The sequence below is a fragment of the Gadus chalcogrammus genome, chromosome 1 (assembly GCF_026213295.1).
Source record: "Gadus chalcogrammus isolate NIFS_2021 chromosome 1, NIFS_Gcha_1.0, whole genome shotgun sequence".
In the NCBI taxonomy this organism is placed as follows: domain Eukaryota; kingdom Metazoa; phylum Chordata; class Actinopteri; order Gadiformes; family Gadidae; genus Gadus; species Gadus chalcogrammus.
In genome coordinates this window covers 7519211-7591299 of record NC_079412.1, presented here as the reverse complement: position 1 = coordinate 7591299, position 72089 = coordinate 7519211, and the positions used below count along the sequence as shown (strand labels likewise).

At 46.2% G+C, this 72089-nt stretch overlaps 1 protein-coding gene and 1 long non-coding RNA gene across 2 annotated transcripts; both read left to right on the top strand.

Moving 5' to 3' along the window:
• Nucleotides 1–26548: 26548 nt before the first annotated feature.
• Nucleotides 26549–30911, top strand: LOC130379596 (tigger transposable element-derived protein 6). Its single transcript, XM_056586538.1, has one exon. It carries the CDS (start codon nucleotides 26632–26634, stop codon nucleotides 27658–27660), a length of 1029 nt encoding a protein of 342 aa, XP_056442513.1. The 5' UTR covers nucleotides 26549–26631; the 3' UTR covers nucleotides 27661–30911.
• Nucleotides 30912–36415: 5504 nt separating this feature from the next.
• LOC130379606 (uncharacterized) lies at nucleotides 36416–38516 on the top strand. Its single transcript, XR_008895138.1, has 4 exons — nucleotides 36416–36674; nucleotides 36961–37789; nucleotides 37943–38152; nucleotides 38244–38516. It is a non-coding gene; the product is annotated as an uncharacterized LOC130379606 (long non-coding RNA).
• The last annotated feature ends 33573 nt before the right edge of the window (nucleotides 38517–72089 follow it).

Genomic DNA, 72089 nt, shown 5'->3' with positions numbered 1-72089 from the left:
ATTAAAGAAGCAAAAAATTGTATGCTTTTTGCTTACACTAAAATGGTCTATTCAATGATTATTTTATTAATGATTTATCAAGTAAATGTTCTAACCTAAGTTTTACATATATTTTCCACCTCTTTTCTCTTTAAGACTTTGTTACTTCGGGTAGTTGTCTCTTCCAAAGATGCCGGAAGAATCCAGCTTGTCGAAGTACCGAAATCTGAACAAATTGATAGAAATACTAAGAGACTCGAACTTGAAAGTGATTTCTCACCACAGATTGACGACCCAGAATTTGGAAATGCAATATGCAACTTGATGTCAATGTCTGAGTTACCAGCTGAGCGTGCAGTCTTGCATATTGTGTGGGACAGTGATTAATCTCTTAACCAGTCCTCTATCTAGGGTTGCCAACTATCAGAAATGTGAATAAGGGACACATGCACTCGCACAAATGTGTACACGCATGCATTTGCTACTACTGTGTTACCACTACTACAGTGTTACTACTGTGCTAGACTTACTGTAGCAAGTCCTATCCATTTAATAATTCGTACCATAATCACAAGTAAAAATTTATTCTTCAACCACGTCAATAATAAGCATGTACTAAAGACACATACCTTAACTTCAGTTTTGTATTTGCAGTATATACAGACTACACAAGAAACAGATTAACATTGAAGAATTTATTTTGTGCAAAATAACATTTTTTTTTGGAACAGTAGTATTGCGTTTCTTAATGGAACAGTAGTAGTGCAAACATTTGGCCTCTTAGGCCTAACAAAAGTATAAAAACACCTAGTGCAAAATTGATCACAAACTGTAAGCACTTAAATTAACTATAAACAAAAACAGTGCAATATGATCACAAATTGGAACCAAAACATGAAATGTAAACTAGCACTTAGTGCAAAAGAAGTATCACAAACTGTAAACAAAAAACTTGCTGGGCCTCCAAAGCCATGACAACACCTGTGTAGCCAGCAAAAGTATGCACATTAAAGCAGCCGGTCGAACAATAAAAAAACTAACATAAATACAATATACTTCCCTGGCAAGTTGCACCCCCTGTTGGCAAACCCTAAAACAGGTATAGAACATCACACACACCATATTTCTTTGTTTTGATCTTTGCAGCTCTAGTAGCAAATACAAAATACATTGTAATGTGTGTACACATTAAATCAGGCATAAACATAAATAAAAACACAACAAAATAAAAAATCCAAAAGGCACATAATGTACTTGTGGTCTTGTGCAAACCCTACGGTTCCTAATACTGCCTATGGAACCAGAAAAGATCACACAACCCTATTTCTTCCACTTGTATTTTTTTGTATCTCTGGCAGCAGCAAGCAGTTGTGTATCCACCACAGCCTCAGTGTAAAACTGTGAGCAAGACTTTTCGTAATTGAGAGTGACAATTAGCTCACTCTTAATCAGTGCAACAGAGCATTTGTTCCGCACGTCTGTCCATTTTCAGGAGCACTCGTGCCCCTAAGTTAAAAAAATTAGGAGCACAGGGGAAAAAAATGGGGGCACAATAGGTTTTTGTTTAGAACATTTATTAGCGTGCAGAAATTGCACAAACCAACAGCACCAACTTACTAAAGCAAAATTATGACAAATAAATAGACAGCACCAATTTCGACTTCCACCGTACCAGGGGTTATTGGGCTGGGTGCGATTTATATAGAAATCGGGACAGCGAGAATGCATAGTGGAATCGATGTGTTTCACCACAGCATCGCGTTTCAGGTTAGGGTTCCCCGTTATAAACAGAGAGGAGCCTGCCATTGCCGATGGGGCTTCCTTACAAAATGTACAGAACATTTTCATGTTCTTAGCATCATAAACTAGCCACCCGAAATCCTTCAACCAGTCGGGGGTTGAATTTGTAGACTTTATCGACTAAAGTAACAGCATTAACTTTCTCCACGCAGTCTATTCATAATATTGTAATGACCACGGAAGAGGCAGTGAAGGAAGTATTGATTAGACAGCGATTTAGATACCGAATAAACCGTTGGAACGCACAAGACTGGTAACCATAGCAACGTAGGTAAACAAACCCTCAAGCCCTCCCATAGCGCTCTCCGCGCTACGGCCATCCGGAGGCGCACAGAGCTTTTGGCCGGGGTATTATATATACAATACTCTATATAGAGCTCGGGGAGTCGCAAAAGGCAACAATCACTTTCTCCTCCATGCTGCGGTTCACCCCGGACTGCACTGCAGGGAACGGTTGGCCGGTTGAAAACCGATTGGCTGTTACATTACGCACGTCACTCAGTGCCCACGCTGTTGAACGCTGATTGGCTGTCATCACGCGAATGTCGCGGCAAAGTTTAAATATTTCAACTCGAGCAAAAGTGGCGTGCTGCAAATCCACCTGAAATCCACGTGAACGCGCTCGCCGGTGCCGGGCAAAAGTGTCGCGCTGCAAATGGCATCGCTGCTTTGTATGGAATCGTTTCGCCCCTTCGCGTTTGGTGTGAACGCACAGTATAGTGCGCTGTGGAGAAGTCACTCGCACGCGTGCTCCTGTTTTGTTTTTCTCGTTCGCACGCCGAAATATTCACTCGCAAATGCGAGTGAAATGGGCGCACTGTAGAGCCCTGGTGCCAGGACATCAGTAACCACTGCCTCAGCCTTTGTCCTCCCACAGGACATCTTCTTTGCAATAGCGGAGTCAGGGAGTGTTTGGGCGGTCAATTTGAACTGACAGTCGGAGGAGTTGTAGCTCAAATTGTGCTTGACTGTGTGATAGACATGAGCAACCTCAGCAGCAGTTACCTGTAATAGAAAAAGAAGATCAATAAATGTACAAATACTGTATGAAATAAAAAATACATATACCCCTGACCTGGCTGTATGGCACATCAGCGGTTCGCAAGCTTTTCAGGCCTTGACCCCCCCCCCCCCAAAACAAACATTTGAATAGTTGAGGCAATACATGTAGTTGACATGGTTTCACAGATAAATAAAAATACAATACACATAGTAGATCTGCAAGGTGTTGTGAGCTTGTAGATCGGCTACATATTAGGTATTGAAAGTCCTTAAATTTACACCCCCAAAATCATGTGGGGAGTGGACCCCCCTGGCCTGGGGGTCGACCCAGAGGTTGAGAACCACTGTTATACATGCATGAGCTGTTTGAGGTGTGTACAAGTTGTAAACAGACAGTATGCAATATTTTTTTATATTATTAATTATATGATATCTACTTGCATTACACAATATGATTTAGTTGGTTTTATTAAAAAAGAAAATAGCACAGAGTATCAGTGTTGATACTTAATTATATTGAACATTTAGAAGCATGAATTGACAACACAAAGTGTGAATAAAGGTATGATTAGGAAAATAGTCTGAAATGTAAAGTATACATTACTTAGATCTGTGCAGACCAAAAATTTTCCTATCCCCTTTATTAAGCCTTAAATCAGGGTTGCCAACTTTGGGACTTTGGCTGGAGTGAGACTCTAAAATATTAGCGTGAGCGGCGAATATTTTTGACAACCCTAACCCTAATTTTTTTTACTAAATAGTCCTCGTTTACTTAGTATAAACCCTCATTTAAGAAAAAAGGTTAAAGAATGTAAACGCTTTTTCAAAATGTTCATTTATTCATTTATTGGTTGCACCATTACAAAATAAAGACAGAAATTTCAGAAACAAAAAAGGGCACAATAGTTACCCCAGCTCCCCAGAGCTGGCTGTGTGTGTGTGTGTGTGTGTGTGTGTGTGTGTGTGTGTGTGTGTGTGTGTGTGTGTGTGTGTGTGTGTGTGTGTGTGTGTGTGTGTGTGTGTGTGTGTGTGTGTACAGGTGTGATGCAGGTATATCTTCCTCCTCCATCATCTGAAACTCTAGGAACTCATCATTCAGCTGGTCCTGCTCCCTTGGTAGGTTGTAGGGCAGGTGATGGTTGAATCTAAACAGATATAATGGTTTGAGAAAAGGGTCTTTGCAACAGAATCAGAATGAACCAATATCACTATACAGCCCAGGTAGCTGCATACATAACTATGAACAAAGTAGAGCACATCATCCAAGGTGGTATCCATTTTTTGTCTGAAGTCCACGAACCTTGAATGCTCCAGCACAGGGTCATGTAAAGGGAGCTTAGCTGTGGCGTGCTCGACTGCCTTCACAAAAAAGCTCCTGGCTGCGAGATGGAAGTTTTTAGCTGAGTCCATGGAGACATCACCTGCTTCCACAAGGCGGTTTAACGTTGTCCTCGTTGTGAAGCCCACACCAAGCTGAGAATCTAAAAAGGTATGTATGGATAATTTAGTGCTTAGAGTAACAGAAGACCTGCAGACAATGCAAACATTATATAAAACCATTGTTTTTGTCACTCCTAATTCACCTGGCAATTGGCTCTCCTCATCCCTGAGGTCCACTGTGTCCACATTGACACCTCTAAAAGCTCCTGGCTTCAGGAATTTGGACAGGAGTTTCTTGACGAACAACCTGATCTTGAATACACAAATAGAAGAATTAGATTAGCGAAAATACGGACTCTCACACATTACCCTAAAAAATATACCCCCTTGTAAATGATCCCTATTCATACAATTACTTAAGGCACAGGGCTAAAGGAACTCTAAAATAGTGACGTGAATAGTATAGTAGACAAATAACGTTTTATATATTTGTGAGTTCAACTACAAATAAAAAACTAAATGCAACAATAAGTGCTATGTACTTGTTCATGAAGTAGATAGACACAAGGGTCTTGCCGCTGGAATAGCAGGTTGAAATGTGTGAAAGTTATCAGTGTCGACTGGTAGAACAAGAGATGGATCTCCGTCATTGAGTCCTGGAACGATTCAAGCAGCCGGACACAACTCGGACAATTCCTTCTTCTATGACTAGACTAATTGAGCAATTTACCTCACTGTACACGGCACCAGCAGCGGAGGCATTGTTGTGCACTATGTGGCATGGGCAACCTAGGAGGAACACTGAAGGGTTTTCTTTCAGCACCCTCGATTTGATAGAGTTTCTGTCTCCCATATTTACGCTGGCATTGTCAACAGAAAGAGCAATGCAATTCTGCCAAGGTATACTGTGCCCTTTCAACACAGAGTCCATCTTGCTGAAAATGGTTGCCGCAGTGCCACAGCCTTCTTCAGTTGTTATTCCCATATCCAAAAATCTATGGGCTACCCCATTGGTCTCCCAGATTTTGATAGTCAAAGGGTTCATCTTTGCCTTTCCTTAAGAAAAAGCCACAAGTTTTACACAATCAGACAATAATTGAATCCGCCATCGTCAGTAAACAGTAAAGCAGTAATTCAAGCAATGCACAACTTGTCATTCTCTATACCTATTATATGTTGGATTGATTAGATGTGGGATTCAAGCACCATGTAAAAGCCTAATGGGAGAGGGAAAATAATTAAAAAAGGTCACCTGTATCATTGGACCCATCTGTCGACAGACTGAATGGTTTACTCTTCATGTTGCGCACCAGCTCGTTCAGTAAATAAGGACTTATTGCCTTGTTAATGATGGCTGATGTCTTTGTTCTTGCGGAACAATACATCTTGGCAATTTTAGAATCCGGAAAGCACTCTTTAAACAGCGGGCTGAGGTGGTCTGCAAAGGCTATAGGAATATTGTGGCTGACCAGGGTCACTGCCACTTTGACCTCTCCCCCTCTAGCCTGTAAAAAAAAGTTTACAAAGAATTTACATTTGAGGTAGAATTGGAATTGTAAGCAGCGGACCCTGATTTTGCCCTTTTCTTCTGCTTGACTGTTGGCTCTGTGCTTGTATCTTCCTCCTCCTCCACCACATCCTCCTCCTCCTCCACCAGCACCTCATCATCCAACACCACCACTTCTTCATTGTCTTTCTCCACTCTTTCCTCTATCTAAAAAGGTAGGCTGTGTTAAAAAACCTGCAGCCTTATAATGACATGGTAGCATAATCATGACATCTCCATTAAAATTACATGTAGGCCTGGATTATCCTGTGCTAATATTGGTAAGACAAGTTCATATTTTGAGTTGTGGTGAGGTATCAGGTGGAGGGCACACTGTCCATCTTTTAATGAAAAGGTAGGCTAGTGTAACATTTTTATTTTTGCTAACAAACAACTGAACATATATCATTTTGTGACTAGCTTACCTGCTGAAGCTCTGCTTGATTCTTCTCTCCATGTCAATGATCCGTTTTTCTTTTGAAATATTTCAGCAAGCTCATCTAAGAAAACGTCATTGCACATGAGCCTTTTATTTAGCAATTACCTAGCCCTCATAACACAAGTGAGAAAACGTTTGCAACTAGTTGAAGTCTTTACTGTCTCAGCACACAATTAGACTGATTAAGCAAGGCTACGTCTGTAGTGACAAGGTACACTATTGTATTAGACAATTTATTATTCGATTTGTTAGGCTACTTTATCTGCTTACCTTGATTAATTATTAAACGCGTATCAGTGGGCTCCGACTCCGAACCTATACGCTCTGAACTCTCTGACCTTTTCAAACGCAACTTAGTATCAGGCACGTGGTTTTCAGCGAATCAACGATCAGAGAATACTGCAGTGGTCACGTTGTAGGTAGGCAGATGTTACGGCTGCTAGTCTGCTCCCGCAGAAAATAATCGGGAGGATTTTTTATTTGGCGTGACATTTCTTGCGTGTGCGTGACAGCGTGACTGTTGGCAACCCTGCTTAAATGTCAAATGTTCAAACATATAGCCTATACTTCTACTTGACCTCACAGTAGTGAGCCTTCTTCTGCTCACGCAGGTGCTGACTGTTCTGACACTAGTATCCACTCGTCTAGGCTACTACTAGCATACAACAAACATGCTTAGTTATTTGACATACCATGTTAGCCTCCGGAGTTGCTTGTCGGACAAGGAACTGTGTCAGAGCTCCCTGACTTCTCCTCTGGGTCTCGTTTTTCTTGTGTGCTCCACCAGAAGCATGTTGTCTTACGTCTGTCAGACCACCGTGGCTGACCAAAAATTGACATCTGCATACAGTACAGTTCGCCTTAAACTCATCTTCACGAACACTATCGATCCATTTAAAGTCCCTTTCCAACTCTTCTGTATTTTGCTTTTCTTTTTCCTTTTTTTCCTTTTGGCGTGCCGGGAGGAGGAGGTAGAATGTCGTTGTCTTCATTCGAGGACGAGGTAGCTCCAGCATGGGAAGCCATTCTTGTTCGTGTTTTTAGTTTAATGAAGCCGGGCAAACCGCTTCAGGCAGCAGCAGAGCCAATCACTGTGAAGAATGTATCCTAGCAACCACCTGCCATTGGTCGGTACTCATGACAGCTGATTCAGTTTTTTACGGGACGGTTGAGTGACGGAAGAGAAGAATCGCTCTCATTCTTCCACGACCCGAAATACGGGACAAAGTGCGTCCCGTATCAGTTCATTACGGAACACGTCTTTTAGTTTCCAAATAAGGGACGATTCTGTTTTTTACGGGACGGTTGGCAACTCTACCTCTATCTGTTCTATTGGTTCAGTCTCCTCTCTGGATACAACCAGTGTTCACTCTGTAGATTTCCAGGATAGGTCCCTAAATTCTATGCAGAGCAATTTAAGGCATGTTGCTATGTGGCCCATTCCGTTTTCTATCCCCAAGTTTTCATATGATTGTGAACTGAAATTGCGTAAAGGCAATGCAACAAATGAAAAGTCCAACATGGGCTTTGATGTGACAAGAGACATAAAAATGGAAATCTCACAGGCGATTATTGAAATCAAAAGCTACCCTGAGAAAGATGAAATTGAATCGGTTGCCCCTTCACTGGTTCTGAAGTATCCGTGCCTGAAGGAGCGAGGTAGCATCACAGGCTACGATGGTTGGGAAACAAATATCAAGTACAAGCTGAGAAAGTTCAGGTCAAAGCTGCGCGAGGCGGGCTGTAATGAAGTGGATGGTTGGAAAACCAGTATCAAGTACAAGCTGGGAAAGTTCAGGTCAAAGCTGCGCGAGGCGGGCTGTAATGAAGTGGATGGTTGGAAAACAAGTATCAAGTACAAGCTGGGAAAGTTCAGGTCAAAGCTGCGCGAGGCGGGATGTAATGAAGTGGATGTTAAGAGGAAAAAAAAAGTAGGAGATGACCATGAACACAAGAGGAAAGAGTTGCTCTGGTCGATGAAACTAAAAAGAAGATAAAGAAAACGACATTGATGGCACAAGATGGAGCTGACATTTTCCCTAAGGCGGAGAGAGGTAGTAGAGGGGAAGCCTATGGTATCCGAGGTCCAGCCCGAGGTCCATTTTTCAGTGAGCCGTAGCACTGAAAAATTTGTAATCCCCACGACTTTACTGTCCCGCTCGACGATGCCCTCTCTCTCCTTGTGAGCTCGGAGTCGGACGACTCCGACCGCGACGAGGAGGGGGCGACTCCCCCTGCTTCCCCTCTCCGAACGGAGAGGCCCGGGGCAGCAGCATTGCACGTCTCTGCCGCCACCTCACTTCCAGTGGTTGGAGCTTTGGTGGCAGAGCTACCGGGCATTATCGCCAGGGCAGCCGGTGCCCATGCCCTCAGGCCCCCCAACGCCCGGACCAGCTCCGTGGCATCTGGGGGCTCGAGGCCGCGCCACGCCCCGCCCGCCTCGACCCGATCTGGCCGATGTTGCCCGCCATCAGCCCGTACTTCAGTGGGGCTGCGGCTGAGCCCGGGAGGCTCGGGGCCCCGGTGAAAACATTTATCAAGGTCACGAAGACGGAGGGTCTGACAGACCGGGGTTACAGGGCAGTACCACCGCTGGATCCCGCTCTGTGTGCTGTCTTTGGAGTGAAGCCGGGGCTCAGCGACCGCTGCCCCACTCCCAAAGACCAGCTGACGGCCAAGCTTACAGACAGAGCGCATCAGTGTATGATGCAGCAAGAGGCTATTATGAATAACATCGCCCTGCTGGCGCATAACGTCTCCACCATGGCGGTTGACCCTCATCGTCTGGCCGAACAGGCAGCCGACGTGGCGAAAACCGCCGGTGTCATCCTCTGCCTCTGCTCCACCGGCGCGGTGGCAGCGGCCCGGACGGCGGCATGGCAGCACCTCATACAGAGGAACCTGTGGCTGCAGCAGACCCCGGGCATCCCTGAGCCGATGAGGCGGCAGTTACTGGAGTGCCCCATCAGCCCGGACGTGCTGTTCGGGCCCCGTCTGTCATCTAGGGTGGATGACATGCAGGCCGCTTCCGAGGAGGCAGAGAAATTCCGGAGACACGTCTCCCGCCCTCCGCCTCCACCGGGGCGGCAGCGCTCCGCTCAAAGCCCCCGTCGCCGCCATAGGCCCCCGGCAGTCACTGTCGCGGCGCCGCCGGCAGCTCCTCCTCCTGGCCTCCAGGCTTACCAGCCCCGCCCGCCTCCATCGCAGGTTGCGGCGAGCGGCCAGCGAAGGCCCAGGGCAGCGGGCTCATGGGGCTATGTCCCGCCCCACAAGCGCCGGCGAAGGCAATTACGGGGCGAGGGAGGAGCGTGTGACAGCGAGAAACACCTCTTTACTAAAGACGGCTGTTTTCTCCCCACACAGTTAACACCGGAGCCGGGTAGAGCTGGATTCAGTTGTAATGAGAGCACGGCTCTCACAGCAGAGGATGGAGACGCTGTGGTCTCTCCTCCGCCGCTGTTCCCCGGGCAGCGTCGTGACAGCCCTCTCTGTCATGAGGCTGCTGGGCATGATGTCAGCCGCTCACACGGTGGTGCCACTGGGGCTGCTTCACATGAGGCGGCTGCAGAGATGGTTTTCTCGCCTGCGCATCGACCCGGTGCGCCAACGGCGGCGCAAAGTGACCATTACCCTATCAGTGGGCCCCGATTTGACACACTGGGGCGATCCCCGAACTCTTGCGAGAGGGGTGCCGTTGGGCAGAGCAACGTCACACGTCTCGGTGTTCACGGATGCTTCTCTGTCGGGCTAGGGAGGAACATGCGAGTTTGACGTGGTGGGCGGCGTTTGGCCCCCCCCTCCGTGACCATGCATATAAACGCATTGGAGCTCCTCACTGTGTTGAAAGTGGTTGTAACGGGTTCGATGGAGCGCTGGACACAGGTTTTGCTTCTTCCACAAGGAAGTTCTTTTATTGTTTTCCACAATCGTGTAAATCAAAGACAATTGGACAGAACGTAAATCATATTCTGCTTAGCGCGATCTCTGTTGGCGATCGGCTCCTTTCTCCTCCCAATCCTTCCTGGATTCCCCACTCACTACAAGACAAAAGCAGGCACAAAAGTACAAACACTCCCTGATTGGCCTGAGTGCCGACACCTGCCCGCACTCAGGTCCAATCCCCCCAGCCAATCCGGTGCTCTCCCAACCTGCCCATACTCCCCCTGCAGGCCAGACGTCGCACGTCCCCCCACAGTGGTCCAACACTTTGCCCCATTGTTGACGAATCAACATGTAATGATTCGCACGGACAACAAGGCGACAGCAGCATACATAAATCGCCAAGGGGGCGTGCGCTCGGCACAGCTGCTGAGCATAGCGAGACAGCTGTTATGCTGGGCGCACACGCACTTGCTCTCCATCAGAGCAGCGTACATCCCCGGTTTCCTGAACAGAGGGGCCGATATGATGTCGAGGGGGGGTCCCCAACCAGGAGACTGGACCCTGCACCACGAGCGAGTTTGGGAAAGCGGAGGTCGACCTATTCGCCACGCGGGAGAACACGCAGTGTGAGCTGTGGTTCTCTCTCAGCGCGAAGGACAATCCCCCACTCGGGGTGGATGCATTCGCTCACAGACCGTGGCCGAACGCACTCCTGTACGCTTTCCCGCCCGTCCCCCTGATTCCCCAAGTCTTGGACTGAGTCCAAGAGGAGCGGCTGTATATGATTCTCATAGCACCGCAACGCACAAGTGCACCGTGGTTTCCCTTCCTCCAGTGTCTGCTCTCGGGGCCGCCGAAGGAACTCCCATGGCGGCGGGAAGCTCTCTCACAGGCAGGGGGAGCAATCATAGATTACCCAGAGATCGGCCAGCGCTTGTGGGCCTGGCCGCTGAACACGAGCGCCTAGAGGGTCTCGGCCTCTCCCAGGAGGTCGTACGGACCATCCAGGGTGCCAGAGCTGACTCCACCAGAGCGTGTTACTAGGCTAAATGGGCGGCTTTCAAGAAATGGTGCACGGAGAGGGGTTGTGATCCCATCTCCTGCCCTTTGCCGCGTGTGCTCTCTTTCCTCCAGACACTGATGGAAAGAGGGCTGGCCTTTAGCACGGTTAAGACGTACGCGGCTGCTGTTTCATCATGCCACGAAGGCTTCGGGGATAAAACTGTTTTTAGTCACCCCTTAATGAAGCGCTTCCTAAAAGGTGTGAGGAGAGAGAGACCCGTGACACGCTCTCTCACTCCACAATGGGATTTAACACTGGTGCTGCGCGCACTGGTTAAAGCCCCATTTGAGCCTCTTGACTGGGTGCCCCTCAAGTTTGTGTCAGCCAAGACAGCTTTGCTGCTGGCCCTGACGTCAGCTAAGAGAGGGAGCGAGTTGTCTGCACTCTCTGTAGCCCCTTCTTGTCTTAAAATACAAGGAGACGGCAGTTCGGCCATATTATGCCCGAACCCGGTTTTTACACCAAAGAGTATTACTAGCTCGTTCAGATTGAGAGTAATAACATTCAATGGTTTCTCTCTCCCTCCTCATCAATCTGAGGAGGAGGCAACAGCCCATCTCTTGTGCCCCGTACGTGCGCTTGCCTGTTATGTGAAGCGCACGGAGGCTCTGCGCAAATCTCAACAGTTATTTGTGCATTACAGAGAACATTCCCAGGGCCTCCCCCTGACGAAACAACGGCTGTCGCATTGGCTGTGTGATGCTATCACACAGGCTTATGTGTCAGCGGGGGCAGAGCCGCCTGAGACTATCAGAGCTCACTCCACCAGAGGAATATCATCCTCTGTCGCTCTGCAAAGAGGGATGCCTATGGAGGATATCTGCACAGCAGCCTCCTGGGCTTCCCCAAGCTCTTTTATTAGGTTTTACCTAAGAGACATGTCGCACCTCTCTATGACACACTCAGTTCTAGGTGCTTTGTCAGAGTGAGTGTGATTTTGTGACTATTCCCCTCGCATATTAAACAATGTGAGGAGGAGTCAAATATTCATGCTGAGAGCTCTTGTGTCTTATCAGACACATTGGAGCTGCTCGTTGATGACGTGCCGTTAGACGCATGACGTATGTTATGCTACGTCTGACGCATGATACTAGCGCGTATGTAGCTGTGTTTCTGGTACTGATCGGGACCAATGAGGCATAGACTATACCGTGCTTCGCCCTTTAACCCAATAGCGATAGTCTTAAAAGGCGAAGCCTATACGACATATAAAGATAGTTACGTATTGTAACTCTAGATTATATGAGTATAGCCGCAGCCTTTTAAGTGTCTGCCTCATTATCCTTTAAATAACTGAAGAAAAGCTGTTTATTGGGAGCAGAACGTCCGCCGGCGTCCGCCTATATCTGCGAAGTGCGGACATCGTTGAGGCCCACGCTGTTGGTCGGCGGGGATTACAAATTTTCCAGTGCTACGGCTCGCGCCTAGGGAAATCCCAATAGCGATAGCCTTAAAGGGCTGCGCCTATACTCATAAAATCTAGAGTTACAATACGTAAATATCGTTTTTGGGACAGAACCGATCCCTTGGCATTGTCTGACGATATTCTTTATGAGAGATACAGATTCTCATCAGTGGGTATTCGTTATTTGATCTTCCTTGTTAGACCGTATGTAGGCAATGCTACACAAAGAAGCAGTGCACGTACTGTTGCGCACTGTGTTTCAAGTTCAAAGGTGGCCCCACGTTCAACGTACATTAACCTTGGATAGTCAAGTGCCTTGTTGTCCATTATCCCTTACATAACCGCTATGTCAGTGACACAATTAGGCCTAGGCATTTTTTATTCTACAAATTCATATTATAGCTGTAAGAATTGTTAAGAAATATAAACCACCATAGTCGCCCTGGATTCACAGGCCGACAGAGTGTCCTGCAAGAATCCGGCGTTATTTCTTGAAGAAAGTGGTCCAATCCTTGGTCGCTTTTAACTCACTTTATTTGTTAAAGTAGGCATGTTTCGGTATGGTAACTATGAAGCATAAGGGAGGGAATTGTATCTAATGCGTGGAGGGAAAAAAACGTGATCTACTTCAAGCCCCCCGGGTTTAGGCCCGATGGCTCTTCCGCTGGTCTACCTATAGTCTCTACCCTCCAATCTCTCTGTCGAGATTGATAGGGTCAAGTGTGCGTGGCCTATGTGAAGTGGGCGTGGCCGGTGTGACGTAATGGCTCCGCCATCCTCACCTGTATAAAGGTGCAGCCATCTGTGGCTGGAGTAGTTATTGCAGCTTGTGTGTTCTATCCTGCTTCCTAGTGGCTATGTGAGGGTAATGCAGCTTGTGTGTTCGATCCTGCTTCCTAATGGCTAAGTGGGGAAACCTATTATAGGACATTCTTTCCAAAAATTCAACATTTAGAAGAATACATGACACTTTGCTTTGATAGTTATATACCTCTGATTGGAGATCGATTGTCGGGGGCTCCTCCAAAATAATGTTTAGGCCTACCTTCAACTAAAAATGACACAATTAATTTACACTCAATCATTTCACATTTGATTAGCAAGACAATTATTTATGTCCATTGCCAATACATGAATATATACTCATTACAAACGCCTTGGATGTCAAGGCAGTGGGGTCAGAGTACATCCCCCCTTCCAGTCCTACCATCATCGGCTGACCTTAGTTATTGGCGAGATCAAGCTCCTCCAAAGTGGTGAAGGGCGGTGGAGCGGTCCCCCTCCCAGCCTATTAATTTGGGTTTTCTTTTTATTTGCTACAGGTAATCAACATGAGATTAAAGGTTGGAGCCTAGGCCATTGTAAATCATAGGCTTATTCACCTGAAATTATTCAAATGGATGCTTACAGCTTACCACATTGAATAATATTTTTATATTTTTGACTTGGCCCCATGTTTGTAGGAGCGTGCTGGCACCACATCTATGAGGGTAAAAGGCATGATGATAGGCCTACATGATATTTTTTAGACAATATGCAGAATCTTTTCACTTACGAATTAACACGGTCTGCTATTTTTTGCCAGCACGCCACCCTAGCCATATTATGGGCAACCGTGTTCCCCTTGGCTGTGATGTGGACTTTGAATTCCTCGTAGGAATTCATAATAATACACTGCTCGTCTTGGGTGAAATACACCGCTCTCGCTCGATTCATTTTGCATAAGGGTGAGTCAAATGACGCGATAAACGCCCCTTTTATGTGAACGCGCTAATTAATCTAAAGTGAGCGTCGTGGTACCATTTAACTCTGATCGCCAGTTGCGTCTCTGTCAAGCCAGGTTTTCCCAAAAAAGCCTGGGTATGTTCAGCGAGGTTCGTGTTACACCCCCTTGGTCTCCAAGCGCGCTCACTGATCCTGCTACATTCAGCTAGGGCTGGGCGATATGGACCAAAAGTCATATCTCGATATCTTCAAGCAGAATATCGTTCTAAGATAAATATCGATATTTGTCGACAGGGTTTACCGATTTACCATTACTATTCCTACCGTTCAGAATTTAATAGAGTTTGATAGTTGAATAAACCGTGGACTAGACACTGCCTCCGCCTTGTATTTGAGAACATTGTCATGATCCGCCCCTGGTTTTCTCATTCACCTGCCTGCCACCCTGATCACTCCCAATTAACCCAACCACCTTCACCTGTGTTTCCCCTATATCAGTCCTCTCCTCCCAAACATTCCCTGCCAGATTGTCTCTTGTGTTTCACTGTGCTTTCCCGCGATTCTACTCCTGACCTACCACTGTTAGGGGGGTTGCGGGTGCGGGCAGGCAGGACCCAGACGCAGACGGCTTCAGGAAAACGGCACTTTATTCACGCCTAAAGGCTAAGGCACAGGAATCAGGGAACTCGGGAGACAACAGGGAACTCTGGAAACAACAGGGAACTCGGGAGGGAACTCGGGAGACAACAGGGAACACGGAACACGGAACACGCAGGACTAACAACCACAATGACAGCACAAGGAACAAAGGAAAGACGAGGGCTTAAATAACAAACACAACGAGGAACAGCTGAGACACATTAGGGGAGGGAACAGTAATCAACACAGGAGGGAAACACACCAAAACACGACAGACCATGACAGTACCCCCCCCTTAAGGGTCGACTCCCAGGCGACCCACGACAAGCAAAAAAAACGAAGAAAGTCAATCCCAAAACGGGTGGGTGGAGGGGCGCCAGGAGGGGGGAATCAAAAAAAAAAAAATGGACTGGGGCAGAGCGGAGGGACGTCAGGCGGGCGGCCAGAAAACTGCCCCAGGGCATGGCAGGGAGCCTCAGGCGGACGGCCTGGGGGGCAAGCAGAGGCAGAGTGAAGGCGGAACCCTTCAGGAGGCCGGCGGCAAGGACGATGAGGGCTCAGTCCCTCAGGAGGCCTGCAGCGGCAAAGAAACCCCTCTGAAGGCCGGCAGCGGCGAAGGAGGAAACCTTCAGGAGGCCGGCGAAGGCGAGGTAGAGGGCGGGTCCCCTCTGGAAGAAGGCGAGGTGGAGGGCGGGTCCCCACAGGAGGAAGGCCAGGTAGAGGGCGGGTCCCCTCTGGAAGAAGGCGAGGTGGAGGGCGGGTCCCACTGGAGGAAGGAGAGGTAGAGGGCGGGTCCCCTCTAGTGGAAGAGCAGGTAGAGGGCGGGTCCCCTCTGGTGGAAGGCCAGGTAGGTGGCGGGTCCCCTCTGGTGGAAGGCCAGGTAGAGGGCGGGTCCCCTCTGGTGGAAGGCCTTGAAGGGGAACCCCCCTCGGGAAGGTGTGGAGGAGGGCCCCCACAGGCAGGAACGGAGGGCGTGCCTCCCCTGGACGGTCTGGAGGGCGGACCCCCTCCGGCAGGAGCAGAGGCCGGTCCCCCTCTGGAAGGAGCAGGGGGCGGGCCCCCTCATGCAGGAGCGGAGGGCGGACCACCTCAAGCAGGCGAAGAGGCCGGTCCCCCTCTGGAAGGCGAGGAGTGGGCTCAGGAACCGGACAGGGCTCGGGGACCGGAGTCAGTGCGGAAGCTGGAGTGCCAGGAGGAACCGGGTGGTACCCCAAACCCTCCCAAAAATCCACTGCCTTATTTAAGAACCTTAATAAATCCTCCCACTCACGGCTAACTTGATCGTCCGCTGGGTCCAATGTTGGTGCTGTCACTGTTAGGGGGGTTGCGGGTGCGGGCAGGCAGGTAGGACCCAGACGCAGACGGCTTCAGGAAAACTGCACTTTATTCACGCCTAAAGGCTAAGGCACAGGAATCAGGGAACTCGGGAGACAACAGGGAACTCGGGAGACAACAGGGAACTCGGGAGGGAACTCGGGAGACAACAGGGAACACGGAACACGCAGGACTAACAACCACAATGACAGCACAAGGAACAAAGGAAAGACGAGGGCTTAAATAACAAACACAACGAGGAACAGCTGAGACACATTAGGGGAGGGAACAGTAATCAACACAGGAGGGAAACACACCAAAACACGACAGACCATGACAACCACCGCTCCTGCCTGCTCTCTGATCCCTGCCTGTCTGACTATCCTGCCGGTTCCTGATCCCTGCCTGTCTGACTCTCCTTCTGGTTCCTGATCCTCGCCTGTCTGACTCTCCTGCCGGTTCCTGATCCCCGCCTGTCTGACTACCCCGTTGGTTCCTGATCCCTGCTTGTCTGACTACTCGCCTGTTTACGAAATAAACTATTGACTCTGTTTCACGCTCGTCGCCAGTCTGTGCACTTGGGTTCAGCCAAACGCGCACGTTACAATTATAATATATAATATCACGGCCAAAAGCAGTGTGCGCCGCCGAAATATTATTAATCGTAACGACTGCGTGGGGGGGGGGGCGGCGTTGCTAGGTTACTTGTTTATGTTTTATGTTTGGGTCTCGCAGAGTGAGAAACCTTGAATTTAGTTATTGTGGAGTTACCGTTATTACTATACCTACCTACCTACCGTTTGGATTTACTATTCCTACCGTTCAGAATTGAATACAGTTTGGTGGTTGAATAAACCGTGGACTAGACACTGCCTCCGCCTCGTATTTGAGAACATTATAATGTATAATATCACGGCCAAAAGCTGTGTGCGCCTCCGGAATATTATGCACAGAATTGAATCGCGACATGGAGCGACACCCGACAGAGCTGAGCTCCGGCGGGTGTCCGGGAGTCCGCAATGATTTTCGGACAATTGCTGTAGCCTACTGCCTTATCAGAATAAAAAAATCTGATAAGGCGCGTTGTACACAGTTGTATGATGCTGTTTAATTGAATTAAATGTAGTGGTGGGCATAGATATTTTTTTTTAATCTAGATTAATTTGCCATTTTAATCTAGATTAATCTAGATTAAAACGGCAAAAAATCTGTTCGTTTACCTTGACAGCGCTCAATTATACTGGGCAATGTTGATTTATCAAATATAATTCACCGCCGGAAGTTGTGAAGTGCCCATGCAAGTTAACGGAGCATAAACAAAAATAATTGACAGCTGAACGTTGGGAAGGCCCATGCAAGTGAATGGAGCAGTCTACAGCATTGAGAAGAGCCGTGTAATAATCCATAATAATGTAAGGTTTAGAAGTTAAATATTTGAAAGTTGTAGAATAAATTAATATAATTTATATTGGAGTTAATTTTCTAGAAATGTACTTACAATTTTTTGTCAGTTAATCATTTACATATTTATGTTACACAATTATTACATATTTACATGTTTACATATTTAACACAGTGAGGATATTCTGTTGAATCTGCCTCTCTGATTCTCTCACGTTTACCTCAGTCTAAGGGTGCACTCACACTAGGCCATCTGGCCGTGGCCGTTGGTCGTCGCAACTGTGGCCTGGTCACGGTAGGCTCTTGTACATACGCCATCACGTCGTAAGTAACACGTCATCACCAAGCGTCCGCTGCATGGACCATAATAAAGTCTGCCGCCAGTCAGAGTTTTAACAAAAATGGACAACAACACAGAGAACTAAGTTCGCACTTTGCTGAGTCTGTTGCTTATATGGATGTATGTTTACCGTTTAATGGGAAAGAAGCCTTGTCGCCGTTATTATGTCCGTGGTCGTCGCATGGACTATACGTCATCCAGCTCAGGTTGCGTAGCCGTGCGTGTGTCGGCTCATTAGCATCTGTACCGTAGCGGCCCGGACCGTAGCAGCACACCTCTCCCAAGTGGTCAAATTGGCCTGGCCTGGCCTGGCCAGACTGGCCACACTCACACTGGCAGATTTGAGCACGGTTAGGTGTGAAAACGGCCACGGCCACGGCCAGATGGCCTAGTGTGAGTGCACCCTAAATTCTAGCTTCTGATTGGTTAGTTCAGTCACGTGATGGGTCCGAACAAGGAAGTGTTTGAAAATAGATTAACGGCGATATTTTTTTTATCGCGCAATAAAAGTTTCGCGTTAACGCCGATAACGGCCCACCACTAATTAAATGTAACTTAAAACATTACAGAAATCTCTGAAATGTAAACAAATGTTTAAATTAGGCTCATACTTACATACAAAATAGGTTATTGGATAACAAAAACAGAACAATATGCATAGTGCATCTCTGGAAAGTGCAAATGTTATTAAAACGTTCAATAAAATACTTTTTTTTAAACAAACGGAGCATGTAAACTGATAACAGAAAGCAAGAGAATACAACTACAACAATGTATCTCTAATTTGTGCAAATCTCATTGAACAAATTTAAAAAGAACAAATAACATGACTAGGTCGGGCCAGGCCAGCATTAGCCTACTGCAGATTTCTGGCTAGGAAAACAAGCCTGTCCACGGTGTCGGGGTTTAGCGATGCCCTATGACAGGTGACAATGTTCCCACTACAACTAAAAACCTTTTCAGAGGGGGAGCTGGTGGCTGGCACACAGAGGTATTTTTTCGCCAGGCAGCTCAGAGCTGGAAAGGCCACCTCATGGTCTTTCCACCATTGGAGAGGGTTGGCCTCACTGTCAATGCAGGCTGCCATAAGGTAGCTGGAGAGCTCAATTTCAACATCCTCCCTTGTTGTGACAGTGATGGTGCAAGATGGTGTGGTCTTCTTGAAGAAGCTGGACAGGGTTTTCCTCTTCTTGGCTGGAGGCTCATCAAGCTGAGGCTCAGCTGCTGGGCCAGGCAGCTCATGTGAAGTGCCACCCTGATCACGGAGCGAAGCCTCTACTTCTTGGACTGCTGTGCATTTCAGCCCTTCAAGCTTCTCTTTGGCGATGTAACTGGCCCTGAATCGGGGATCCAGTAGGGAGGCAATGTCCAGCAGGTCACTGGTTTTTCGCTCTGAATATTTACTATTCAGGTACTCCAAAATGTGAGCCTTGATGGACTTGCACAACTCCATCTCTTCCTCCTCAGGTGCCACGAGACTTGTATTCAGCAAGTGTAGCACTGGCCTCGCATAGGAGAGGGTGACGTACTCAGACAGGGCATCAGTGATGTCCTGAAGTGGTTTCAGGGCCCCCTTCACTGACTCCATGATGTCCACATCCTGCCAGATAAAAACAAGAGGTTGGGATTTCTTGTCTGCAGATGGCACTTTGGAAAGACCCCTCTCTTGCTTCAGGACCCTCTCAATCATCCCCAACCTTGAGCCCCAACGAGTAGCTGACACAGTGATCAGCTGATGAGATGGCAGACCGAGTTGTTGTTGCGCTTCTCCCAGGCCTCTTTTCCTCTTCCAACTGCAGGAGAAGCCGCTTACCACTTTTTTACAGATGGAAATGGCACGGGTGATGCGGGGGTCATCCATAGCGTGTCCTGACACAAAGTCAAAGCACATTTTAAATAAATGTTTAATGTATGATATTATAAGTCATCGTTTTTAATCTGATACAGAAAGGAGAACCTATGAACTTTAATTTATTCTATATGTATGATATAAATCATAGTTTTTAATCTGATACAGAAATGAGAACCTCTGAACTTTAATTTATTGTATATTTATTATAAGTGTTCTATATTTATTTTTATAGTGTTAATGATAAATATGGCATACAAATATAAAGAATATGTAACAGTATACTTATAAGGCCATATTTATTTTTAAGAAAATAATTAAAATCATGTGCTGCCATAAACCTATGGACTGCCATATAAAATGTGAGAGGTTGAACAGTGTTTAAATTCTGCAAATAGGAATGTATTTGACCGTTAGAATTCTCATACACTCAACAATAGCAAGATGCAGTCGATGGCCGAAGCACTGCATCCTCCTCCACTCCGCCAATTCGATAGCCTTGACAACGTTACTCCCGTTGTCCGTAGTCACTGCCACCAGTCCTGATGGCTTGAGACCCCAGCTTGAAAATTCTCTCTTGCAAGGCTTCAGCGATGTGCTCCCCGGTGTGATCTTGCAGGCTAGTTTGCAGGCATGCACTTCTCAGCTCCCAGTCCTCGGCGATGTAATGAACCGTAACACACATTTAGGGCTCGCACGTCCTACTGGACCACATATCTGTGGTGAGGGCGTAGGTCAGGGCTATTCGATTACAAATTCAGTTGGGCCAGATTTTCAAAACAAGAAATTCAGTTGGGCCAGACATTTTCAGCTGCAAGTAATGACACATTTTGGACCAACACAAATGAATGTATTGAAATACACAAACGGTTTCATGTCATATCTGAAAAATTACATTAATACATCTTTGGTGAATCTGACCTAGGCAAAACTCTGCAAACAATATAGTGCACAATATTAGGCCTATCAATAGCCAGTTTCCTTTTTGAAACAAAATAAAATAAATATTTGTTATATCTGACCAATAAGCAAAACACAAGGTGCATTGAAAACAAAATATTGCACATTTATCCGATTTTTCCTTATTTCAATAAAATAAACATTTGGGTCACATATTAAAACAAGCATATCCCCCCCTGGGATCAATATGCCAAAGTGCATGAAAAAAACAGAACCAGAACCATATTAAAGCTTGGTAAACAAACCCAAAACAAGAAATAACTAAGTAGCTTAACACACATGAATACTTTGTTACTCACTTAGTTAAACATCCTTTTGATGCTATGTATGCAACAGTTTCACTGCTGAGTTCTCAGTGGGAGAAGTGACATCTTTTGTTCTGAATGAGAGCAGTGATTCTGGGCTCATAAGATGTCAATGCAATTCGAAGGCATTCGTGAAGTGTACTGTCAGACAGTGAGCAATGAGAGCTGCTTTTAATTGAGTTCATGTGTGAGAAGCTTGATTCACATGTGTAGCACGTGGACTGCTGCTCTCTTGACGTTAGGGAACTGATGTGGATTGATATCAGCCCAAAACCTGGCAGGCCCGTTGGTGCGCAGCTCCTGTGCCATGGTTAAGGATGACCGCATGTCCACAAGTTCGAGAATGAATTTCCCCTCGTCAATGGGAACGGCCACCTCCTTTGCTTTGGCGGATAAAGCCCCTTCTATTGCGACAGTGAACGGGTCTCTGGCAAAACACATCACCTCTGTTGGCAAAGCAAGTCCATCCAATCGATCAGCAAAGTTTTCTTTTAACCTCGCAACGAAATCCGTCATTACAGCGGTGGGTGCCGGGGATGAGATGCATTTGCAGAGCGTCGGAAAATGCAACATTCGGCCTGTGCTCAAGTCAGTCCCGAAAATATCCAGTTTGACTTGGAATGCGCGCATCTGTTCCACCAGTTCAATGACAGTTTTGTCTCTGCCTTGTAGTAACACATTTAAGTCATTCAGGTGTTTGAATATGTCACTGAGAAAGCAGACATCGCCAATGAAGTTGTCATCCAGCATTCGGTTCGTGTGTTTCGGCTTTTTTATGCTTGCTGCTGCCGAGGAAGGCTGTGATTTCCCCTCTTAGATCACAGAAACGCTCGAGCGCTTTGCCTTTGGACAGCCACCTGACGTCGTTGTGCAAAAGCAGGTCATTGTGCTCAGCAGACATTTCTGACAGCAGCATACGGAATAAGCGGTGTTGGAGGCTTGATGTGGAGCGGATAAAATTAATTGTTGCCATCACGCTGTCCATTGTTGACTTGAGCTCTCCGCTTAGTTTTGCGCACAATACCGTCTGATGTACAATGCAGTGTAGGGATATCATTTGAAGTGCAACAGCAGACCAACGGGCAGCCAAACCATTAACTTATCCCGTCATGGATGGAGCCCCATCCGTTACAAGCATGCACACACGTCTCATATCAAGGCCATTGCCTCAAAAAAAGTTGAAATCCTCTCAAAGAGTACCTCGCTTGTTGCGTGTCCTTTTAACGGCAGTAAGCTGAGCAGTTCTTCTCTGAAGCATTTGCCGTAAAAAAAACGGACATATATGCACAGTTGGGCGGTATCCGTCTTATCTGTGGACTCATCTACTGTTATAGACATGACATCAGCTTTCTTCAGGTCGTCTAAAAGCGTTTCGAACACATCAGTAGCAAGAAGTTGAACCCTACGAATATTTGAGGTGTCTGACAGGGGTACATTTTTAATGGCAGAGGTCACGCTTGTTTTTACTTTGTCGTCATTTATAACCTCATTCACGACGGCCAGCACTCAATGCAGTAGTAGTGAACACAACATCTCTCCCTTTCAATAAAGGCAATTCCTTCATAACAAACTTAAAATTACTTTTGTAATGGAATTCAAGTAATGGAATTTCGGCTTCAAAACCAAATCAGAAAAACCAAAAACGACTGCTAATTGTTTTTTCTGATTATGTTTTAAATCTGAATATTCAAAGAACGAACCATCCACGGATTGAATCGAAGGCGAAATTGTTGTTGTTGTGTTTGAAACTGGTGCAAGGGTTCTTCTTATTGTACAGTTCCGGCAAAAGGCGCAAGGGCTGCTGGGAAAGCGGAGACGTTTGCAGTGACGTCATGACGTTGCTCTCGCCGGCTCCATGGCTGGCTCTGGCCGGTGTGAAACCAACTGGTTCATAACTGGGATAAGGCTGGAACCTGTTTTGAACTGGCCCAAGCAACAGCCCGGAACTGGCTCTTGGTTCTTTTTGGTGTGAAAGGCCCATATGGGAATTGAACAAAGGGGTTCCTATACTTAATCACCCTGTATTTGAATGAGGAACATTTATTTATTTAGAATACATTAATCATTCACAAAGAAAATTGGTGGTCTAAAAGGTTAGATTTTTCTTCATTTGTTTAATCAAGGCATTAAGATCGATTTCCAAAAGAATACATTTAAGCATGGGTGCATAAACGTATTCTTACCACTCTGTGATTGTGTGCACGCCAAGTGGCCAGTTTTTGAGCTTTCATCAGGCTCATTGGACGACAAACACCTACATGGCTTCAACGAGGTCATGCCATGTAGTGATTTAAAAATATTAAAGTTCAGGGAAACTGTAAAATATAACCGCACACAACCCCGAACTGTTTTTCACAATGGGAATCACAAGCCGAAAAAAGGGGGATAAAACGACGGCAAAACAGATGGAAGATATGAAGGTCCCAAATGTCAAGGAATACGACAAAAGACCACCACCACCATCCGTTTACCAAGACATGCCCCATATTTGCACTCACCCAAGTGCCTTTGCCTGGTACTCAAGTAGCAAGACAAACCAGTCGTTCAGCTTGATAAATTGGAGACAGTGATTATGACAAATGTTTTGGAAAATATACTAACCAGGTTCAAGGCCACTATTGAGACATGCAAACGCATGACATAACTTTAGACAATGCAGAACGTATTTGAGTTTTTATGCGGCATTGCAGAGGGATCAGTGTGAGAAGTACGAAAATACAGCTTAAGATATTGAAGGAGTTCTAAGGCTCAATCCCGATTCTGCCCTTAACCCAAAATCTCAACCCCACGCCTCGCTGCAGTGTAGTCTTGTCCCAAAAGTCATTTTAAGGTAAAGTTAGGGTTAAGGGGGAGGGATAACATGCCCTTGAAGCTAAGATTTTCAATGGGTACACTATCAAGCGCGGGTTGTGGCTTGCTGCGGCTATACCTTGCGAGAAAATGGAAAAATCAAGATGGAGGGTGAAAGATGCGACAGGATCGAAACCAACAAATTGAAGTGTTTTTAATGTTAATTATCATTAAATAAATTATGAGGAACCATTGCATAATCATTATGCCGTTTCAATGTAGTATAGGCATTTTCTTTATAACAAGCATAACCACCAAAATCGCTAATAGGCGCTGATAGCTTGTTAGCGAACATGCTAACTAGCAATTTACAACATTGATAGTTCATCACAGTACTGTACATATCTCAATGTCCCAACAACAATGATATCAATATGTTCCATGTTCTAGGAACTCCAGGTCTGTCTGTCCATCTATCATACATAACATGTGGCCATATCACCCAGTTTTGCCATATAAGTCCTTCTCATTTGTTATGTTTACTTTCAGGAGATCATTGAGGCCGCTGCCAGCACAGAGCCCAGCCTTCTATGCAGACCATGCATGGCTCTTCTGATGAGGTGGAAGTCCTGCTCCTGCCCCTGCCCCTGCTCCAGCTCCAGCTCTACGTTGAACCACAAATGCAGGATGGGCATCTTTACATTTAACATGCATTGCGACGAACGACTGGTCTGGAAAAGGAAATAAAATCACAATTTAGTCTGAATTGGAAGGACTTTTACTACTTGAAACTAGGTACATACAATGCATGTGTACGGTATTCTATCGTATCAGACCTGAACACTGATCAAAACACAAATCAAAGTAAACTGTTTTTTTGACATTACAGGGCCCATTGTAACGGTCTGAGACGCAAGTCGCTTTGTGGGCGGTTCTATGGCGATGTTGCTATTTTACCTGCGGATAAATGACTCTTGCGCCCGACGCAAATCTAAAAAGGTTGGACTGAAGTAGCCTATATACCTGTAGGTGTGGTTTGGGCGTAACGTGCACAAACCAATGAGAGTGCCATCTCCCATCCCCTTTCAGAGCCATGAGCGCATTTCAATCTGACGAGTTGATATTTTGACAGCGTGTTTGCAGTCTCCGATGAGACAGATGCATGACCACATGAATTTTAAACTGCAAATGGCTCAGTTTATTGCCAAATAATATGGCCTGATTCACACATGGAATAGCGTTTTCTTCCATAACTTCAGAAATACTCAAATAAATTTGGGTAAAGGAAACTTAACACACATATGATATGCGGTAACTGTGGTTCTATTTAATGATATACGCAATACATTAACAAACGTTGTTTCTTACCAGTATTGTATGCATTATCGTTATCGATGGTAAAACAATGTTTTCTCACGATCAAATTCTCATCAATCCTAAAAGTTATGGGCTTGTACACTTTATCTGTGTTAAGAAAATATGCGTTTGCTGTACGGTGTTTGCAGATGCATTGATTTAAAAGTACAACTTATTCCCGCTGTATCAGCTGTTCTTTCCCAAATAATTTACCAAGAATGTGTGGCTAGGTAGATGAGAGAAGCAAAGTGTATGCGCGAGGTGCACAAGCAACATTATGCATGCGCCCTTAAAATAGCATCTGAACAACGCGCCACTGCCTTTAAACCAGGTATTTCCTGGTTTGTGGCAGAATTGTTTTCTGAAACTGCAAAATAGCCCCAGGGAATGTTTGCGCCAGATCACGCCCCTTACTTTCGCCGAACCTCCCCTTGGGGCGCAAGATCATTCCCTAATTTACCGACGCGTGGCGGTGGAGGGAAAAGAACGCTCTGCGCCAGTTGCAAACTAGCAACGATACATGCGTCAGTGTAGAAAGTTAATTGCGCTGGAAAGTTAATTGCGCTGGTGATACACGGCCCTCCGTGTATCACAAAGGGGTTGATCCAACAATATTAACGTTAGGTATACAAGCATGCTGTGTGGCTAGGTTAACTACAGTGGAATCCGCTTATAGTGGTCACGGATATAGTAATCAACCGCTCAACATCAACCGTGTTCAAAAGGCTTGGGACCGAATCATTTCTATACAAATGCTGTTTAAATAATTCGTTTATAGTAATCAAGAAATCCGCTTATAATGTTCATTTTTGGCCATTTTATGAATGTAAACATGTGCAAAAATAATTTTAAAATTATTAAAAATTATTATTACAGTATTATTATTACGTGTAGTTATTGTTATTTTTTACCATGATTCCTTTCTGGACGTCTGCTTCTGCCTAGCTAGCTAACGTAAAGAGTTGACGACCAGGCAGCTAGAACTAGCTTGCGAATCATGGCTGGAAAAAGGAAATCATTTTCTATGAATGAAAAACGTAATCTCCTCGAGGCACATGATAAGTTGCCAAAAATGAGCCAACGAGATGCTGCGGCGAAGCTTGGCATTCATCAGGCTACCTTGTGGAGTCTAATTAAGCAACGAGAGACAGTCATGAAGGCTAACGACGGAGACCGAAAACGACGGCGCCCGGGCAAAGCACCTGCGGTTGAGGCTGCCCTGGTGAAGTGGATTGATTATGCCCGGTCTCGCAACGCTCCGCTGAGCGGACCCTTGGTCAGGGAGAAGGCTGAGTCATTAGCAACAAGTCTCGGAGAGTTGAGTTTCAAAGTTTCTAGCGGCTGGTTTGAGTGATTTAAAAAGAGGGAGAACATTGTGTTTAAGAAGCTGCACGGAGAGGCTGCTGAGGCTGACACTGTGTCACGCGACGAGTGGCTCGAGCAACAGTGGGTCAGGATGAGACAGGAGTACAGTGAGGAAAGCATCTGGAATGCTGATGAAACCGGGATTTATTTTCGGGCTCTACCTGACGGCACCCTGACCTTCAAATCCGACAATAAAAGAGGGGGGAAAAAATCAAAAGAAAGGATTACGGCTATGTTCGCCTGCTCTGCCGCGGGAGAAAAGAAGGAACTTTTTGTCATCGGAAAAAGTCAGAGCCCCCGCTGCTTCAAACACGTACGTACACTGCCTGTTCGTTACGCAGCCAATGCTAATGCTTGGATGACCGGGGCTCTCTTTATGGAGTGGTTAAAGGACTGGGATCGCAAACTGGGCCAAGAGAGGAAGAGTATCCTTCTGCTTGTGGACAACTGCTCAGCCCATAACTTGAAAACAACACTGAGAAACATCCGACTCGAGTTTCTGCCGAAGAACACGACCTCAATTCTCCAGCCCTGTGACCAAGGCATCATCAGAACAGCCAAAGCTTACTTTCGCAAAGAGATGGCCCGCTCTGTACTGCGCCAAATTGATGAGGGGAACAGGGCAGCTGCTGCAGACATCGCAAAGAAAATCAGCCTCCTTGACGCGATTCTGATGCTGCGGGACGCCTGGGCTGATGTGGAGGCTTCCACAATCAGGAATTGCTGGAGGAAAGGAGGTCTGGTCATGTCACCAGAGGAGGAACCAACACCTGTTGATCCACCTGCTGAGATCAGCACTGACGAGTTTGAGCAGTGGATCGAAAGTGATGACAGCACTCCGGTGTCAGAGATTGTGACGGATGAGGACATCATCTCGGAGGTACAAGAGCGCTTTGGTGCGGGTCCCAGTGGTGCGCGCAGCGAGGAGGATGAGGATGAAGAAGAGGAGACTGTTGTCCCTTCCAGAGCTGAGATGAGGAATGCAGTTTGCATTTTAAAGACTGGTCTCCTGCATGTTGGTTTCAAAAACTTTGACCTTTTACATCGTTTTGAAAAAGAAGTGAACTCGGTGTTGGACAACACTCTGATCCAGGGAACCATGGATAAATATGTTAAGTGATTTCTTAATGCGGCGCAGCAGATCTGCAACATAGAAGTGTGACCGGTTCGTTCTGCGTTGTGTTTCTTTCTAGCAATGAATGACGTGACCCACGATGTGTCTGGACTCGGGCACTCCGACGTCCATTTATTCGATCTGAATACACACATGTACAAATAGCTTCCTCTTAGCACTTGTGCCCTTACTCCAACTCCTCTCTTCCCAAGGGTATCGCAAACAAAGGGCCCACATACAATATTACAACAGAAATGATTGAAATAAAAGGAATAAAAGACATACCTGAATACACACATGTACAAATAGCTTCCTCTTAGCACTTGTGCCCTTACTCCAACTCCTCTACGAAACACACAGGGGGGGAAGGGGAACTAGCATGACTACACGAGGGTCAGGTGTATGCTAGGACATCGCAACAAAACACAAAGTTCCCCAAAACACTGAAATCTATCTAATAACTATGGATAGATATATACCCCAGACTTCCAATTAAACAATCTATAATCAAAATAACTAATATAAATAATGATAAATTATAAGATGGTCAAAGATTTGATTACAATATAAATGTACACACCTCTTCCCAAGGGTATCGCAAACAAAGGGAAGAGGGCAGGGGGCGCGGGAAACTTATCGGGTACTCTGGAATGTGGGCGGGAGTATAGAAGGAAGTGGAGCCAAATCAAATAAATAAATAAAATAGAGCTTAAGGCGGCATGGAAAGCTAAACTTCAGGTAATACAGAAAAACAAAGGCAATTGTGTAATTATAATTTAAAGGATATAACACACCCTGTTACACTCACCCCCCAGAATTACACAAACATTTGAACCATAAATAAAACTTGCCCAGACCGGACTGTAAACCGACCACCAGAAAACCACGACTTCGGCAATAGGTGCCACCCAATAAAGAGTTAAGAGCACCCAGAGGTTAGCTAAGCCCCTGGGAACACTATAGACAACGTGAAGTGCCATTTACACCACACATACATAGGCCATACTCGGACCGGGCAAATAATAACAAATAAAACAAATAAACAAATAAATAAAAACACTAATAATTCACTCGCCATGAGTAATACCAGGAGACACCTGTCACATAAGCTCAAACATGGATCACAGTGGATACTGGCCGAACACCCAGAATCGTTTCCAGTTGTGCCATGGACTCTATCAACCTAAAGACCGGCTTGATAACTCTCCCAAATCTTGAAGTGAGGCGATCACTTGTCTGAGAACCCTGAGGATGAGCATCAATTACCGGAGACACATGGGGCTCAGAGGAGGGGGATGACAACGGGGTAACACTAACAGCACCAGCAAGCCCATCCAATGCAGGAGGGACCATCAGAATGGTTAAGTCACGACTGCCATTGTCATCCTCATCCCTGACTGGGGACTGTTCACGGACCCACGAAGCTGTACGGTCATCACTACCGTCACTGACCCAGGAGAGCGAATCAGCCATAGTGGGATCAGCTGCACCACAGTCCGTCTCAATTGCTGATTCCTCACACTCAGGTAAGTCTGACTTGGAGCAGCCATCATTCAGACTGCCGACGCCCAGGGCATCCAGACTCTCATCCAAGGGGAGGAAGCTGACCTGGAGCAGGAGATTCCGGTGCACCACCCTCTCATGTCCGACTCGATCCCTGATCTTATAGACGTGGAGAGAAGGCTTGGAGGCCACAACCGTGTGAACAACCGGCTCCCATTTGTCAGCAAGCTTACGCTTCCCTCTGCCACCCTTGTTTGCTACAAGAACCTGGTCACCGACGGAGAGAGGCAGACCCTTAACCTTTTTGTTATACTGGTCAGACTGGTGTTTCTGCTCAATAGCAGAGTTCTTCTGAGCCAGGAGTATAGCAGAGTGGAGGTCGCTCGCCAGAGACTTCACATAGGCATCATAGTCACAGACTGTCTCGTCACGGAGGACATTCTTGAACAGGAGGTCAACCGGCAGCCGGGGGACCCTCCCAAACATCAAATAGAATGGCGCAAAGCCAGTTGTCTCATGTGCTGTGCAATTATAGACAAACGTCATCGTCTGGACCATTTGGGGCCACTTCTGTTTGGATCTGGGAGGGAGAGACCGTAGCATGTTGCCCAGAGTGCGGTTGAACCTCTCTGTGCCGCCGTTCCCCATGGGATGGTATGGGGAGGTCCGAGACTTGTTGACACCAGCCAGCTCCAGAAGCTCAGCGATGAGCTCGCTCTCAAAGTTCGCACCCTGGTCAGAGTGGAGACGCTGAGGGAAGCCGTAGACACAGAAGAAGTTGTCCCAGAGCTTCTTCGCCACTTTCCTCGCCGTCTGGTCCTTGCAGGGGAAAGCATGTGCTAATTTGTTGAAATGGTCAGTGACCACTAGCACATCCACAGACTTGTTGTTACTGTCCTCGGCTGACCAGAAGTCGATGCAAACAAGCTCTAGAGGGGCAGTGGTCTTAATGCTCTCCAGAGGGGCTCTTGCTGCGGGCTCCGGGGTTTTGCTGAGAACACATCTGTGGCAGTTACGGACATGATCGCGTACATCCTTCTCCATATTACCCCAGAAGAACCTTTGACGGGCGAGAGAGAGAGAACGAGGCTGACCCTGGTGACCAGCCAGGTCATGAACACCAGACAATGCCTGTGACTTCAGGGACTCAGGCAGGATGTATTGGAACCTCTTGTGTTTTGTCAGTGGATCCCTGGTAACCCTGTAGAGGACTCCATGCAGTATAGTGAGCTTTTCCCACTGTTTCAGAACCCTCAGAGTACACTGGCTCTCGTTGCAGCGCTCACGCCTGGAGGGTCTCTGCTTCCTATCTACATAGCTGAATACTCTCGAAACGACCGAATCCTGCTGCTGATGGTTTTGCAGGTCTGCCAGTGAGAGAGAGGAGAACAAATCCTGGCCAGGAGGGATCAATGAGCTCAAGCGTTCACTCATAGAAGCAGCCCTCTGCCTCGGTGCTGAGTCCCAGTCATCACAAGAGGAGAGGAGAGAGGAGACGTCATCCTCTGACATGGACACATCGACGGCCGCACTAGGAGCAACGCTCCCTAATGATTGAGGCTGACATGTCAGGCGGAATGAGTCCTGCACACATCCCTCCTCCACTTCACACACCTGTTCCAGCAGCCCGGAGTATGGCTCAGACAGAAGACGTTGGCTCAGAGGCTTCACAAAGGGGTCCCTGCTGAGGGCATCAGCCACCACATTCAGTCTCCCTGGAATATGTTTGATCTCGAAAGAGTATGGTGCAAGCTTAGAGACCCAGCGTTGCTCGCAGGCGTCTAGCTTCAGTTTGGTCATGATGTACGTGAGAGGATTGTTATCAGTCCAGACAGTGAACTTGTGACCTTTGAGCCAGTGGCTGAACTTGTCACACACAGACCACTTCAGAGCCAAGAATTCTAGTCGATGGGCAGGATAATTTGCTTGGCTGCGACTGAGGGACTTGCTGGCAAACGCTATGGGCCTGGCCTTCTCCTCGCCAGCAGGAACTTGCGAAAGGACTGCACCTAGGCCATCCAATGAAGCATCGGTGGAGAGGATGAATGGCCTATCGAAATCTGGGTGAGCCAACACCACACAATCGAGGAGCACCCTCTTCAAATCATCAAACGCCTTCTCACAGACAGGGGTCCAGTCCTGTGGAGTCAGCTCACGGAAGGTGCCAGCTCTCCTGGTACCACCAGTGCCTCTCCCCTTGCGTTTCTGGCCCGCTGTCAGGGCAAAAAGGGGCTTTGCGATGGAGGAACACCCAGGGATGAAGTGTTGGTAGTACAAGACCATTCCGAGGAAAGATCTCACCCTCTTCTGTGATGGTGTGCAGCCATCAGCTTTCATCAGATCTTCCCTACTGAAACCAGAGATAACTCTGACTTTCTCCTGGTCAACTGAGACGCCACTGCTGTCCACCATATGGCCAAGAAATTTCACAGACTTCCTTAGAAAGTGACACTTCTTTTGAGCCAGCTTCAGATTGTTGGCCCTCAGCCGGGAGAAGACCTCCCCCAGACGACTCAGGGCCTCGCCTTCAGAGGGAGCAACGACTAACAGGTCATCCAGGTAACAAAGGAGGCTGGAGAAGTTCAGGTCCCCGAAGATGCTAAGCATCATCCGCATGAAGGACGCTGGACTGTTGCACAGGCCCTGGGGGAGCCTATTGTATTCATACAAGCCCAGAGGTGTCGTAAAGGCTGTGAATCTCCTGTCAGACTCATGGAGAGGGACGTTATAGAACCCTGATGTCAGATCCATGGTACTGAAAAAGGCATTTCCCCCAAGGGCGGCAAGGCAGTCACCCTGATGGGGCAGTGGGTGGGCGTCCTTGACGGTCTTTGCATTGAGCAAGCGAAAGTCAGTGCAGATTCTCAGGTCCCCGTTCTTCTTCCACACCATGACTAGTGGAGAGGCGTACTCACTCAGAGACTTGCTGATGATACCTTTCATCTCCATCTCAGACAGTACTTCTCTCAGGTGGTGGTAATGAGCAGGAGGGACTCTACGGTAGGGCAGTCGGAAGGGGCGGTCGTCAGAAAGGTGGATACGGTGGATGAAGTCTTTTGCCTCCCCACAGTCTAGCTTGCCCTTGGAAAAGACATCCTGAAATTTTAACAACAGCTCAGCCAGCTCCTTCTTCCAATCAGCAGACACTTCACAGCCACCAATGTCTATGTCTGCTAACCCATGATCCTTCAGCAGCTGCACAGGATCAAGCATGGACTTCGAAGGAGTAGGAGAACCACAAACATCAGACTGTGTCTCGCACAGACCTTGAGTGATGGGCAGGTCCTCAACAGCCAGACAGGGAGAGACGTCAGCCAGCTTGGCATTGCGGCGGAGCGTCACAGGGCTGTGTGTGGGGTTCAGGACCTTGACAGGAATCCAACGATCCCCCCACATGGGTGTCACGAGACGCCCCACCAGAATGTTCTTTGGGGTTGACCGCGCCGAGGTGGGCTCCACAATCACAGTGCTCCCTGGGGACACAGGAGCGTTGCTCGGCAACTTCCCCCAGACCACATATTCCTGCTGAGGAAGGAGAGTGACGGCCTGCCTCAGCCTCACTGTGCCTATCTTACTCGGCAGCTCAGGGCCCGACCACCGTGAAACGCAGCTCAGGAGCTGGAGGAATTGCTCACACTCTGGGTCACTGCTACTGGAGGAGATGAGCTCCCAGTACCTCTCAGTGGACTTCATCTCCTGTATGATAGGTCTGATTACATTGCTCCCAAGTATGAACTCATCTCTCTGTCCAGGAACAACGAATGACGGCACAATGAACTTAAATCCATAGACATCAACATCCAGATCGTAGATACACTTTGGCCGTGTAGTGAGGCCACCACAACCGATCAGCACCACATTACCAGGCACAGGATGAGGACAAGGGAGAACACCGGCAGCTCTCAATTTGGATTCTGCCTCCTCATTAAGCGTGCATGACATGCTGCCCGAATCTAACATTCCTTTCAATATAGACTGGCCACCGACTGACACTGGAGCATAAAACAACTCACTAGCTCTGTCCACTCTCTGCGACCCCACCATTATGACCGTCTTGTCCTCAGAAAGCTGGCTGCAACTATTTACATAGACAGATTGCAAATCTCGTTCTCCAATGAGGGTTACTCCATCACTGCCCACGCTATCCCTCTCTCTACGTGGGCTGGCTAGTTTAAAGGTGCGCTGGAAGGACGGCTTGTCGACACAGCTGGAGATTGGGAGGCATTGGGGCATTCATGCCTGAAGTGACCCGGTCTGAAGCAGTTGAGACACAGCCTATGAAACCTGCAGTGCGCATTGGTTGTGTGATCCCCAGAGCTACATACTCTACACAGAGAACTCTGCTGATTCTGTGGCCGGGCGTTCTGACGAGGACCCCTCTGACCAGTGGCAAGAGAAGCAGTACACATAGAGAGGACTCTGTCAAACATAGCGACCACCTGCTGAGGACCAAGCTCAACACCAGAGGAACTGGCAGTGACGGGAACAGGGACAGTAGCTGGAGCAGGATAGAGGGGGGACACAGGAGGGGCCTGGGGCGGGTTCATTATCATGTGGGCTGACTGAGGCTGGCAATGGGCAGAGACAGGAGCGATAGAGACAGGATGAGGCAGTGATTGGTGTATCACCGAAGGGGCCTGATGTGGTTCACTATGCTGGGGACGATGAGAAGACACAGCCACAGGACTCTGGCTGCACACCGACACATTCACTGCATTTTGGGCATGAGCTGAATTTCTTCTCAGACTCGTCATGTGATCATCCAGTCTCTCCTGAACCTCCGCTGCGGTCCACAGTTCAGGGGACTTCAACTTAAACGACATGGCGAGACCGGGGTCAGAGCAGTGGGTAATGAACATCATGACCACCTCAGTACTAGGGTCCTCAACGCCCTTTCCACGCCTACGGAGGCACTCATCAGCGACATCAACAGCCTTGTTAAGGCGGATCCAGTAATCCATCATGTCCTCACCAGCCCTCGGGGCAGTGCTGTAAAAGTCTTTCATAGGGAGGCTTGAAAAAGTAAGCTCACTGAAGTTGCGCTTTAGAATGTCAAATACAGCTGTCGGGAATTCACTAGAATCTAACTCAGGGTGGCTGCGAAGAGATACCTTCACCACGTCTCTCGCTTTACCAGTCAGTCTCGCCATAATCAAATCAACCACCTCAGTGCGCGTATTGCACTTCATCCTACCCAGATAACACTTCATCATGTCTTCCCATTCATGAATGGAGAATGTATCCGTGTGGTCACCCCTGAAGTATGGTGGAGCTCTAGGGTCTGACTGAACAATCACCTTCAGCTGTGATGGATCAGTAATGCCAAGGGATTGGTGGCCCGGGGACTGGGGCAGAGTACTACTGGGCTGGTGCATGGTGTTGAGGCTGGCTATAATGCTATCGCCTATCTGTTTGGCCAAATCAGCTACTAGGCCACCCAATGACTCTACGGTAACAACCTGGGTAGGCTGAGGGGCTATGGGTGCCATGGGTGTAGAGCTGGCGGTGGGACCTACTGGTAAACTAAACTCTGACTGGTCAACAGAGTACTCCTGATTACCAGGGGCTACCGGCCTACCCCTCCCAAACCCAAATGGAGTGACCCTCTGGCCCCTCCCCAACCCAAAAGTGACGTTACGCCCAACAGGGCCCTGACCAGCCAAAATATCTGCACTGAAAGAATCCCCACTGGACATCTTACAAAACGAGATATTTGACCCTCTGACAAAAATAAATAAATAAAATAAATCTAACAGAAAATAATAGTCTTGGTGACTAAAACAACTGCACAAAACACATAACAAAATAAAAATAAAAATCTCTACAATCAATACCCTTCCCCAATACACACAGTAAGAGAGACTAAACACGACAATACACTTCCAAAGAATAACCCCAATGTAAAACAGAAGACAGAAAAAAAAAATAGATATAAAAAAAATATATATATATATAATTATTTATTTCTTACGCACCCAACTATAGCAAAATAGCGCAGTATTTTCTTCCCCTTTAAGCACTCTTAACGACTACCGTGTACCTCACGTGCACTCAGCGCTCATAATACCAGGGGCAGGGGCAGGGCAGACAGCGGCGAACACGGCGAGGAGACGAAGGAGATAGGGCCGAGCAGCAGAGCAGGGCAGGCAGCGACGGGCGCACCCCGACGACCAGGCAGGCGATGATGGTCGGCGATCCGACGGGTCAAACGGCACCAAGTGTGACCGGTTCGTTCTGCGTTGTGTTTCTTTCTAGCAATGAATGACGTGACCCACGATGTGTCTGGACTCGGGCACTCCGACGTCCATTTATTCGATCTGAATACACACATGTACAAATAGCTTCCTCTTAGCACTTGTGCCCTTACTCCAACTCCTCTCTTCCCAAGGGTATCGCAAACAAAGGGCCCACATACAATATTACAACAGAAATGATTGAAATAAAAGGAATAAAAGACATACCTGAATACACACATGTACAAATAGCTTCCTCTTAGCACTTGTGCCCTTACTCCAACTCCTCTACGAAACACACAGGGGGGGAAGGGGAACTAGCATGACTACACGAGGGTCAGGTGTATGCTAGGACATCGCAACAAAACACAAAGTTCCCCAAAACACTGAAATCTATCTAATAACTATGGATAGATATATACCCCAGACTTCCAATTAAACAATCTATAATCAAAATAACTAATATAAATAATGATAAATTATAAGATGGTCAAAGATTTGATTACAATATAAATGTACACACCTCTTCCCAAGGGTATCGCAAACAAAGGGAAGAGGGCAGGGGGCGCGGGAAACTTATCGGGTACTCTGGAATGTGGGCGGGAGTATAGAAGGAAGTGGAGCCAAATCAAATAAATAAATAAAATAGAGCTTAAGGCGGCATGGAAAGCTAAACTTCAGGTAATACAGAAAAACAAAGGCAATTGTGTAATTATAATTTAAAGGATATAACACACCCTGTTACAGAAGCAGAGTTAGGCTAGCTTTAATTTTCTGTAGCCTATGCAGTTATCTTCTATGTTGTTGTTCTATGATGTTCTATACCGTTTCAAACTTTGTTGTTTGTTTGTTTGAAGACATGTTTAAAAAAATGCACCGGCGGCACAGCAGAGCCGACGCACAGAATAAGTTACCAGGCCTACTGTAGGCTATCAGGCTGTTTCCCAAAGTGAAGGCTGCAGCCTTGCTAGGACGAGTCCTTGCTAGTCGCGTCCTATGGAGATGAGGTAGAGTGCTAGCTCGAGTGCTTCCTAGCGTTTGTAACGTCTGACTTTGGGAACGACTTGGTAGTGTGGATGCGCTTCCGCTTCCGCTTTTTAATACTGCGTTTCCGCTTGTAAACACCTGTTTACTTCTGAAAAAAACATGGAAGCAATGAAGCTGGTCAATATTTTTTTGCTGTGGTCTGAGCTGGAGGAGGACTCCGAAAGACTCCATCGACGGAGGGTTGAACGGAGGAGACGACGTCTCTATTGTCGCAGTCTCTGCCATCAGAATGTCGAGGTAAGTGAGCTTTGAATGTCTGAATTGTATTGTATTGAATTGTTGCATTGACGATAGTGCTGCTTCTCATGTCTTTTCTTTGGGGCAACGCATATTCTAACGCGTATTCTAATTGAACATAGTGGTCTAGCTGATGGTTTATCAAAATCAGAGTTTAAACTTCATAAGTTTGTGCAATTATTATTGCCAGTGGGGTGGGGGAAGGCTATTCTTATGACAAGCCTATTCTTATGACAAACCTCTCAAAGAATACTACATGCATGCATGAAACAATCTGTTGTTGCAGGCCAGGCATTACTGCCAAATCAATGCCACTGTGCCGGTGCTGCAGCGCTTCTTCCAGGGAGAGGACACCCGCCCTGATTTCAGGCTTAGCCGGCAGGCTATCCAGGTCCTCCTTGGGGTCCTCCAAACGGAACGACAGCACGGTTGGGGGCCCACCATGGAGACCCTGGTCTTTTTGTTTTGGATTGCTACTGGCGCAGCCTATCGAGTTGTGTCCAGAGCTTTTGCCATTCCAATGTCATTTGTCCAAAGAATGGTGCATAGCATTGCGGAGGAGGTGGTAGCTGTCCGGGGCAGTTTTATTAAGCTGCCATCAAATGATGAGGAGGTCAAGGCCATGGGGGAAGGGTTTGCCCTGCTGGCAGGGCACCCTGCTTTCGCCAAAGCAGCTGGGGCCATCGACGGGTCCCACATCCAAATTAAATGTCCTGGCGGCCCTGATGGTCAAGACTACGTGAACAGGAAGTTGTATCAATCCATGGTGCTGCAGGCAGTCTGTGACCATCAGGGTCGCTTCATTGACACCTTTGTGGGCTTCCCAGGAAGCGTGCATGATGCACGCATCCTGCGAAAGTTTGATTTACCTGGCTGGCAATTACCCTCCACCAGGCTATTTCATCTTGGGTGACGGTGGCTATCCATGCCTTACACAGCCGATGGCCCTTATCACAGCATATAAGCGGCCACTCAGAGGCATGGCAGAGCAACGGTTTAACACTCATCACTCTCGGGCCCGCTCAATTGTTGAGCGTGCCTTTGGGATGATGAAAACCCGCTTCAGGTGCATCTTTCTAGAGGCACTTGAAGTACATAGTGAGTTTGTGCCAAAGGTATATGTAATTTCATAATTATCCATATTTGTCTGTTTAACTTTCTTATTGTACATTGTAATTGTAAAAAAACTTTTATGGATTAACCTAATTAGTACACCTTCATTTACATCAACGTTCCTGTTTGTCTCTTTAAACCTTTTCCTTGTGCAGGTGGTGACTGCGTGTGCAGTACTGCACAACATTTGTGTTGGTGTGGGCGATGAGCTCCCAGTGGAGGATGGGGCCATGGAGGGAGATGACCCTCCTCTTGAAGAAGAATGTGGCACGGAGCCACAGAGTGGAGCTCCTTGGCGTGCGGCCCTGGCCAATGCCATTACCCCCCTTGAAGTGGCTCCACAGGACCACGACTACTTTCTTCTGGTAAATATGATAAATATGACAACCAACATAGGGATGTCATCTGACCGTGTCAGATTCAGTACTAACCTAAAGATCTCCCTTCTTTCCACAGCCTGTGACCAGGACATACATTTTAACATAGATTTTTTTGGTATTTTGTAATCACTTTTGTCCGAAATGAATGTGTTTTTTGTTGTGGTTGATCAAATAGTCTTTATTTAAAATAAATCCATTCCTTTTTTGTACAAATAAGTGAAATTGTCTGAGAACTTAATTTATGCATCACAGTTACAGTATGGTTGATTATTAATTATGCACGGGAAAAAAGACAAATAAAGTGTTGATAAACATGTATTTATTTTTAACTGATCGGATCTCATTCATTCATACATACATATACATACACACATGCCATCGTTCATTCATTCACGCCTCTCAACCAAACGCTCCATGAGAGAGAAAAAACTGTCAAACCGCTCCCTCGACTCCGCCTCTCTCCTCTCATCCGCCTGCCGCTGATAAAGAATATCCTCCCTCACCAGAATCAGGAAGGGATCCTCCCTCCCTCTTCTCCCTGCTCCTGCCCCTGCTGCACCTGCTGCTCCTTCCCCTCCCTCTGCTTCAACTGCCCCTGCTGCTCCCTCTGCTCCTGCCCCTGCGGCTGTTGCTGTGCTGGCTGCCCCTGCGGCTGTCGCTGTGCTGGCTGCCCCTGCGGCTGTCGCTGTGCTGGCTGCCCCTGCGGCTGTTGCTGTGCTGGTGCCTGCTCTCACCACCTCATCCTCCTCCTCGACTCTGACCCCAACCTGGCCTGGCCTTGCTGGGAGAGAGCCCACCACCACAGGCGGTGACACGGCTGCTGACCTGCCAATAAGCTCATCCATCAAGCCAAACCAGCGCCATGTCCCTGCTGTGGGCGTGCCATCCTCCTGACCTGAGGCTGGGCACTTGCAATCCTGACAATAAAAATATGATAAACAACTAGGCAATTAGCAATCTAATATTTCACTGTTATACATACAACTAGGACACAGCATGTAGGCACTTAATGTCAAAACAATATTGCTGTCATCTTACTCCTCACCTTATATTTACTTTTCAGGTTATCCCACTTTTTTTTGGCCTGCAGTGGGGTCACCTGGCCTGTAAGCTCCAGCTGTTCAATCAAAGTGCTATGAACACACAAGTCAATTATATAAATTACAATTATATATGTTCATAAAAAATTACAAACATTGCAAATGATCTGTGGTGCATTTATTTAACAACATTGGATCCCACAAGAGCTTCTCACCGATAGCCATTAATGGCAGTATCCCTGCCACCGGTAAATAGATGTTGGTGCGCCACCCTCATGCGCACAAACGTCTCAGTTTGCTGGGCTGACCCTAAAAATAAAGGGTAAACAAACAAAAGAGAAATACATAAATACTGTAATCTTGTGAGCGAGTAAAATGAAATTGTTATTGGCGACAGTGGTGTTTAACACCAGCTACGTCCATGCAAAATATAGCAACGTACGGTATCAAGTTGCAAAAAACGTTTATTTGCATTAACATGATGAATCTATATAAAAAGCAATACGGCACAAAATATTTCTGAAAAACTAATATAACTTCACTTACATTTGAACGTGTACTGCCGTGCCATTTTCAAGATGCGCACAGTGAACGCAGTGGATTGTGGGTAGTTTGGGCTCATCTAGGATGCAGCGATGCATCCTTGAAAAATCTCGGAATTCTCAAAAACGAAGGACCCGAAAAGGGGGCGTATTTCGAGTGTCCTCAACATTGGAACAGTGCTTGTCGGCGTTCGATGACGTAGCGTCCTTAAAAGGGCGGCCGTTGAGCATGCTTCCTTGACATTGGGAAACAGCCTCAGAGTTATGTCCGCGCACTGCGACGTACTGTGCTGTGATTAGGCCTAAGCATTTTGTTTCAAACGTTATTTTCAGACTTGTTAAAAAAAAAAAATGCACCGGTGGCACAGCAGAGCCGACGCACAGCACTACTGTATTGTAATAAGTTACGTACCAGAGTTATGTCTGCGCACAGCGCAGTACAGGTATATGTAATTAAACTTGCATGATACTGTAATAAAATTTAGTAAATGTGGAAGCTATCCGTTTCATTTCATTGTTCTCATTGAAAAACCATACAAATTATATTCTGCATAAAAAATAAGTGAAATAACGGTAAATTCGGTTTTAGTAATCATCCGCTTATAGTGTTCAAATTGGCTCTGGACAAACGTGACCACTATAAGCGGATTCCACTGTATAACAAAACTATTTGCAGTATATTTTACATACCTCAAACGGATCCACCAGCATTCCCAGGCATCGAATACAGCATTGAATAAGTCTTTATTTTTTTCCACATTTCTCATACAGCATAAATATGTTTAAAACCTACGCAAGAAAAATCACCACATCTGAAGCCGTTATTGTGAAACCCAAAACAACCGGCCACAAACTCGTCGCGTCTATTTACGTAAACCCTTTCAACTACTACTAATGACGTACTGTAACTGGGTCTTGAAGGGTTTTCGTCCCATTTTGTAGGGATAGGGTTGAGGGGTAGGGTTAAGGGGTACGGGTAGGGTAAAGGTTAAGGGTTTGGGTTAAGGTCAATATCGGCATTGGGCCTTAATTGCCTATATGAGGAGGAGACTAAACGGGTCAACAAACAAATTGATTTTGACATTTTGAATTGAGTGCTTTGCTTTTTGAATTGATGGACATTTTGAATTGAGACTGGAGTACTGGGGACGGTTGGGAACACACCGGATTGGCTGGGGGGGGTTGGACCTGGTCGCGAGCAGGTGCCCGCGATCAGGTCCAATCAGGGAATGTGTATTTATGTGCCTGCTTTGTGTTGCAGTAGGAGAGATGTTACCCTTGAGAGAGAGAGAGAGAGAGAGAGAGAGAGAGAGAGAGAGAGAGAGAGAGAGAGAGAGAGAGAGAGAGAGAGAGAGAGAGAGAGAGAGAGAGAGAGAGAGAGAGAGAGAGAGAGAGAGAGAGAGAGAGAGAGAGAGAGAGAGAGAGAGAGAGAGAGAGAGAGAGAGAGAGAGAGAGAGAGAGAGAGAGAGAGAGAGAGAGAGAGAGAGAGAGAGAGAGAGAGAGAGAGAGAGAGAGAGAGAGAGAGAGAGAGAGAGAGAGAGAGAGATCGACAGACTGTGCGCAACATCTCTGGAACCAGGAAGCCCATGGATCGAGCGTTATGATTTAGTTTGGAGCATGTCTTTTGTTTGCTTTACAAAATAAACGAGTTCCCAACAAAGGGACGAAGGAAACTGGTTGAGCTGCTCCCCCCACGACCCGACCCCGGATAAGCGGATGACGATGACGATGTTGGGGTCTTCCTGTGCAATTCTCTCCTCCACAAGAAACATGTCAAACGCTGGGTTAACTGTGCGTCTTCTTTTTGCTCAGCAGCACTGCCACTCTGGCAGCGCTCCAAGAGCGCCACTAATTCAGTCTCAGAACACATATTTTCGATACATGCAGACGCTGAATTGATAAGTTGCTCACCTGTAAATAGGTCCATGTCCTCTGCCTGTAGCATTGCATTAGGGGGCTCCATGTAAGACAGGATTCTGTGCACCATCTCGGCAATGAACCTGAAGCTGCGCTCAGATATCGTCCCAAGTAAGCCTATTGCCTCAACACGCACCTCTGAGCCAAATGTTCTCGTGGCGTCAATTTCTTTGAGGAGGGTGACAAGGTCATCAAATGATCTCAAAACAACAGAGACAGTGGCAAGGTGGCCAGTCCAGCGTTAATCTAAGAGGCGTATCAATCTCTCTCCCACGGTTGGTTTTCTGCAAAAATTATACAACAATTTGCAGGTTGTGAAAAAGTTCACTAAGGACTGCTCTGCTGCCAGGGCATGATTGACAACCAGGTGCAGTTGGTGATTGAAACAATGGACGTATGGTATGTCTCGTTGGAGTTTTTGCACCCCTCTGTGCTTACCGGACATCAGTGAGGCGCCGTCATACACACTATTACTTTCTACTCAGTCAGTCACGAGAGCGACATGGCAACCATGCTGGTAACAGCCATAGCAGCGGCGCAGCCAACATATTCCACTTCAACATGCCAGCTAATAATACGAACACGAATACCATCGCATCGATGTCCTCCATTGTTGTTATGTGGGTTCTGTCCATGTGTGGGTTGCGTAGGTGTTGTTTGCGTCGCGTACAAAAATACGTCACGGCCCTTTCGCGCAGCCGACCCCGCCCACGTCCAGGAGGTACTATTTGCGGTGGAAAACGACCCGTGCTGCTACCGTGTCGAGTCGAGTCGAGCTACATGTGCGGTGGAAAAGCGGCATTATAGAAATGTTTTCTCTTCCTGTAGGGTCTCGAGTGCCATCAACTTTTATCGTATAGAACGACTCCCCAACCGCTCAAACGATGTGCTCAGTGATTATGCTGCCCTCGTAATGCGTTCCAGTCAAAACTAGACAGCTAGCTAACTTTTTATAAAGAAGTGGAATCCAGTACACAAGGCTTTCTTTTCTTGGTTCTTTACTGAATGTTCTTTTCGTCATAAGTTTTGTTTGTAAAACTGTAACAAATACAGAAATAAAGACGTACATGGGTTTACATGTCTTGCATCATTGCTAACACACGAGAATCCGAGAGCTAGCATTGCTAAACAGATAACATTTTAAACTTAAACTCGGTCAGAATCACACATTTTAAGTAATTCCTGTAAATCTTAACACAAACTAGCATGAAATGATCTGATATTTACTTACAGACAAATAATTTCCAAAGTTCAAAACATATTTTCGATAGATTGCAGGGGCGATATTACAGCGTGAACTTTACGTGTAGAGTGAATCACGAAGAGGAACGGAAGTAGGTTTGCAGTTGTTTATACTGACGCCAGTATCACAATTTGACCACAGGGTGGAAATATTTACCAAACTAAGGCAAGATGTACACTAACACAAACTGAAAACAATGCATTTCTTACGTAAGGCAGAACAGTGATCATAGCTGACATTACGCCCATTAATTCTTTCTGGATGTCATGGCTAGTGTATCTGCCGTTGTGTGGAATGGATTGCGCCATCGGGGCCAACACAGGATCTTTCCTAAGGGTGCATTCAAACATTGACAAAAAGAAACCACAGCCAGCTTCAAACATACTGTCAAACGCATGGTTTACTGTAAGGAACTCGATGACATCTACTATGGATGACAAGTAGTATCTGTTGCGTTGCAACTGTTCTGCATTGACTAAAGTGCTTATTTCTTTACCCATCGAAGCTCGGCTCTCCTTGTCCTTCCACATAGCCTCGCAAAGCAGGTGTTCTTTCAAAGCTGCATGTTAGTTCAATCCTTTTCCCATCTCCACTGCATGTTTCCAGTCGCAAAATCCAGCAAGCGTAAATTTAGTGTCTACAGCAGATGAGTGCGCTCTGAACTTTCTGCAGAGGAAACAGAAAGTAGCGTTGGCTTGTATAGAGTACTCCAGCTAGTCTCTTTTGGCATACAAGGCAGTATGGAAGGATCTTTTCTTCCCAGAGAAAAGGCGTGTAGGGTACGTTCTCAAAGCCATTTGGTTGGGCTTATCAAGGCCCAGATCCCCCGGCTCGGACGCCTGTAATGACCTTGGCTGTGTAGGGTTAGCTGGCCCTTGGTGCCTAGTGCTAACGTCTGTAGCCCGGTTAACTTTGGCTTGATCAGAGTGGTCAACCTCAGGTGACCGTGACTCCTCAGAACACTCTGTCCACTCCAATCAGTGGATCACACTTTTATCCACTCCAATTTAAGTTGAATGAGATATCAAATTGAATGACATTATAATTTATACCAATACTTGGCAATACCTTGACCAAGTGATCTTGAGGGAGTTTCATTGACTCACCCAGTGTGGTTTGAATAGGACATTTACGGAACACCACAGATTTGGGAATTGTAAACAGGCTGTCACTTACTGCAACTGCAAACCAACAGTAACTACAAGTGTAGTTCAATCCAAATAAGTAGCGCCTCAGATTTGGGAATTGTAAACAGGCTGTCACTTACTGCAATTGTAAACCAACAGTAACTACAAGTGTAGTTCAATTCAAATAAGTAGCGCCTCAGATTTGGGAATTGTAAACAGGCTGTCACTTACTGCAATTATAAACCAACAGTAACTACAAGTGTAGTTCAATTCAAATAAGTAGCGCCTCAGATTTGGGAATTGTAAACAGGCTGTCCAAAACAAAAAAGAATGTTGACATTCTGTGGGCAAAACCTTTTCCAAATCAAAGTAGGCCTTAAAAAAATAATACCGCGCCTAAGTGCGTCCATTTGTAAAACAAAAACAAAAACAAGATTGCGTCAACGCATAATTGGGCGCCAACTTGCCCAGCCCTCGTAGGCTATTTAATGGACGCAGGCATGTAGGCATGCATAGCATGCATAATTGCCCTCCATGGCTGGATTTCCGACACAGCCTGTGTGAAACCACCTCGAACAGGCATCACACGCAATCTGAAAAAAAAAGAAAAGAAGGCAGCATTAGGCTGACTTATATAAATATGTGCAGGTTCATAGGGGCTGTGCGCCAATATTACAGTAGGCCTATAATGCTACTTACCCAAGTAACGTTTTCCGTATTATCAAAGGTGTCTTCCTCCCCACAGAAATGACACAAGTCACTCATGTCATCTACGAATTAAGATATATATTTTTTAAATAATTGGACAGACACGGGAAGGGATGCAAAGTCTACAATAATAGGGTTAGGTTATATTATCCCTAATCCAGCCACTTGGTGTAACGGTAGCACTCGCGACCAACACGCTGATGAGACGGGTTCAATCCTCTTATGAGGATTTAAAGATTTGAAGTACTTACCAGATCCAGTCAGGATGGTGGTGGCGATTTCCCTCCTCAGGTCATCTATGTTGGATGTTGGGAATTGTAGAGAGCCTGACCCTTCCAGGAGGTCAGCAAACTGAAAGTGTGAGATTGAGCCCATAATTCACAGCTCCCCCAATACGTGATAGATAGCATATCGATATGTAATTTTTGCCATGCCACATAGCCTCGGCCTACTTTTAAAGCAAACACTCCACAAGATGTGGTGTCCTCTTGGAGTGGATGAGCCACAGTGTCACATTTCCAATGTGACACATTGACACCTAGTTTTCTCATCAGTGCTCTAAAGAAAAGTTAGTTAAGTTGTTACTAGTATACAATTCAGTTACAGATGAACAATGTGACCAAATGTCACTGGTGTGGGAAAATATAAAATATAGGCTAGTTTACCTTGTTGTCTCCAAACATTTTTTTTTTTTTGCTGGCGACTCTCCTAGAGAGTCAGCAAGAATGCATCTTTTCTCTGATGGATACATGGCCTTGGAAAAAAAATAAAAATTTGGAATTATACAAGTCTGAAGGCTTATTAAAATTTTGATCTAGGGACAATTCCTGGGGACTCCTTTCTTCGTCACATACTTACAACAAGAAACCAATGCAGGCAGTCGTTCGCAATGCCTAGAACGCATTTATAGGCCGAGGCATCCAGCTGAGAAACACATCACAAATAATGAATTAAATAGGCTAAATATAGCATATCTGTCGTTAAGCTCACCTTTTCACCCAAATAACCCTCAACATCAACCATGGGATAACTGGTGGCTTGCACTTGCAGCACTGTGAACAAATAAACCCTCTGCTTTCAATCCTATCCGTGACCAGCACGACCACCGGACCCCAGGAAGACTAGCTGCCACCTCGGCATCAACTAATGGGGATCCATTCAATAAACAATAAACAATAAACCACCACCACCACCACCACCAACTTGTTTCAGCACACCTTCAGTTTTTGATTTATTTTCTGCCACATGGCAGTCATGGCAAATGTGTCCACGTGGTAGGCCTTTGATGCCCCGTGCTGCTTCACCATTATATTGAGATATGCATTTATTACCTACATCAACATTAAAAAGGATTAATACTTTGTAGGTGAAGCCATAATGCCTTTGAAAATCAAAGAATATGCACCTCACTCTCCAACTCTTGTCCAGGGCCCATCTGGAAGACGTCTTGATAAAAGACCTTGTAGGCCCCCACTCTGGAGAGAATGACATGGCTTTTATTGCCCTTCCATGCATCCATGATGCCTGTAACACAAAGGAACCTTAACAAACAGCGTTTGTTAATAAAGGCCATTGTCGGGTATGTATCACTTACGGCTGCGCACAACATCATCCTCTTGGATTACCAGGTCCTGTGTGCTGCTGGTGGCCAGAGACTGTGTGGGTGAAGCTAATTGGAGAGAGGTTGGAGTAGGTGGTGATTGGCAGGCAGTGGGGTGATAGGAGAGGTCAAGAGGGGCTGGTGAATGTGGTGAGGGGATAGTGTCAATGAGTGTTTTTTTTCAGAGGGGGTTCTTCATGCGGAGTTGGTTGTATTCTGTGAGGGATTCGAGGGGTGGGATCTGTGAAGGGTTTGAGGTGGTCTGTATTGATTTTGGGATGTTGCCTTCCCATGTCGTCCTGCAAGTCCGCACTCTTGTTCTCCAATTTTGTTATGATATATGGTCCCAGCCAGGTGCGCTCCAACTTCCCCCCTTTCCTCTGCTGCATGCGGATGTTCTTCCGCAGAACCCTCTGGCCAACAGAAAAGGCAGACCTGCCTCTTATTTTCTGACTTTTGCCCTGTTTTTTCAGAATTTTGAGCTGAACCAAGGCATCCATTCTCTCTTTCAGGGCAATGCCTGAAGACACCACTGAATTGGCCACAATGTCCTCCACTGAGCTGTCCACCTTCCAATAGAAAAATAAACAAAGATTAAGAATGGAATTGGATTGGTCAAATTACCTGACATAAGTGAGACCCATCATGCCATACCGTGAAATCCTCTGCCACTTCGCATGGGTAACGTGCCTCCATGCCAAACATGAGAAAAAAAGGGGAGAACCCGGTGGTGAGGTGCGCCTTTGTTCGCAAGCCAAACATTACGGCATCTAAGTAGTGGTCCCATGTGTTAGGCTTGTCCTTCACAAGTTTACACAATGCTCTGTATAGGCACAAGGAAATAATTGTCAGTCATTATGGTTTTTAAAATGTCACCAATACTACTAATAGCTCTTCTACAATCCATTTTGAATCATTTTCTAATTACAGGTTCACCTCTGAATTGTCCCATTCAGGTTTTCCACAAGACCATTCGTCTGTGGGTGATATGGAGCACAAAGACTCCTCTTCACATTTAATAACGTGCAAATGTTGGAGTTGAGCTGTTTCAAAAACATGAAGAGTACAATTTAGCAACAGATGTGTTTTGTATTGCATATGGTACAGAGAGCATCCTGACCATGAAGAGCAGTGCTGGTTTATTCACCAAGCTATGACTAACCTCATTCACAAACTCACTGCCCTGATCTGTGAGGATGCGTTGTGGTGCACCAAACCTGTAAAAGAACTTAATGATGCACTGGGTGACCACCTCAGCACTGTTATTAGGTATGGCATAGACCTCTGCCCATTTGGTGTAGTAGTCGACCATTACACACATATACATGTTTCCATCCTCAGATGGAGTTAGTTTTCCCACCAAGTCCATCCCAACTAACTCCAGTGGGTGGTCAACCTGAAAATCACAGAATGTATATCATTGTCGTCAAAAAGTAAGCATAGTTGTTGTTTACAAGTATTCAGTCAAATGAAAGGCTTAGTACATACATGTATTGGGATATATTCTGGCTCCTTTTTAATGGAGAGCCTGCTGTATTGGCATTGAGCACACTGTGAAACCTGATGGTTCAAAAGCAGACATGGGAAATGCAGTCCAGGAAACACGACAATCTATGGATACGCTCAATATATTATACACTCCAATCAAATAATTCCATTTACCCATTTATCCAAGTCAACCCCCATTCCAGGCCAGTAAAACCTGGCGGTGACTGAATTTTTTGTTTCTTGGGTTCCACAGTGGCCTCCATGAGCACTGTCATGAAACTCCAAGAAAATCTGATCGGCCTCCTCCGCGCCAACCACAACTTTCTTCCGCACCTCCATTTCATTTCTAGACGAAATGTAATACATTGTATCACCTATTGAAACAAGGTTGTTGTCAGTAGCCTACAAGAAACACATCCTTTTTTCTGATAAGCTATTGATAAGAGCAGGAGATCAGGGAATTGTTTTTGAGGTAGGCATATCGTTACCATGGCTTACCATCTATTATGAAACGGGCGGAGCGCCTTCGAATTATGTATTTCTCCTCCTTCGAAATACCTGTGGGATATGAGCCATCTCGTAGGTAGTTACGCAGCTCGATGTAGATGCATTTGTCCATTGTAAATCCATGCAACAAACAAGTTTCCCAGATCTTGTACAGCCTTGCCATCATAATTTATACACTACGCACCCGTCAGAATTGGTTAGACGCGCCCTCTTCAATTAGGCTACAATCACAGTGTGTATATATATATATATATACGCACTACAATTATATTATTATAGTGCCTCGATCAGACAAAACAGACAAGAGCAGAGTCCAACCAAGATTTCAGAGTCATTTCTTTATTAGTTCCAAAGAAATGCATGATTTATAAGATTAATTTATTTATTTTATTAGAATAAACTAAGCAGCACAGAATGCCTTCATTCATGATTTCACACAAATCAATGATCCGATGATATTCACCGAACACATTCAACGACAAAGCATGGTATTTATTTATTCAACATTATAAACAAATCAACAGATCCTCAGATCTGATATATTACAAATGCAATTGACTAATTTCTATTAAAAATAATGACTAACAACACTGAATTAAAGAACAGAATATCGAAAGAATAGGGAAATCGCGTTTTCGCGTTCCATCTCACGCAAATCGTCAATCATTTTGTACCACTTGGCTTTCCGTGGATCCAGTTGTTCTGGCTTGGTCCTGTGGGCGGAGTCATTTAACATGGCGTTTCGAGGGGGAACAGCAATTCCAAACGGGGAACCAAATCGGGTGCCACACCGGCCCTGACCAATTTCGCACCCTAGGCAAGATTTTTGCTGGCGCCCCCTACCCCTTAGGATCGCACAGTAAATTCCACTACCAAAATACTGCAAAGAAATGCATGATGTTTACTAAAGACATTCATAAGAAAAATAATAGATAGGAGTTCAGATTCAAATAATTGTAAATACAATTAAATGTTGTATGGTTTATCTAGTTTGGTTCTAACCAGAGATTAAACAAGCACTCAAGTGAAGTGTAAAAAAAATACAATAATATATTATGATATGAAAGACATGGGAAATGTAAGATATGCAAACCACAAACTATCATCCAAAATCAGCTTGAAAATAAACACTGCTCCAACAATGGTTACTACAATGCATTGGATAATTTAAGGATAATACCCCCATTTTACTGTGGGTTACACACTGTTATGGACCTATGTACATAACTGACATGTTTTGATTTTCATTGAAGCGTGGGGGTTTGGATTGAGCAGCGGACCAGCTAGGTAAAGAGCTGCCGTTCCTTTTCTTTTTTAAACTAACACTGCATGACAAGTTAACTCTGGTTATGTTGTTTACACGTTGCTTGGCAACGCGCTACGCCCTGACAACTGTTGGCGGACTATTTGTATTTACTAAATAATAAAAACACATTTAAAACCACATATTGCTTCGATAAGTGAATAAATTAAATCAATAGCCATATATTAAGCGGAGTTATGTATAGCGAACAGTTCGCTCCAGAGAATTAAAGATAGAAAGGTGAACAAAAGCCCGACAAAGTGACCAGTTGGCTATATAGCCAGCCAGGCCTACATTAAAGATAAACAAATTAAAGTTACTGTATTTCTGTCTTTTCCCGTTTTTCCTCCTCTTCTTTCTTTCTCTTCCTCCCCTGGGCGCCAGAGTGTTTAGGTTTATTTGACATTGTGATCATGTGCAAATAGATAGCTTTCTCCTCTTCGGTCAGAATGATGTATCGAGTTGGTAATTAAGGTAACTCGCCCCTCCCAACCTCCCAATTCAGGTAGAGTCTGGGGGGTGGGGGCGGAAACTAGGGCGCTCTTTTAATTTACATGTTATGTTATGTTGTCTGATATTTATTTCGACATAACTACTGGTATTAAGAAACATAAACATTGGAGTTAAAGTTAGATGAACACAGGCGGCCCCTGCGGATGGATGCGCCCGTAGCATTCGCCTATACTGCCTATGCCAGGAATTTATATGGCAGCACGTTTTTTTCCCTCACAAAATGCAGATGAAGCAGTATTGTTTGTATTAGAAAAATTGAGTGTCACGGTTTCCCTTTAGCATTGAGAAATCAAGGTTTGAAGATAGATAAGTAAAAATCTTTTTAAAATGATCTTGAATCGATTAAATGTTGCTGAAGCCGGTTGAGGGAATAGAATATTGGAACGGCTGGAGTAAGCCCACGATCATCCTGTTCTTAATCCATATCATATCACAGCCCGGCTCTTGACTGTGGCAAAGATGGGAGACCAGACTATAGAGTGAAATTATCTTAAACATTTATTCACAACCCAAGACTATAAACAACAGAATATATATAAATGTCATTAATCAGTAGTGTAAGCATGTGTGTGAGTGTGTGGTGAGGTCGTCACAGCTATCAATTCAGAAGAAAATTATTGTGAGCAGCATGGGAAGGACGAGAAGGGAGCCCAGGTTAAGCAGTTATACAACTCTTGTGCCCCATACACCGCATGCCTGCGAGTTGCCTTTCTAAAACACACACACTCCACATAACCAATAAACATGACGTCTCAGTGACGATGTCGGAAACAATTACACCAACACAATTACTCTGCCACCTAGGCATACCCCAACCCTTTAACCCCACACAATGTCTGCCGCAAAGGACCAAGGAGGGCGCCAAGGGTCCAACTTGCGAGAGTCAAAACCCCCCAGGATCCCTTGCGGCACACTGAACATGGCGACCACGCCCACCGTCGCTGCACAGCCCCCACCTTAGGGGTGAGGCGTCCCGACAACCCCAAAACCCATCGCCACAGCGCATGGGTGGCCTCAACTGTCTCGGTCGAAAACAATTACAATTAACAATTTAAATAGTGAACAAACAACCTGAGGTTACTAGAAAATACCAAATGATTTTCAATAATTTTGTCAGCTGGGGGGCCAAACTGTAATGGCTAGGGTGTGAATAGATACTGGGTTCGATCTCCAAAGTCCTGAGACTACCTGTAGGCATCCTTTAGCAAGGTGCTTAACGCCTACCTGCTCCTCAATCACATGAATCTGAATCAACTACTCCCCCCCCCCCCCCCCCCTTCTTTGTTTTCCATTAGCTCTTCTTCTTGTCAGGGCACACACGAGACAGGATGAGATCCACCATGTTCTTGATGATGGGCGGGGGCGGGTGGATGTTGTGGGGGCTATGATGGGCTAAGGTCATCTCCCAGGCATCCACAAACACAGCAGCCAGGCCCTTGAACATGGTCCTGAGAACCTTGTCGATCTGCAGCGAGAACCAGTCGCTGCTGTGCTTGCTCGTCGTCTGGTCCATGGCCACAAAGTTAGCCGACCGGATTATCACGAGGGTTCCGGGGCCCCGGTCCAGGAGCCGTACTAGCGCCTGGCGGATATGCCGCATGCGGCGTATGTAGACCTCAATGGGGAAGGATGTGAAGTGGGCCCAGATGCTGAAGATCACCACGGTGTCGGGGCCTCCGGCCAGGCCGTCCACCTCATTGGCGACATAGCGTAGCTCGCTGGTGCTGACAGGGACGATTCTGATGGGCGGACCGTGACAGCGGTAGTTCATCAGGATGTTGTGTTTAAAGTCCACCGCCATCAAGGGCCCCAACCTCTTTGAACGGTGCAGGTTGAAATCTGTTTGAAGGAGAGAACGAAAGAACGCACCCATTGGAAATGAACAATGACTCATGAATAAGGGTCAGAGATCATGTGTCAGTGCTCACCTGGTATGAATGCGCTGAGGTACTCATACCACTGCCTCATCGTGGAGTCTCCGTACATATGGATCACCTTGCCAGTAAGGCACTGCGTGATGGACGAGGAGTCGTTAAACTGGCGAACAGAAGTTCCACCGAGGGGCCTCCAAGTGCCTGTGTAGTAATAGCCAGAAGGGGTGTACTTGTCCGGCTCTGGTTTGATGGTGCTGTTTTCTAACTCTGTTTCATCTGGGATAAGAGTATGACAAGAAATTTCAAAATAAGAAATACATAAAACTGGGCACCACCACCACATAAGCAACGTCCTCCATTAACTACCAGTTTCTGTGTACCTATCTTCTGAGGAAGCACGTTGATACGATCTGGTCCTGACGCATGGATGACAACTTTGATGTTTACACGGCTGCGAGCAATGAAACAAACAACGATAAAACGAATTTTCCAAAGTTATAAATGACATGAACGAGAAAAGCATCATAAAGTGACAGACCTCTGAAATAGCCGCGCTTCTTTGTTGGTGAAGAGGGGATTCTCGTAGCCACCCATGGCGTGGTTGATCCTGGTGTCACAGCTCAGCAGCTTAGGCTTCAAGCAGTACCAGGGCTCCCCTGTGTGGAGGTTGGTGTAATTGCACAGGGGTTGCTGCGGGTAGTTGAGTGGCAGGCACGGGATGCACGTGGTGGTCTCGGACAGATTGCCCGAGCGGAACAGACTCTTGAAGAAGACCCGGTTGGGCCGCTCCTCGCGGAGCCGCTGCAGCACGGCCACAGCCTCACTGGAGTGCACCATGGTGATCTGCACCTGGGCCGAGCCCCCCCACAGCAGGGCAAACAGTGCCGAGTAGGAGCCATTGAGGTGATCCACTACCTTACCCGCCACCCCGGCGTCAAGGTCCGGGGAGTGGAGCCGGGCCACCAGGAAGTCCCCGCCGTAGCGCTTGGGACTGCCCTGGAAGTCGTTCATCTGGACCAGGGCCTCCAGCTGGTCCCCAACATGCCACTCCTTCTGGCCCTTTGAGGGCAGGATGGTGAACAGGCTGTGCACAGGGTCGCTGGTCTGGTTGAGGGGCGCAGGGGCGGGGCGGGCGGGGAGCTTGGGCCAGGCGATGGCTTTGAGGAGGTATCGATCCTCCAGGGCTTCATCGGGGGTGGGCTCCCGGGACATGTGGCTGCAGAAGGTGTGGGCTTGGTACGGGGGGGCGGACCTCATCTGGGGGAAGGCTGTGTGGCTGCTGTTCCGCCACCTCAGCTTCTGAGGAGGACAAGTAGAGAGGTTTGCTTTAATGTTTAGGTGACCACGTCCTTGAGAAGTAGTCTTGAAAACTAGTCAGTGTTTGCCTTCATGTTGCTGTGGACGGGCAGGTCGAGACCTCTGTTTGCCGAGCCGGTCCGAAACTTTTCAGAGGTGCGTACACATGACAAATCTGTGTATTGCCATGCATGAGGGCCTGGATTACACATTTTGGTTCGTACTGCTTGCACATACCATAAAATATATATATATATAATGATCATCCGTGTCATTCCTTACCTTTCAGCTGTGATAGCCACCGTTTGGGGAGGTTTGGGGAGGTTTATGGTGCATACTAGACTGGTTGATATCACTGAGGTGGGTGCTACACACTGGTAGAGGAGGTGTGATGTCCCCCAAAAAACACTATCTTTCATTTTTTATAGTGCAATAAAATGAAAGACGTGCTATTATTAAGGTGTATTTCACGTTAATTCAGAAAGGCCTAGCATTAAGCTGTGATAAAAAATATAATAAAGGATCACAAATATTATATTTTGTTCTAGGCCCACTAAGTAACTCAGGATTAAACAAAATGTTACTTTGTCACACACACACACACACACACACACACACACACACACACACACACACACACACACAATGACCGATGCAACACTAACCAGAGTGAGAATGTTGCGCAGCAGGAACATGAGACCAGAGGTTGCGAGGAGGAGGAAGATGAGAGCATATTTGGCGCGATATCGACTGATGATGATCCCCTTCAGCCCCCCATGGTTAACTAACGCTTCATGTTCCGCTTTCAACATTGTGGCAGTAGTAGTCCTGGGGTTTGTTAACACTAAAACAATAGAGAGAGGAGAGGCGGATTAAAAACATAACTTTCATAGATTATGTTGTAGAGTGGGATACTTACATCTGACCACTAGAGGGCAGTAGTGCCATTGATTTGTACAGTAATCCACCCTTGTCTATACTGAGGAGTTGGCAGTTAATGTATATATAACAGAATACGGTGTGACACGGTTTGTCTTGTCTACTTGTCAACAACGTATGTTGGCGGGTTAAAAAAAAGAAGAGTTCTGAAAGCCTTAACTCTGCTATATTTAGTTTTTATTTAATGTTAAATGCAAAGGATTGGAATGGGCCTGTGACCGGTCTAGGCCAAACTGCCACACACACACACACACACACACACACACACACACACACACACACACACACACACACACACACACACACACACACACACACACACACACACACACACACACACACACACACACACACACACACACACACACACACACACACACGACTGAGCATTAACCTCCAGACAAAGAATAATAATATGATTGGCCTGGCTTGGCCACCCCTACTGCCACCCAATGAAAACATAAGAAATATATATTGGTCAAATTCGGTGTGGGTTACTTGAAAATGTCAAATGCAGTTGATTCACATGCATCAGATAAATAGTATAGTATAGTAATAGTATATATTTCAGTGTGTTTTGCTGTGTGTTTATTTGATAAATCCGGGGAAAATTAAGCAAAGCTTGAACAAAATCTGGAATAAGTGCACAATGATCAGTGGCTCACTAAAAATAACATAACAAATATGGTTATTTTGTAGCGATAGATAGGTCGGGGTCCGTCTGTTGAGCCATCATAAAGCATGTTTTTCATGGGCAAAAGTGTACAAACGGCACTCCATAGAAGTATGCATTTCACTGTAAAGGACTTCCATGCATGTGATGGAAGAACTGAAATAACATTGTGCACATGCGCCGATAAATGTGGTAGATTCAGCTCGCTAACTAGCAGCGGCAACGGTAAAACATTTCATTAGTTCAAATTACCCAAATTACTATAATTCAAGTAAGTAAACTGCCTCCCATTATTTCTCCCAAACAGCCATATACTTGCTCAGTAGGTCGTAACTACTGTAATAATATAATAGGAACCCAGTAGTTAAAAAATAAATAGGCTATAGAATAAGCAAAGATGACTTGTACTTCTTATTTCTAGCTGTTTTTTTTGTACTAACTTGAGCGTAAGTTCTTAATTGCATAATAAACTGGAAATTTCCTTTGTCCAAGCCCTTTGGAGAAAGTAGGCCTACATATTTCTATAAATATCAGTATAAAATCAAAAAAAGATTACCCTGCAATCGATTTGAGGATTTTTTTTGTCCACGATCCGGCTCCTTCTCGATGACCCTCACTCTCACTTTGTGATAGATGTTGGCCCCTATACTTCGTATGTTATTAGGTTGGGCAGGTTACAGTTGTTTGAAGGGGTTGCTGTTGCTTCATTTGTTGATTGGATGTGGTGTATGGGTGCAGCCTTAAATCGTTTACAAACTGAAGCAGATCAGACTCACAAACAAAAGTGACGCTATTGCTCTCTTCACTCCTTACATTCGGGTTGAAGGTAGGGTAAATATAGATGCTGAAAACCTTACCTGCAGATGTGTGTGAATATGCAAAGGATTTCATATTTGAACATCATTATTAATTCTAGAATATTGTGTGTCCCTTTTTCGTTGTAAACTGAAGCTGTGAACTAGTGACGCACATGAACATGGCTGAACATGAAAGTTTTACTCAATATAAAAGATCAACCATCATATCACATATACTTTACTATATTTATTTGATCTTTTTATTACTATTATTGATTTTTATTTTTTTCTTCAAAACGTGACTGGATAAGACAATTGACGAACACAATGGGATGGTATTAAAGATTGGGTGGAGTGATCTGTGATTAACATAAGTGCTCACGGTTAGGGTGGTCATGTTATGCGTGAGTGCAACCCTGTCTCATCAAAATTACGTTCCCAGAGAACTATTCGGCATTCTCAATTACGTTTGGCAAAAAACGTATTTTGTCCGTGATTACGTTTTATTGAACGTATCGCAAATACGTTCGTTCTCAGCCTATTTTTTTTTGCCATTTATTTACTTCTAGGATTATGTTTGGTTGAAACGTATCCCAGATATGTTGCATGTCAACGTATAGCACATTATTGTCATTAAGGCATATTTCCCTTTCGGGGAACGTTTCATTTAACGTATTTAGTCTGAAACACGTATCTTGGCCGTGAATACGTTTTATTGAACAACCAACAAGGTTATACAATACATAAAATCCTGGTTATATAGCCTACAATAGCCTACATGAATTATAATTATTTGGAAACTTCCCATCACTGCCAGTACGGCGAAGGTGACGGTGATGCAGGGTTGCGAGCTTCACGGGTTGTTTTAAAAACGGATTCGCGGGTGTAAACCTCAAAGGCGCGGGTCACGGTTTTCTTGGGTATTTCAAATCCAAGCGCACAAACAGTTGGGGTGTAATAATATGTTTTGTATAATCTTCTTGAAAACTCAGTCAGAACTATTAAAAACCAGAGGATGGGCGGGGTTGGGCAGTGGACACACACACACACACACACACACACACACACACACACACACACACACACACACACACACACACACACACACACACACACACACACACACACACACACACACACACACACACACACACACACACGTTGATTATGCCTACATACCGGAAAATTTGATTCGGTGGACCTGTGCCGGATGAACTCGCTCAACCAGCTAAGTTGGGTCAGGATTTTAGGATAGCCGAAAGTTATTTCCCCAGCACCACTTCTGCACGCGATCTTCCATTTTTTATGCGCTCTGGCGTATTTGTCCCGGACAGCTTTCCGGTCTGTTTTAACTTTTGCAACCGATTTTTCCATTGCACTTGCAACCTCCCTCCACGCATTCTCCAAAGCATTCTTGCTGGAATGTAACATGGATGAAGTGTCATATAAATGCTCATATAATCTAATTTGCTCGCACAATTTTTCCTCTTCGCCCGCCATTTCATTCGAATTTTCTTCCGTTAATATAACCTATAGTTGAAATTAACGTACAATATTTGCAGTATCGCCCCCACCGACAACGCATGGTATTGCATGGATCGGCGCGTCGCGTATCAAAAATTTGGAGGACGCGTTTTGCTACGCGTCGACGCATAATGGCGGCCGAAGCGTCGCGTCGCGTAGCCTTTTGGACGCGTATGCGTAGTGATGCGTCGACTATGTAAGGGTCCATACAATGACGCTGTCTCAACTGTACTCCATTTATGAACAGTTGAGGTTTATAATAGCAAGGCTACTGTTCAAGGAAAATTGTCTCGATTTACAGTTTAAATTCTTCTCTACAGATAAAAAGAAGAAACACATAAGCCTACAAGAGGAGATTCTGGAGTTGGAAAAGGAGAAGCTGTTGGGGATGCGAGAAATTAAATAGGCATTGATATCACTGTAAATGCACATATTGCATATATTAAAGATTATTTGAGTGAAGCCTAATAATAAAGCAGGTAAAACAATTATTTCTGTTAGTGTCTATGGGACCCACCTGGTGTTGAATATGAAAGAGTCGTGGGTGGATCCGGGCCACTTTGCCAACAAATGCTGTGTAACCATATTTTGGTCCCCTATGGCCTGAACATTGATGGCATGGTATCCCTTACGGCACACACAAGCCGGCTCGGTTGGGCCACTTGGGGCTTTGATGGGGAAAAGTGACCAATCAATAAGCCCAATTACCCCTGGCATCCCACTCTGTCTTAAAAAAGCCTCCTTAATCTGCTGCAGCTCTTCTCCCCAAGGAAACTGAATGTAGTTCTTTGCAAGATTGCAGATGGCATTGGTGACCTCCCTGAGGGAACAGGAACAGGAAACTGTTTTCTTCAAACATTCTGCAGGCTGTTTGCGACCATCAGGGCCGCTTCATTGATACGTACGTGGGCTGGCCTGGGTCGGTTCATGACTCTAGAGTCCTCCGCCAAAGCCCCCTGTATAAGTCACCTCCTCCAGGGCACTTCATCCTTGCAGACGGCGGGTACCCTTGCATCCAACACCCACTACCCCTCATCACTCCCTACAAGAGGCCAGTGCGAGGTGTGGGAGCCCAGCGCTTTAACTGGCATCATTCCAGGGCATGCTTCATTATAGAGCGTGCTTTTGGAATGATGAAGACCAGGTTCCAGGCCATCTTCCTGCAAGCACTGGAAGTGCACCACACCTTCGTACCACATGTAAGTAGTCACTCAACAGGATTGTTTAGAATACTGAGGAAGAGTAAATCCAAAAACAGGATGTATATCATTTTCGACCATTAGATGGGCTACCATGTGTTTCTATTGGTGGTCAGAGGTCCCCCCTGACCTCCAATATATACAGGCAAGTACAATAATTGAAAAGCTATGATTTCTATTTATTTAAAATGTTTTGTAGAATAGTTTTGCCAGTTAAAATAATTTATGGAAAGATTTATTTTGTCAAAATTAGGTTGTGAAGTAGTATTTTGTATGCACTCTTGCCCTTTTCCAAAAATATCTTAAGAGACATGGCAGCCGTCGATTCGGTCAGCCCTGCAAACCCATTCGGTGAAGATGCAGTGGACAGTGGAGAGAGGCATATCCAACACACTCTGGAGACCACCCCTGGATGTCCCACTGACAGGAGAGACACCAGGGTATTTAATGTGGCAGCCCATCCGGGTCTAGCAGCACCACCAGGGGCTCCCTGCTCAGCTCAATTATGTTGTTTGTTGTAAATAGTTGCATAATAATTGTTGTAAATAGTTGTTAATCACATCAAATCAGTTACAAAATCGGCATATTATCACCTTAAAAATGTAGCAAGACTTAGAGGGCTCATGTCCACCGAAGACTTACAAAAACTTGTACATGCCTTTATCACTAGTAAGCTTGATTACTGCAATGGTCTCCTTACAGGTCTCCCAAAACAAACTCTGAGGAAGCTTCAGCTTGTTCAGAATGCTGCTGCTAGAGTTCTAACAAAGACCAAAAAATTTGGTCACATTACACCAATTCTGAAAACGTTACATTGGCTTCCTGTAGGTCAGAGAATTGATTTTAAAATCATGTTGCTAACCTATAAATCCCTACATGGTTTAGGCCCAAAATATTTAACTGATATGCTTCCACTACATCAGCCTTCTAGACCACTAAGATCCTCTGAGACCAATCTGTTAATTATCCCCAGAGTAAACACAAAACATGGGAAAGCAGGATTTAGTTAACAAATAGCTGGAATAAACTCCCAGAGGATTTAAGACTTGCCCAAACCCTGAGCACCTTTAAAACAAGACTGAAGACTTTTATGTTTGCTATAGCTTTCTGCTAAATCTTAAATACATTGCACTTTCTAAAAAGCTTTTTTAACTTTGCCTTTATTTTCTATTTTAATACTAAAATGCCTTTTTCTATTTTACCCATTTCTTTGCATATGTTTTTCTTTTACTTATCTATTATTTTATTTTATTGTATGACAATGTTTATATGTGAAGCACTTTGAGTCTGCCTTGTGTATGAAAAGTGCTATATAAATAAAGTTGCCTTAACTTGTCTAAATAGTTGCATGAATGTTTTTTGTTGTAATTGTTGCATTGTAAATAGTTACATGAAACCATGAAAGTTACAGTTAGGGAAACAAACAATGTTTAAATATAACAGAATAAGAAAGTAATAATAAAGTTCTGTCACGAAAATAAACACGCAAGCTGTAATATCCGCACATAGCCACCAGGGAGCAGGACCAAACATATGAGCTGTAATAACTGCACATAGCCACAAGGGGAGCAGGACAAAACCTGCTTATTACAACCTACGCTGTAATAACTGCTCATGGCCAACATCACACATATGAGGAAGCCGGAGGAGGGCTCTCAGGTCATAGCCACCAGAGCAATTCATTCACAACCCGTGCCCGGCAGCGGGCACGGATTGTGAATGAATTCAGAAGCACCGCAGGCAAAACTTGCCGTGCCGCGAAACTTCCCGCGCTGCAAAACTGCGGCGCAGCCAAAACCTTGATTTGCTGCGCCGCAAAACTTCGGCGACAACGCGTTCGGGCAGCAAATGCATCTTTTGGTGTGAACGCAGGGTGAGGCTTGGCGACGCACGGCGGGCACGACGCTCAGCAACTCTTCCACAGGCTGGCCACATATCAGATAAGCAGAACCTATTGTCTTAAAGACTGAAGCTGGATTAGATATAGGAATATTAAGGTGTAAGAGTTGTTCAAGCTCCGTCCTGCCGCAACGCTCTGTAGCCCCGGCCCTGGGATAAGCATAACCACTGGAAGACCCTCTGGCAAGTTCTTGACAGCTTCAGCGACATTGTCCTCACTTATATAGAACAGCTTAATCGCTAACTTTGCATCCAGTGCATTGAAGAACAGCTCAGCATTTGGGATGTCTTTTCCATGGCTGATGAGCCTGTCAGCTGTCCTTTTGAGGAGGCCTCCAACTCCACCTGGAGCACCCTTGCCGTGGCTCGCCTCAAAGAAGTTCCATGCTCCTGATGGGAACTCACACTGGTGCAGCTTTGTACAAAAGTGATAGAAATTGCCCTTCTGCCTATACTGTGTACACGGCCCATCACTGAATAAATGCACCGTGTTGACATTAGGGTACGACGCCTGGTCCAGGTCCAGTATTGGTGACATGTGAATTAAACTGATGTGTCATGCTCTTCTTAAGTTCTCTGTGGAAGCTGAATTGACTTTTAATGTTGAACAGGTGTCTTTTGAAGTGAGTTAGTTGTCTTTTTGAGTGAGACTTTTCCCTTTACTACTTCTTTGTTCTTTTTCTCCTTAAGAACTGCCTCCATCATCCATTGTGTGCAATACACAGTTGATTCCAAATCCCTCTCACTATCAATTGGAAATTCTCTATCTTTGCAGTTAGGACATACATTGTACATGCAGTCCTTTGATTTTGAGTCGCAGCAAATTGACTCTGCCATTTCCCCCAAGTCAGTGCTCCCAATGACTCTGAGAAAATGCAGCTTCTCTACCAGAAAACCAAGATTTTCATGCAACTTGCAAAGGCAGGTCTCTCAGTCTGCAATTGATGGCTGGACCACCCAGAAGGGCCGCATATGGCAAAACAAGGAATAGAAGATCCTGCTCTAAGAGCTCTCAAGGAGGAACGTTCTATGTAGGTTCCTCATTGTATCGTTTAAGGACCTTTTCTGTTTCTTTATCTTCCTTCTTGTTACAGTTTGGGATTTTCCAGCTGTGAGGCAACCGTTTTCATCTCTGATGAAGAAGGACAGAACTTTGCTACGCAGTCTGTAGCATAAAGATCTATACTTTAACCTGTGGGAGATGGAAATCTCACTGTTGTTCAGCTGTTTTCTCGATATCGCTAGAGTCTCCTGAATTTTTTTTTGTGTTGCGATTACCTGCCTAGTTTTTTTGTGTTTGGTAGAAGTATACTTTTCGCTGATGTTGTCTACTAGGGCATGGTGGAAAACTAAAGTTTTGTGCATCTCTCGAGACACAGGAACCCATCCTAAGAGGCGGCAGGTTTTTGATCTGGGTGACTCTGAATTTTGGTGTAGTCTGGTTAGTCTTTTCCTGTATATTTCAGTTTTTCTTTTCTGTTTATTGAGTGATTCCCTAACAGCCTGAATTTCTCTGTATAAGTTTGACTCCCTTCTCTTGACTTTCTTCCTTCCAGCACTTCTCTGTCTAAAATGATAAACAAAGCATTAGTTTATAGATCATGAGTTCTAAACTTCACATTCATTGAACAGAAAAACGATGACAAGCCGTTACTCGTTACGTTTTTTCAACATCATTTCATAATTTATTGATAAACCTATTTTCTATAAAAACATCTGAGGCTGTGGATTAACTTCAGGACTCTGGGCTGGAGTAAACTGGCTCTCGATCACTTTCTTTCTCTCTGGTCTGACGTTGGGCTTTTCTCCAATATGCTTATTTCCTTCTCTTCTCCCTCTCGCTTAAATCTCTCACTGCCTTCACCTTTCCTCGCTGCTTGTTCTCTTGCCATGTCTCCCTGTGCTTCTGTAAATATGCAGCCCTTTTCTCAGGATCAGCATTACGCCGGGCCCTGTACTGGCGCTGCTTCTCAGCAGCAGATAAGCGACTCATCTTCCTAAAACAGTTAGTTAATACTTAGTTAACACTATTAATGGTTAGTTAATGTACCAGTTATTCAGTATGTATTCATTATTAAAAAACAAAACAATATAAGCATAAACTATCACGATGAAACCTGGCAACATTGTCAACCGTGTTACTCCCTGTCAACTGTGTTACACTTGATGGATAACACAGTTGATAGGTTACACGATTGACATTTCGGCCATTTTGGGGCCTTGTGCTAACTGGCAACCTTGACCCTGTCACCATATGACCTTGATCAACTCGTGTTTTTATACACTTTCAGTTAATATTCGTAAAAAATAATGTGTAATTCAAGTGAACACAGTTGACAAGCCATTAACCCACTCAATGTAAAACCCAAATTATTGATGAATATTGAAGAGGAGAAGGAAAAACGATAGCTACTGTTACGTATTTTAAGCACATAAGCTACCCCCACATAGCCATTAGGAAGCAGGACCAAACATATAAGCCGTAAATACTGTACATAGCCACAAGGGGAGCAGGACCTTACTGAAGGCTGCAATAGCTACTCGTTCCACAGAAGGCAGCACCTCAGACAGGTGAGGAAGCCGAGGCTAATACGTCAAATAGGCCACGCCCACTTGAATAGGCCACGCCCACTTGACGGGCATATAGCGCGTGATTCAAGGGGAGAGGACAGAGACTATAGGTAACCGCGGAGAGCACCGTGCTTAAAGGGGTAGTTCGGAATTTTGGACATAGGGCCTGATTCCGAAGTCAGCATTGGTATTCTATATCACTGGAGACAGTTTTCAGGATATGCAAATATCTCTCCCCTAAACATGTTCAAGGCTTTAAAAAGAATGCCATGACGACAGACAGCCCCCTCCACACCCTCTACATCCACTTTGGACCCAGACCTTTTGGCTCATGCAGCTGTCCATTGTGACTTCCCACGGACACCTTTTCCAGATTCCTTTGAAAACATGTCACATAAAAGGTTTGAAAATAATGCTTAAAGTATTAAACATCTTTCTAACACATCTCATTTACCAAATTCAAATGAGAAACATCCAGCATGTTTTTGGTTCTCTGAAACTAGTACTTTTCAGCTTTGTGTTTTAACAAGCACATATTTAACCTGAAGGCGTAATTTTCTACAATGTTTGGCAATTTTTTGCCAACTCCCAATGTATGATCAAAAATAATTTAAGTGCAACTGTGTTAGCCACATTTGTGATTATAATAAACATTCAACTCACAGGTTGGACTTGATTCCGGATAAGCTGCACAAAGTCCGCCACATCCTTGTCCTTTGCAAAAAATGCACCTTCACAGAATGCATTTTCACCCAGTCTAAACATTTGGAAAGGAGACAATTAAGATTCCATGCCCAAGGAATTTCCAAATACAATGATACATTATACTTAAATCAATGTAATTCAATAAGCAGCAGTACCCTTTAGTCCTACTGAATCGATACATCTTCCAGTTTCCGTCAAGAGAGATTGCTGCAACATCCTCAGCACAGGCTGGGCATGAGAAATGTTTTTTGTGGAATAGTTTGTCTTTCTCATGGCGACAGTATGTCCACTCCAAGAAGCTATGCTGTGGACTGTCACCAGAAATACTCCCTGCATAAAAGAAGATAACATATTCAATTATGTGAACAATTAATAGCACAGGCAGTGTAGGTGGCTACATTCTCTGCCGAAAATGCTTTGACTTACGCGCCCAAAGGTGCTAGAACGTTGCTCAAGCATTTTAACAATAATGAAACCTGGTGCAGTGACTTTCAGCTCTTCGAATGTCTTAAAGACATCAATTGCGTACAATGTGTGAAAAACTACATTACCAGGCTAGTAAGTCAAGTCAAGTCAACTTTATTTCTATAGCACATTTAAAACCAACTGAGTTGACCCAAAGTGCTTACAAACAAACATAAAACAATGACATTGGTACAACAACAATAATAATAATATAACATTGTTACGTATTTTAAGCACATAAACTGCCCCCACATAGCCACTAGGAAGCAGGATCGAACAAATCAGCTGCAATAACTACTCCAGCCACAGATGGCAGCAACTTTAGACAGGTGAGGATGGCGGAGCCATCACGTCACACCGGCCACGCCCACTTCACATAGGCCACGCCCACTTGATAGAAGCCAGCGCGGAGTTCAGATTTAGGCCAGAACGAATAGGTAGCCCCGCCGAGAGGACCGGGCCTAAGCCCGGGACTCGAAGTAGTGCACGATATTATTCTCATATGCGTCAGATACAATTCCCTCCCTTTTGCTTCATAGTTACCATACCGAAATATGCCTACTTTAACAAATAAAGTGAGCTAAAAGCGACCAAGGATTGGACTACTTTCTTCAGAGAAACATGGGGGAAAATAAATAATTAAAATAATAAACAAATTAGTCAAAAAAATAAATAGAGTAGTTTAGTAAAAATAAAAGTCTTTAAGCAGTCAATGGTGGGAGAGGACTTAATATGTACAGGTAGACTATTCCAGAGTTCGGGGGCAATAACATAGAAGGCTCTATCACCCTTGGTTTTAAGGTGTGTTTTGGGGATACAGAGAAGATTCTGAGATGAAGACCTAAGTGACCTTGGAGCGCTGTACGGAATTAGTAGGTCACCTATATAACTAGGTGCAAAACCACTGAGGGCTTTAAAGACAAAAAGTAAACATTTAAATGTAACTCTGTGCTCCACAGGTAACCAATGCAGTTTAGCCAACACAGGAGTTATATGCTCACGTTTCTTAGAGCCAATTAATAATCTAGCTGCTGCATTTTGAACTATCTGAAGTCTATTGAGAGTGGAGTGGGTCAGGCCTGCATATAATGAGTTACAATAATCAAGTCTAGCTGTAATGAATGCATGAATAAGAGTTTCAAGATCGGAGAAGGACAGAAAGGGCTTCAGTTTTGCGATGGTTCTTTACTGGAAAAGGCTGCCTTTGACCACACTATTTACTTGCTTATTACATTTCAAAGAAAACCCAGAGATTCTTGACTTCACTGTGGCAGTTTGCAGAGAGAGGTCCTGGTGCATTTTTCAAAATAGAAACATCACTTGGAGGGCCAAAATTAATTAGGTCAGTTTTACTTTCGTTCAGTTTAAGAAAGTTTCTTGCCATCCAGCTTTTGATGTCATTAAGACAGTTACAAATATTCTCCAGTGAACAAATGCCTTCAGTGTTAAAAGGCAGGTAAAACTGAGTGTCATCTGAATAGCAGTGGTACTGAATGTTATACTTATTAAAAATTGACCCAAGGGGTAGCATATATAGAGAGAATAAAAGAGGGCCCAAAATGGAACCCTGAGGAACACCACACTTTATAGGGGCAGAGGAAGAGGAAAAATTTCTCTAAACTAACTGAAATTGATCTATCACTAAGATAAGAGGAGAACCATTGCAAAACAGAACCCTGGAGACCAACTTCATACTCCAAGCGTTTTAATAGGATGTTATGGTCCATGGTGTCAAATGCTGCACTCAGATCAAGAAGCACCAAGAGGGCACAAGAACCACAGTCAACTGCAAAGAGAATGTAATTTTGGACCTTAAGCAAAGCAGATTCCGTTCACAGATAATGAATGCACTCAAATAGCAAGAAACCTGAGAGAGGGCCACCTTTTCTATAACTTTGACAGAAAAGGAAACTTAGAAATAGGCCTATAATTCTTCAGGTCACTGGGCTCAAGGCTAGGTTTCTTCAGCAAAGGTTGCACAATTGCCCGTTTAAAAACCTGAGGGGAACACTCCATTGGTTAGTGAGTGATTAATTATGGCCAAGACAAGAGGGCAGATGATGACAAAAACTTCTTTAAAAAGGCGTGCAGGTAAAACATCTAAGTGGCAGGATTTAGATTTCATATGGGAGACCACCTTAGATAGCTGGGAGGAGGATATAGCCTGAAACTGTTCGAGGCAGCTAGGTGAAAGTTCTATCACTGAGATATCCGAATCCGGAGGTGAGATTTGAAATTTTATTTTGTCAATTTTATCAATGAAAAAGTTGAGGAACTTCTCACCGATTTCTGTTGAAGGGGCAAGAGTAAATGAACTTGCAAGTCTGGACTGCCGGATTTTTCTGAATGCCAATCTCACTGTCCCGCTTGGCCCTGTTGCCACTTCTGGGGTGTGTTTCTCTTGACATGACTACTGTGATTTCAATCCTCAAAACTTGAACCATAAATGCGCTATTTGGCACAATTGCACTGTTTTGCCCAAGATTGTGCCAGAATTTGGCCTCTGCACTTTATTTATTTTTTTGTGAAAGAATAGGTCAGGAAGCATTTTTTGGCCACATGTTGGGAAAAACGGTCTGTCTAGTTACTGGACCAGATGAAATGAGACGGAGAGGTAATAAAGTCTATCGGCACGAGGACCTTGGATTTATTAAGTAAAGTGGCAACGGTTATACAGAGTCATAAAGCGTGAGAAATCGAATATGTCTAAGTCCCTAATCAGCGCTGATGGTTCGTCCAGAGCTTCGCCTCCGTGGAAGGTCTGCTTCAGAAGAAGAGGGAGAAGTGTCTGTGTGATACAGTTTTATGCTGTATCTTCCTCTTGGTGAGGTGTGTGCGTTTGAGACGTATGTGGTTCTGTGTGTCTTTGCGTGACCTTGGCTCTCAGGCCCTAGTGTGTCTCCTCGTGTTCTTCCTGATGGGGGAGCGCCTCAAAGAGTCTCCTGATTGTGGCCCTCCCGTTCTGAGGATGAAACAGTGCTTTGCGTGACCTTGGCTCTCAGGCCCTAGTGTATCTCCTCGTGTTCTTCCTGATGGGGGAGCGCCTCAAAGAGTCTCCTGATTGTGGCCCTCCCGTTCTGAGGATGAAACAGTGCATTGTCTGAGTGTTTACCATTTGCCTGGCGGAGAAATGGGGCCTTAGCTCTGGCCTCGACCTGACTATGTTATCATGTGTGTGTTATGTGTTTAAAAGTTGAATGTGACTGCCATGTGTTGTGCTCATCAGGCGTTAAGAGTTGACTATTGTAAGGTGACTGCCATGCGATGTGCTGATCAGGCTGGGGTAGGAGTTAGCTATATTTATAATGTACATGTGATGTGCTCAGCAGGTTATTTTGCCCAACATATCCCCCTCAAGTCGTCGCAAGACGACTTTTACTCATTAGGGATACGAGGGATAGGACTCCAGCGCGGGACTATCATTATAACACTTTTAGAAGTAACAGAAAGAAGGCAAAACAATCATAAAAACAAACAACCATGAGTATGGGACTAAAATAAGTCGCTGGACCGGGTGTATGGGGAAACCACGTGGGAGAAACGCCACCCATGCTTCAGACATGGGTATGCCATACACACCCCACCTAGGGGGTGGCATCCACCCCGGCCTTACATCGCGAACAGACAATACCAAATAAAGTGGCAGCAGGTGATACACAACAAAACCAACACCAAACCATAACAATAACAACAAAATGCAACAATAAAACTAACAGTAAACAATAACGATACAAACAAAAACGCAACAATCACACAAACACTACACCATAACAATCACAGGAAAGAAATGCAACCATGAAATGTGTCCCTAAATAATAATAATAATATCAGAAAGATATGAGGTGCATAACGAATGGCAATCCCCCTCAACCCATCCCTAGGTGACCACACACTAAGGATGTGAGGAGGAGTTAGCTGGTCGTGTAACAATAAGCAATCACACGCATGGGGTATCCAGGGTAGGCACGGGGCACGGGAACAACTGAAACCACGGAATAGCCCTGAGCGTCATCACGGGCAGGTGGACGCAAGGCGCCACCTGAGCATTAGACCCTTTTATTCAACTGCGCTCAGGACCTCATCTGATAAACGGGCAATCAAGGCCCCTGGAATCTCGCCCGTGTGTATCCCCGAGCTCCATCTAGTGGGACAGCGATATACACAACAACATTTACGTTCCCGGCGTCGGTTGCGTAGACGCGGGCATAGATATGGGAGCGGCTAAAAACAGTGGAGCGTACAGAAGCAAATACAGCCAGGGGCGCCCTCAAGCCTTAAGGGAACGGGCCGCAGTCCCTGGTGCCGGAACGCAGATCCCTGGTCCGGGCGACGTGGGTGCATCAGGTGGGAGGGGGGTGGTGCCGTTGGCGGGGACGGGAATGCGGGAATGGGGCAGCCCACCTGGAGAGGTTACTAGCACGTCATAGGCGGGGGGGGGAAAAAAGGGGTGTCGTGGTGGGGTTTCAGCATACGGTGGTGGAAACAGGACGCCGGGGCCGTGCACCTGGAGAGGCCACTAGCACTCACGGGTAGATGTCCGGCTCGGCGAAGACACAGTCGAGCTCGTACTCAAAGTCAGGGGTTGCAGGGCGAGGGAGGCCATACTCACAGTCAAAGTCTGCAGGCACTGTTTGGTCGTCCAGGGGAAGCTCGTCCAGGCAATCCAGAAGGGGCATGAGGGGGGCTGCTTCGGAGTAGGGAGGGGGCTGTTGTTTCTCCTTTTCGAGGGCCGTGGTGATGAGGCGTGAGCAGAGGGTGCGGGCACAGGGGATGCAGCAACACCCGCAGCAGACCACAATCCCGACGAAGCAGGCCAGGGATGTCAGGACGGCCATGAGAAGGCCCTTCCACTTGCCGAACATGTCGGTCATCCATTTCTCCATGGGGTTGTCGATCCCAGAGTCCTCTGCCATCTGGACGGAAAGAGCTCGAAGGCCGGCCAGGGCCCTTGTCACTGACCCGTCAGGGGCCGTGTTGTTGGGAATGAAGGTGCAGCACTGAGCCCCAAACATCGAACAGACCCCCCCTTTCTCGGCTAACAACATGTCTAGGGCTAGACGGTTTTGATACGCCATTAGAGAGGTGGCGGCCAGTTGTGAGGCCAACCCTTCTACCGCGTCGCGAGTCAGGTTGGATAGGCGCTGGACGTTGTAGTGAATGTAATTAATGCGATCTACGTTTTTGTTGGGGGTGATTGGAAATATGGCAGAGAGAAGGGGTATGTTCTCGAAACCTGCGGCTATCTGGTCTGCTAACTTAAACTGGTTCGGAACGCCCCGGGGAATGCCTATGCTATCCATGTACGTGGGGGTGTTCTTGGTTAGGTCAAAGTGGTCGGTGAGAGCGGAGTCGCGGCGGTGTCGAGAGGTAGTTTGGTTATCGGGCCCGGGCGAACCCCGGGTAAAGAGCGTGACGGGCATAAGTAGGCGCACTATAATGCAGGTTCCGGACCATTGTGCCGGGAGTGTAAGTCTAAGGGTGAATTTGTCACAGGACCAGAATAGGTCTTGGCGTCCTAGGCCCGGTTCGGTCATGTTGGGCCAAAGCGTAACGTTCGTGATGGAGTGGCACCACGATGGTGGTACCACCCCAACATTTACCGCTCCGACCCTGGTGATGCAAGAGTGGGTGTACTCCCCAGGGGAGTACACCGGGGGAATCGAGTTGTTAAGGCCGGGTGGAAACAGAGAGCTAAGGAGGCCGCATCCGGCCGGTTTGGGGGTAACAAACAGAGCTAACATGCAGTGAGAACCGATGGGGTCGCTGGTAAAATCGAACAGTACTGGGGTCGAGATTAGATGGGGGCGAGCTGACGCACAGGCTACGCAGTCGGACAGCCCCTGGAATCGGATCGTAGCAGCAATCCAGCTAAGCCATGCATTATCGTCTGCGTAGCCGGTCGCGAGCGCGATGGAATCGTGGGTGGGGAGTCGCCCCACGGTATCTAAATCAAAAATCGTGACCGGGCCGTCGCGAGTCATTATGGGTCGGACGGGGGGTTTAGGAGTTGTCCCGATGGCCCTGGAGGCTGGTGCGGTGGGTGTGGTGGGGGCCATCCTGAAATTTATTTTCAACAAGGCCAGCGTGTCCGGGCCGGAATGGTATACCCCGAACGCGAGATAGGCAGAGTCAGTGTCCACACCGCACACCCGAGCCGACCCGAATTTGGGGTTACCCCATCCTTGGTACGGGTTGCTGGTAATGTTCCTGAGGGTAAGGGTGATTCTGCCGTTGCTTCCCGAGAGGAAGCCATTCGCCTGTAGTGCGGCCGTCGCGTGAGGCCTGTGGAGAGTCTGAGAGCGGTTAGTCACATAGTACCCCTGGTGCTTCCCTGTCATCCATAGTACATTTCCCCACCCTCGACACCAGCGCTGGCTTATGCTGTAGTCCGGGGACCTCATTACCCCGTTGCCCTGGACTCCCGATAAGGAACCCTTGGGTGAATCGCAGATGTATGCATCGTACTTTTCCCAGGCTGCGGGTCCGCCTACGCACGAAACGACGTCGCATAGGAGGAAGGTATAGGCGGCGCTGGAACCATAAGTATAGGTTAGGGATAGCCCACCGTATTTGTTGAGGCAGGGGTCGCAGGGTGAACTGCCTTCGCGATCACGCTTTTGAGAGTCCGGTTCGCCCTTTCCACCAGTCCCTGGCTCTGGGGATGGTAGACGGAGCCAAACCGGTGTGCTATTCCTAACGCGGCCTCTACCTCCTGCAATTTGGCGTTAGAGAAATGGGACCCGTTGTCTGAGCAGAGTAGCTTGGGGTAGCCCCAACGGGGAATGATGTCATTTAGCAAAATTTTGACCACGGACGCGCTGTCTTCACGTTTGGTGGGGAAGGCCTCTACCCATTTGGTAAATCTATCGACGATCACCAGGAGGTAGCGTCTCCCTTGAGCGCGGTTGTCCGGCCCCATGTCGGTGTAGTCTATGTAGAGTTCTTGGAAGGGTAGTTGGGGAACTGGGAAAATTCCTCTGGGGGGTTTGTGGGTTGGGCGTGGGTTGTGTATTTGGCAGGCGTGACAGTCCTTGATCACTTCCTGGATGCTGGCTTTCATTTCGGGGTGCCACCAGTCTCGCCGGATTGTCTCCATTGTTGCGTTGGTGCCCTGGTGGGTGCGGGAGTGGTGTGACCGAGCCATGAGAGAGAGAGCTCGGGAGCTGAGTGCCGGTTTGCCATCTGAGTAGCGGTAGATTTCGGATTCGTCCCGAGTGCATCCTCGTGCGATCCAGCAGCTCTTCTCATAAGGACCGGCGTGTTCTTGCATCTCGCCAAGGTATATCAGGAGGTCGCTCATGCTCCTCGGGTAGGGCTCCCCGTCCAGGGGGTCCAGCAGGGAAAGGACTAGCGGCGGTGTGTAGCCCCCCGCCTTCTTGGCGGCGACATCGGCGGCGTTGTTACCGCGGGTGACCAGGGAGTCTCCTTTTGTGTGGCCCTGGCACTTGATGATGGCCACAGACTCTGGTAGCTGGATGGCGAGGAGTAGGCGGACGACGAGGTCCCTGTGCTTCAGGGGCGCCCCTGTAGAGGTCAGCATACCCCGCCTTTCTGCTTGGGTAGCGTTGAGATGGCAGAGCTCGTACACGTAGTTGCTGTCGGTGTAAATGTCGAGGCGTAGGCCCTTCGCGGCTTCGAGGGCTACGACCATGGCCATGAGTTCAGCCCTTTGGGCCGAGGGATACTCCGGGAGTATCCCCGAGTGTCTGGTGTGGCAGACCCCTGTCGGCCCCTGTTCCACCACCGCCCAAGAGGCGATGTTGGTTCCCAGGGCATCCTTGTAGCAGCAGCCGTCGGTGTACCACACTGCTTTGGGTGTTTCTAGGGGTGACCCTTGGAGGTCTGGTCGTGCTCGGAGTTCCGACAGGATGCGAGGCGTGCAGTTGTGGGGGGTGCCGTCCGTGTCTGCGGGATACTCTCCGGTCATATTCACTCCTTTCGTCGAGTAGCTCACCGAGGGATCTGTCAGGGCCTCGGTCAACCGGATCTGGG

Excerpts from the sequence above, each read along its gene's own strand:
- LOC130379596 (XM_056586538.1), top strand. The coding sequence starts at position 26,632 with ATGAGACAGGAGTACAGTGAGGAAAGCATCTGGAATGCTGATGAAACC.